Here is a 72,089-nt window from a genome sequence, read left to right as displayed (position 1 = left end):
GGTAAGGTACTAAGTTGAAATAGAAAAAGGGAAAATTTAGAAAAATGCGTAATTTTTTTGTTCATAATACGAACAAGTGAATATTTATAGTCATACCATTTAAATAATAAACACATAACAATTTGTACCATAAGGGCAAATTAACACGAAAGTACGATTTGATAGTCTCGCAAACATATGGAGTTGAGGGAATTAGTCTATGTTTACCCTGTGCTTTAGAAATTTATAACTGTGAATACGGGCAACAGTTTTATACCGCTGTCCAAGAGTTATAAATTGATTAAGAGAAAACAAAATTGGGTTACAAACTTAAACCGAGGGAATCACATCAACTATAAGGAAAACAACGAAATAATAGAACATAGAAGTGCAATTTACCGAAATTGAGCTCTAAGTGGGTCCGTGAATCGTTTTTATTTGATTGTACCTTTTACGGCCTTTTTTGTTTAATGTTGATATTGAATAATACCTTTAATTGTAGTCATTGCCATGTATATAATATTTATAAAACTTATCCTATTGTACTTTGTAAAGTATTGGTAAACTGTATATTGACAAACAGAAAATACTTATTGAAACAGAAAATCTATAACCCAAATACAATCATTTAACAAAATGTAAACATAAAAGATAAATTCGGTTTTAAACAGATCTTAAAGGTTTACACACTTTCACCTACAAAGTCTTTATAAATTATTTGCTTATATATTGCTTTCAGTGCATATACTTTCTACGAAACACAACACATGATTTTAAATTATCCAATTACAATCAATTAAAGACAAAAATGTTGTATTTGAAAATATATTCGATGAAAAGCATATAAAGAATTTGAGATAGTAACGTTAATTACTGACATGATAATCAAAATTGATAGCTATTATCAAACGTTTCAGGTATGCTGTATAAACATGGCAAAAGACTATAAAGGAGTTTATTTGTTAAGCAATTACAGCTTGTATGAAACATACACATGATGATTACAATTGTATAATATTCTATATAAATTGAAGAAAAACAAGTACAACCTATGTTTGTGATTCATGAATAGCGACTAATACTGAATATAGAAGATTTTAACAAATACAACGTATAGGCATTTTTTACGAATAAATGACAACACAACAAAACCAAAATGTATATAGAAAATTGAATTTATAGAATATGTTATATTGAGAATAAAAGAACACCTGTGAATGAACTTTGGGTGTTATAGGCATATTCAAAAAAGTTTTCAGAGAAAACGTCACTGGTTTGTATCCATACATGATCATTTGAATCGATCTTTAAGATAACAACACGCGTAACTGACAAACGTCCAGCGGCTGAACCAAGATCAGCATGGAGCGTTTCCTTTATGATATTGTCAACTCTAAGTTCTGTATTAACACTTTTTCCTGAATAGGTTTGAGTTGTCCATGAAAAAAGATAAACACCTGAAATTGGCGAAACGAAGACGCTATCTCCTGGGTTGAAATGATTTCCTTCGTTGAATAGCAACGTGCCAAATTTAACAATGGAGTTCTTATTATACGTTGTATCAGTGGCCGACATTTTTGCATGGAAGAACACTTTTTTTGTCTCTTTAATAGAATCTGAAAATAAACGGGAAATGTAAAATACTGATAGAAATAGATCTGTGTTATTTAATGAATCCCCACTTCATTGTGATTTTAATGTTTTAACCAATACAATTAGATCATAAACTATTTATCCAGTTTGAATATTAAGTTTGGATTTAAAATATTAACAATTGCGGTGAACTTCAGTATTAGAAGCATATAAGTCGACAGAATAAGGATTCGGATATTTCTATCATACTTAAAAATATATATATTTTGTGTTAACAACATGTAGCACTGCTGAAATTTGATTTTATTCTAAAGCTTTAAATTCATTATTTGCATATTTTTTAATCCTTTATCAAGACATATTGATCGGTTTACCGTTTTGGTCCTAATATATTTTTGAACAACAAATAATTTACACGAAGTCCAAGAGATGAAGTTGTAAGAAACACTTCATATTTTGATTTTGTCAACACCAAATCTTCATTATTGCTGGAATATAGATATATTTATATCTATATATCTATGTTTTTTTAAGAAATATTTTTTTTTATAATAAAACATGAAATCCGAAATATATGAATATCAGTTAATAGATATCGTGTACAGATAACGACAGCAGCTATTACATACCCGTAGCCAGGGGGGGTTCGGGGGGTTCGGACGAACCCCCCTTTGAAAACTATTAAGCACTGTTAAAGTCGATGTTCTGTTCGAATTGTGACTGTTAAAGTCGAGTTTGTGAGTCAAACGAACCCCCCTTTGGAAATTCCTGGCTACGGGCCTGTATTAGGAATATTTATATATGTCTATAATACTACAAAACACTTATGCAATATGAAATATTTTTTTGGTTATTTCACCTCATTTTCTCATACAAAAAGCCAGTTTCATTAAGTATATCTATAATAAGAAAGTTGAATATTGAATTGCGTTTGAGAAGGTTGGTGCCCAATCTGAAGTTAAATATTGTGTTCCGTTCTACATAAATAATGGTCATGCTGCATTATATCTTAAACCAGTAACAGGTTTACAAAATTCAAATATGTTCTCTAAATATGTTGCATTTGGAATCACTGATTTTCTAGTAAAGCGAAAATATATCTAAATACTTTTATACCTTACTTTACTTTTTCAGAAAAAAAACCCATTTAAGAACATGACATCAGAAATATATGAATATTTCTTTTTGGGTATATCTTCATCAGATAACGATAAGGATAATTTATATTAGTAAATAAATATGTATATTTTTTCAAACTTTTTAAAGTGCACAAAAATAAAATGTTTTAAGCAAAGAATTCATGACTTAAGGAGGCTCGCGGGTACAAAGAAATCAGAAAAAAACTAAACATTTGTTTTTTCATTTCAAATTTTATTTATTACACTATTTGTTATTACTTTATAATATGGTACAAAAATTACACAGAAAAATCGATTTGGGTTGTCCACAGATGACTTTAAAATGTTTACATCCTTGAAAAAGCTCAAAATTATCTCCCTTTGGTGCAAAAATGTCATTTTTTGACGTTTAAATTGTAATATCTTTTAAAACTTATCGGTGACATATATGTTTTATTATTATTTTCAAACAAACAGGACATAAACTGAATAAATGTAAAATTTAAGCGATTTCTGTAATTTAGCTCTTTTTTTATTTCGATATTACCAATAATTCATCTATTAGTTTAACAGAAAAAAATGGGCATTAACAAAAATGTATGCTTCTTTTGAAGGCAGATTGTGAGCTTAAATGAACGGTGACCCCATATTTTTATTCTATATTTCTACTAGGTATAAGATGAAGTAAAATCATAGAAAAAAATTGTAAAATCCTATATTAGAAAAAAAAGTTGATTTAGACCCGCGAGCCACCTTAAATGTGATTTTCTTAGATAACGTCAGCAGAATGTAACGTATAAACCTAAACACAAACGGTCATCTACTTACCAGGGAGCAAAGGATAGGATTATGAACATCATGTGAATTCAAATATCTGAACAAACAAAATAGCTACTTACTCTGTTCAACCATATGTGTTATATAGTCTGTCATATTTCTTTTCCAATTATTCAACATATCAAATGTCACAAATTTACTCTCGTCCACAGTCTCGTTTTGAATTGATTTTGTATTGACTCCATTAACAAAGACTAATCCAAAAAGCAAATAAACGACAAGGAACATGGTTGCAATCTTTAACAGTATTTGAAATGGTGTACGTAAGAATAATATTCTTACATACAAACATACCTACTTTATAAACTGTTCTATTTTGACAGCCATAGTACTGTCTTATAGTTTTGGCACCATGTCTTATCATCAGAAACATCGAAAGATGAAATATGTTTAATAAATATTAAACAAAATTTATCAGCTCATTGCATTTTGAATTTTGTCTCGTATTCATTATACATATCACCTTAATAAATGTCAAAAAATGATGTAGCTTTACTACATAATGTAAACTATCTACAAGATTTTCAGTAAACAAGTACGTTTTGTTTTAGTATTTTACTTTAGTTCTAAGATCTTATCTTGTTAAAAGAGAAGATCATTACACGATCTTATAAATATTAATATATACGAAAGCCTTAGAGTTGGACCTTATGCAAAATATATGTCATCAAATGTTGATTATCCTGATGAAATAGATATTAAAACAAAAGAATAGAATATGAAATCTTTTTTAAAATTAAACTTATTTGCAAATGTGTATGATTTTAATATCCCCACTTTTTTCATTCATCCGTCCTTCCGTCTGTCTGTCTGTCCGTCCCATGAATATTTTGTCACATTTTTCTCAGAAATACATAACAAAGATATCGGAAAATTTTCAGGGTTTATATACAAGTCAGCTATAATTTGTTATGCGTTTTCAGATTCATCACTCAAAACGTCCTGTTTAACGAACACGTACATCATTTTACACATAACATCCAAGTTAAGGTTGACGGATTTATAAAAGTTTTTCCTAACTTGTTTCCGAATCCCATATATGTACTTTATGTAACATTGTAATATTTGTCTTGAAATTGTTTATTATTAAATATTGTTTAAACTAAGTTAAGGTTCATGTGAACCCAATGGTTAAAATGGCTGTATTTTCACCTCAAAATGTTCTCTGAGTACAGGCAAACCTGTGCATCTGGAAAAGTTTTTAAGCACAGCATGCCCTAGATAAACAGAATTCAAATGCATTGTATGATTTAGAAAATTCATAATTCAACTGGATTTTGCCGTACACTTTTTTCGTCTCTGCAGAAGATGATCAAATTAACAAACAGTTGAGTTTACCTTGATATGGTCCACTCAGGTACACAGTTTAAATAACCAATTATTGTCAGGTATCTATTGTCCATCTACTGTTCAAGAAATTAAAAATACTCACTTTAATTTTACCTGTGGGGAAGTTCTCAAACCTGTTTCCCAACTTAATTTATTTTTGGCACCTTCTGGAGGAATGAAAAAAAGTGCACGGCAAAATTCTGATAAGTTTTTATTTCTCTAAAACAAAAAACATACTTAAAATTTATGTATCTAGGGCATGCTATGCCTGTGGTTTTTTTTTCAGATGTGCAGGTTTGTCTGTACTCAGAGTAAATTACAAGAATTTCCCAAATTCGGTTTCAGGGTTAATATTAGTAAGCTATACTGTGTGCTGCGTTTTCATATTCATCACTCAACAACTTCCTGTTTACCGTATTTGGGCGGGGGTATCTTCAGTGAGAAAATTTTAGGGATAATGTGCAACAGTAGTAGGACACAATACATACAAATATATATACAATACATATTGAGAGGGACGTTATTTGATACCTATAACAAGTTTTTAAAATGTATCAATAGAATACAAGTCAAACAATCAGATTTGGTACTCATTAGCTTTATATGTCATAAAGCCAACATATTTATGTATTTCTATAAGTTCGTTGTGAAATTATTATGAAAGTATTTTGATTGCAAGTCCTTTATTTTGCTTGTAAAAAGGTATACATATGGTGGTATTAGTTGTCTACAAATTAAAGAAACAAGTTTTGCATCTGATAAAACAGAGTGACAGAAAATAAAAGAGGAAATCTTTTTTAAATCAAAACTTATTTGCAAAAGTGTAGATGATATTTTTTTTCAAAAACCTGTATCATACGAATACGATAATATTTATGCATAATGAAAAGATGTTAAACTGTTCCAGATTTAGGATTTTGTTTTATTGTATTAATACTCCAAGCACTAACTGAAACAGTCGGAAAGAAATAAATGCATTTATTCTTCCTCAGTTATTATTGTTTATATAAAATAAGCACGCGATTTGTTTTGCTACTTTTCAAATTGCAAGTATTGAACTACATGTGGTTCAGTCCTTGACATGTCTGATGTCTCTTTCGGTGTAAGAAACACTAACTGACTATATAATCATGGAGTATTGCATTTGGATAGGGACATATTTTTTCTAAACATACAATTGCATATAGTTATACATATGAAATGATTATTTGTAGGAATAATTGTTCGCGGCCCAAAACAATTTTTAAGTTTTTATTAATTATATCTCATTTAATATAATAGCCTCAAGAAATTCAGATTTTCTCTAGCAAAATATTCGCATATTATTAATCATTTAACGTTTCTCATTGAATAAGTTACCTAAGTCTTTTGACTATACTTCATGCATACATTATTTTTAAATTTATTGTCTGATTTGGTTAATATACCTCCTAACGTTTGTTCATTTGTATACATTCATATCTTTCCTATGTTTAGACAATTTATTAAACATTGAGTTTCGGACGAACGAACATTATCTGCTTACCCTCCTGGAGTACCTCCGATCACCCCTTGGTTTTTGGTGGGGTACGTATTGCTTAGTCTTTAGTTTTTTCTATGTTGTATCTTGTGTATAATTATTTGTCTATTTGCCTTTTTCTATTTTAGTCATTGTGTTATCAGTTTATTTTCGATCAATGAGTTTAACTGTTCCTCTGGTATCTTTTACCACTCTTTTATCAAGTGTTACTTTCATTTCATTAAAAAAAACCGGTCCGTAACGATTTTTATTGGAAACAAGCAAGAAAATGTCAGAGTTAACACTTTTGGAATAAGAACTTGAAAAAAATTCAAATGGTAAATAAATTTTTATAGAGTTAATTTGGAAATTATATTGGTTGATTTATGCTTAAAATTATATTCAATTCATCGACAAGTATTTTACTATCTAAATTTAGAAAACTTAACGACATTAAAATTCTGTTTGAGTGATTGTGATGGGATATGTGTGATTCAGATATACATCTTGATCGATAAATTAACGAGGACTAAAATATCTTGTATAACTAAGTAACTAAGTCAATTTTTGTTATTTGTAAAAAAAAAAAGCCAACATACCAAATGTTTAGATAGAAATCGTCTATTTTTCAAATTCGAGTTGCAACGTCAGGTCATAATTGATGAAAGTAAATTATACAAGCTACATTTTTACATTTGATTTTTCAAATGTTTTTTTAATTTAATTGCTAAAATTTTAGATATTGCTCAAAAATCAAAAAGAAGTATTCTATACTTTTATAAAGTTAAATTAAGTTGTGGTGTCAATGTGAAGGCCGCCTTTTGTCTCTCTTTCTTATTCAAGTTTCAAGTAGGCATGCTCCATTTGTCTTACTGTGGTTATTTTAAGAATACAGGTTTGTTAAAACAGTTAAACCGTTTTATCCTCGTACTCTGTAACAACTTTCCTGCATTTGATAATTATCAACATGTGCATATATGATTGTGCAATAACGATCCTCTTTTAGAAAGGAGAGTATTTAAAAATATCTGTTTGAAAGAACACAAATAGATAAATAGAAAAAGCCTCACCATTGTATGCAATAGTGTACGAAAGAAGGATTGATGATAGTTTAACCGAATCTGATAGGTTGCTAATTTCATGATTGAATGTGGTAAAACAATTGATAAATTATAACTTCTTCATTAATGCACAATTTTCCGAACACTATCTCAAATGTGTAGAAAGTATCAGTTTTGTAGAGACTGATTCTTGCTTTGTGACAGATCCGACATTTGTTGGATTTGCATCAGTGGCAATGTCTGTCTAAATTGTGGCTCGATCATTCTATTTGAACCAACTCCGGTATACTTTTTCATATTCCCTCATAAGATGTAATATGTGTTTGCTGTTTTGCAAATAAACCCAACATATATACTAGGGTTTGAATTTCAAATTTACGCCAGCCGCGCTTTTCGTCTACAAAAAGATTCATCGGTGAAGCAAATTCAGTAACAAACAGATACACAGTTGTCGTAAGCATTTTGTATAGTCTTTGAATTTTAAGTCACAACACTTTAAACCATCGTGCCAAGAAAGCACCAATGTTTTCATCTATTGTAATTTACATCGGTTTTAGGTTAAGAAAAAAGTAAAATCACAATAATACTGAACTCCGAGGAAAATTAAGAACGGAAAGTTCTAATCAATTGGCAAAATCAAAAGCTCAAACACATCAAACGAATGGATAACAACTGTTATAATCCTGATTTGGTACATACATTTTTCTATTATGTAGAAAATACTAGATTATGTCTTGTTTTATAGTTAGATAAAACTATCACTTGTATGTCAGTGGCAACACATTCCATTTAATTGACAACAATGTTTGAACAAAACAAACAGACGTAGTAGGTTAATATGTCAAAATAGGATAAAACAGTCATCATTGAGTTATTATCTTAATCCCTTTAAAAACAAACAAATATATATATATATTTAAATAAATAAGCAAAAACAGGCATATCACAAAGTACAAAGTACTTCATCTTTAATAAAAAAAAACACCACATACGCTTTAACGTTTGTTTTAACAATATTAGTGTTATGAAAGATAAAAGAATTGTTTAAACATGCCTTTAGCATCGATATTGATGAATCACTGGAACATTCTCTTAATTGGATAACGTTGGAGTGCATCTGGAATTTACTGAGCCCGATAATTATATTTAAATTCTCCATTGGGAGTTTTATGCAGAATATGCATTACATGGGAAACGTAGAAATTCATATCTAACACCAAGGGAAGTCAAATGTAATATACAAATGTCAAAACTGACTATACAAACGCACAATATGCAACAGATAGGAATACACACATATGGTACATTTGTGAACTAAATAACAATCAGTGTTATTAGTTCCTTTTAATTTGCGTTATGGTTATTTTCCGTTTTTTCGATTTTTAAATCGTTAGTCCTATGTATATATCGTTAGTCCTATGTATATATCGTTAGTCCTATATGTATAAACCCTTAGATTTGTTTTCCGAATATATTGGATACTTTCTTTATTTTAACAAATCCTCTTTCAATGTTACAGCAGCAATGAGTTGTCAGTGTACAATAATATAAACCATAAAAACAATCACTTATAAAATTAAGGTCCCAGATCGTATGGTTCAAGGGTATTATTTTAGTTTATCTTCAAAGTGAATCGAGGATCTTCAACAGGCACTTTGACGCCCTAATTGACCGATTAGAAGACAAACTAATATGGATAAGCACAATTTGACTTCTGTAACAATCATCATCTATTTCAACACTTAATTCTGACCTGTGAAGGGAACACAACGTATGTCATAGAGATGGAGAAGATATGGTACATAAATATGCGAAACAGTTATTCTATCTTTTTATTTTATGTGCAGACTAACATAATTAGAAGACGATTGGATAGTCGCAAATTGATTTTTAGTCAGCGCAGTCTGTGAACGAGTATCTGCGATTATTAGATAAAGAATTAATGTCCGCAAATCTTTTTTAATACAACTGTAAAATATTGTATTTTCAATTTAAATGAACGGTGCAGCATAAGATTGTTATCGGGGGAAGGGGTTTGATCGGACGTTTTAAAATAAGTAGAAATAAATAATTTTGGCTCAAGATTCTAAGCCCATTCTAGAGAAAAGTGTAATTAGGAATTTCGAATTTAATTCAGGTTTCGATAATTTTCATTCGTAATAAAAAAATAATTTATATTATACCAAGACAACCCAAAATAAATTAAAAAAACATGTCCCTTATCATACAACAATACATATTAAGAAAAAGTCTGCACTTGTCTAGAAGGCACATGTTGGTCCGAGGAAACGTATGTATTTGGCTCTTGTTAAAATCCTTAAAATACTGTTCATAAAATTTAATTATACTGACTAGATATAGGAAGATGTGGTGTGAGTGCCAATGAGACAACTCTCCATCCAAATGACTGTTCTGTTCTTATCTATTGATCTTATATATTTAGAGATGCAGATTCATCGATACATAAGTTTCATCTTGTTTTTCAAACTTGCTTTAAGTATTCATGTGTCGTATAACTCCAGTGTTAAAATGTGCTACAGTTTCTGCTCTTAGATATCTGTTTGAAGATTTTGTCTAAAATGTGGTCCGCACACTGCAATATCATTCCCTCATACATTTCAAATCAGCCACATGATGTCTACCCTTGTATGCGAATGTGGAAAATTATTGCACTATCTAAAAAATACGGCGACGTGGTATCATTGCCGATTAAACAACTATCCACCAAATGAAAGTTCAAATGACGTGGATGTAAACAGTCATCTAACACTACACGGCTTTTAACAATGGGAAAACCCCATACCAGATAGTTAACGACAAGCCCCAAAATGAAAAATGTGAAACAATTCAGTTGAGAAAACTAAGAGCATAATTTATAACAAAACAGTTGAAATTGTTAACGAAACACCGTTATCTGGCTTATTGAAAATCATACCACATCTTTTATATCAAGTATAGGTCACTGCACTTCCTTTAACAATAGAAAAAATCCATACCGCATAGAAAGCTATAAGGGATCATTGTATTAATTGTGAAAATTAAAGGCCTGATATATATTATATATAAAAACAATAAACGAATAGCACATATGATATCCATGATATATTACTGCATTACAGTTTTCTGACTTGACATGACATGGCATTTATTCAAAATAGCCAACCGAAAATCAATCCAACCATTACACATTTTGAAGTTTAGTACAGTGTAATATTGTTAGATTCTACAATGCTATAGTTTGAAGATTATTAAAAGACATAAAACTCGGTTATAATAGACAAAAACACTGTCTTAAATGACATTTGAGAACCTTATAAAAAAACATTTGATTTAAAAACAAATGTATTAATTCGTGCAGACTAGACGGTGTTGGCGTTTTATGTAAATGAATGTCTTTTTATATACCTTTCAAAATTGCTAACATTTACAAAAGTATATTTCTAAGTCAGAAATAAACATAATCGAAAAATTAATATAGCATTGACCACCGGTCCTGTTCATTTGTTTAACAGAAAAGATATAGTGATAAATTGTTGACACAGTATTTTCCTACGAAGTATCCAGGATCAAACAAACAGTGTTATTATACCTCAGTATATTTTTTCTATATAAAAAAATAATGAAATAGTTGTGCTATTTCATTCAACAGACTATTTGTCAGTCAATAGTTTCAAAGACTATTATCCCGGTTAATAGTTTCATAATCATCTTTCTCGTACTTTTTCATGCTTCTTTTTCATTGGACAATAATGATGTCATTGACTTTTTTGCTTCGCAACGTCAAACTCTAATACTGTAAACGGTATAATCTGTTTGTGTCGATTTTAATTTCACTTACAAGAAGCAAGGATGTGTATAGTTAGACTAGTTTGGTATATAAAAACTGTGTTGTTCAGTATAATAAAATACCTAATGACTGGATGTGGGGGTAATAGCAAGTTTGTTGTCCCTTTGCATACCAAATTTTGCTTTCGGAATTTGCCTCGAGCAATAGTTGGTATCTCAGGGACAACAAACTTGTTATTACCCTCACACCCAGTCAATATGTGTATACTCTCTTATTGCCGTTCCTGAACTAGTCACAGTAAAATTAACAATTAATGTAATATAAATAATGAAATAAATAAACATATCATAATAAACTAACTTATTAAGCAGAAAAATTGAGCATTCAATATGGATTATAATCTTTTAATATGTATTTGTATGTAGTCTTAAATTTAAAACAACAGAACAAAATACACTACGTAAATTATGTCATGAACAATTTCGTACTAATCCGAGTATTATGTCATCAAATTATTTTGTTAATACCTTTTTAACATTAAATACGAAATAATCAAATATACTTAAAATTTGCTTTTCAATAACTTTGTTTATTGCATGTATTTAAGTGTTTTCTTAGACATTATGTTTCATATGATTTTATGGTTCTATCTCTCTACAGAATAGAAAAGCATATTGGTATTTCCAGTAAAATCCATTAAACCTTAGTTTGTGTCTTTTGGTGACAAGATTTTTTTTTTTTTACTTTCTTAAATGAACGTGTGGGCATTTTATGCATTTAAGCAGCTATGTTTGAAATTATAAAATATATTTTGAGTTAAATATTATAAATAAGGACCAACATATAATGAATGATACGAACAACTGTCCGAACAGTTTGTTTATTATCAATGTAACTAAGCCTTATTCCGGTTTAATAATTATATGTAAAAATATAGTAACAGGCATTTTTGCATTTTTCTTTAACAAATCTTTTTTGTGTATTCCATTGTTTTTCTCTGCGTTTTTATTGCTCAACTTTAATAACATTGGAATATTATTATCACAGTGACTACTTTGCTGTTGTACCTTATTTGTTTCTATAGACTTACATATGTTGACTTCCGCCTCTACACACTACCCCACCACCCTTGTCGTTATACATATATATTGAGATCAAATGTCTATCGTTTATATGCGGCTATTTTTATTCAAAAACTTTAGATGATTCGTTCAGTAGCATATGCTTGCTTCCTTTTCCTGGCTTATAATACTTTAAATACTTAATCTAGTGAAATATTAAGTTAACTGGCTCTTTGACAATGATTAACTGCAAATTCAATTTCAAGAATTTTGCAATTTGGAATTTCAAAAGATAAAGATTTAAAGATAGTTTGTTCAAGATCAATCATTGGACATTTCAACGAACTATATCAATTCGATTTAATATTGAGATAGTCGAAAGGTCCATCATGTTCTTATCACAGAATTCTTACCAATTATTACAAGTCTTTTTAAATATAATACGAAGATGTAGATATTGACAGAGCTGTAAATCGTGAAATTAAAATGTTTGCTATCATAATGATCTTACAGCAAAAACAAAACTTATACAGTTCTTATTCAAATATTTATCATTTTTAAGTTGCGAGATTCACTACATCATCTGATAATAATTGATAAAGAGTGTTTCTCTATGTGAAAATGCCAATGAAAGATACAATGTGTGTCTGTTCCAAGATAAGGCAGATTTTACGTTTTTAAAACTATGCTGATTACTCAAAAAGAAATACAGCCTAGTAAATTATATCAATATTATACACTCAATAGCATACAGTATACATTTGTAGAGTTAAGTAATTAATATCCAAACCGTAAGTTGATATTCTAAACGATACCTGATAACAAGGAAGAGTTAACGGAATATATTTTGTATTGGATCTGTAATTGAAGAAAATCATTTAGCAAAAATGATTCAGTTAAATTCTATATAAAATTGAGAATGGAATTGGGAATGTGTCAAAGAGACAACAACCCGACCATATACAAAAACAACAGCAGAAGGTCACCAACAGGTCTTCAATGTAGCGAGAAATTCCCGCACCGGCGGTGTCCTGTAGCTGGCTCATTAACAAATATATACTAGTTTAGTGATAATGAACGCCATACTAATTTCCAAATTGTACACAAGAAAGTATTAAAAAAATACAAGACTAACAAAGGCCATATATGTTAATGGTAATCTCAGGTTAGTACTAGATGAGAGGTGAAATCTAAGATACCAGAGGGACATTCTTTATCGAATTATCATATAATATTAACAGGTATATTGGATTTGAACCAGAAAACTAATACAACTGACAAAAATATCTGATCTTTTTTTTTTATCACGAAATGAAAATTTAATTAACATTAAGAATATTAAACGAAATTGTCGATTAAAAATTTTCTTGTGATAACTGCTCATTGTTTAGTCGTATCATCTATCAATCATCAAACATTAGGCGATTGCATATCTTTCTCCATAGATGTTGTTTAATAAAACTTCATCAAGTATACCAGGTTTGTGATTTGTTATGCCACTCTCATTTTTCATTTTCATAAGACATATCAGCTCGAAGACACACAGTTTGACGGTCAAATCTATTACGAAGTTACATGTTTGTACCTTTAAGGTGGTACCCAACACTTTCACTAAAATAAATTTGGCTCGTTTAATTTTCATAAAAATTTGACAACTATTTTCTTTGACCCTTAACAAAAATATAAAAATTTCAAAATATTTCAACCAACCAATTGATCAGAAAAAATACACTGGTTATATAGCAGTTTGACAAACACTAATTTTGGTCATTAAAAAGCTTAAGATTCCCTTAACTACATGACGTAATTAAAACGTTTAGCTGACTTAACAGAGTTATCTCCCTGTAGAGTAAGGTACCACCTTAACGACATTAAAGAAACATTATTCATCGATATGCGCATCTAGTGCAGTAAAATTGCTACCGTCTATATTATTATGGCACCCTCAACGGAGTTGGGGTGACGTATTGTTATAAGACGATTCTCCTTTTCCTTATTTTAGTCAACAAATTTTGTCCACGCTATTTCTAGGAATTGAACATTTTCATAAAGTTTTCAGTTGAGTCTTATAACGAAAGACTTCGATTTTTTTATATATTTAAGCTATTTTCAGGTAACGACAGCCATTTTGAAAATTCCAAAGTCAAACTGTAAATCAGTATAAGCCAGTTACCAATTCTGTGGAGTTTCTTCCAGTTTGGAACACTTTTTTACGCATTTTTTCGGTTTCCATAGAAACGGATGCCATCTTGAAAATTCCAACCCCCGATTGCACATTTTCACATGATTGTCATCATTATGTTATCATGGTTCAATCAACATTGTTCTTTTCAATTTCTAGATATAGCGTGGACAAAATGGGTGGAAGAAGAATGCGGAAAAGGAGAATCGCATAATAATAATACGTCACCCCAACTCCGTTCAGGGTGCCATAATACTTCTGAATGTTGTAAGCATTTTTAATCCACAAACAGCACTATTTAATAATGATGAAATCTGACCAAATTTGCTTATTGATAATATAAACTAGAGCATCATTGTCTGTAACTCTAAAAATTCAAGCCCTTTCCGTGTCCTATTTTCTCCCACACGAGGTTGTTAATGTAGCCTTCGTAGATCAGCGGAATATACCGACTGAAATATTCGGGTTACATTGTCTGTAAAAATAAGTGGTTTATTTATACAGTTTTATAATTAGAGATATGTTAACAGTGCAGTGTTTGAAGACATTCGATATCATAATAATATGTTAGCCAAGAAATAATAAAATCATTCTTCGGTTTTGCAAGATATTATAATTTGAGATTAAAATCGTTTCCGCCATTAATCATTTAATCTCAGATTTTGTGCAGTCTTTATCTATACCGACTGTAAAATGTCAAAGTCAGGTGTGTCTCCCAGAAGAAAAAAGGTTTCAATCTCCGAAAAATGAATATAATGTACGTAGCAAACTATTTCTTAGAAAATGAGAAGTCAGCATTTAAAAATTCGCCTTTTTGAGAGAAAAAAACATGACCAAGCGATTATTCGACTTTGTGTAATCATATATCATATGATGAGACTTGTAGTTAAAGTACATAAACTTATCGACGACTGTTGCAAACTCATAAAAAAGTAATAGTGAATTCTTTTTGTCTTCAATATGAGTAAAGATTCATATAAATAGATATAGGTCTTGATAGACAAACTTTTCGTGTTTTATTTTCAAAACACTTTATTTTACGCATGGTTTGTTCTTTAAACTATTGTCTAATTGTCTGTGTAGCATTTTCATTATACAAACTACTTCAAGGATATTAGTGTGAAACAAACGGATGTAAACACAATGTTCATCAGATGCCAATGCCGATAAAGTAGGGTAACCTTATTTCGTTTATGCTCGAATCTGACATATTATTCAACTCTTAAATTTTGATTAGTTTACAAAGCCCTCGTATTGGACACAGACAGGTTTTAGACTTACTTTTATCAATCCCCAAAACAACATAAAATTTTTGATAAAACTTCGAAGGCGTAGGTAGGATAAAATACAACTTACAATTCTAGTGTTATATTTTGCATGTTTTGCTCCGATCAAAACGTATACGATATTGTTGGGTTTTTTTACACAACACGGGCACTAGTAGATAAATATCTCTTTTGATGCAACAATTCTTTCTTAGAAAAAAACAAATGTAGGTGTTTAATATGTAAGGAACTAGGCAAACATTTATGTATGAATCATACTATTGATGCATACATTGACAAAGACGATACTGATTCATATTCAAACGCCTTATTATTATGCAAACATCAAAATTAGTACCATTGGGGAAATAGTTCATTAATTCATCATTTTCACTATACGTCGCATGAGATCAATTACATATGCAGTTATCATTTGTACGATGAATCAGCATGCAGGTTTTGACAATAAGATGAACTGACAACCTGTCGAACACAGATGCATATACCAACTCACTGTATCTGAAATGGTAAAAAATAAATCAAAAATATAAGTGCAAATATATTGCTGTTGTAAACAAGACCATGTGAATGGTCCAAAAATGTCTCATGCCTCAATGTTTTTATTGTTGCAAAAGTTGGGGCTTTATTTGGACTTGACTGAATTATATGTAAACATAATAAAAGCTTCTGATTTATGAAGGGTTAACTAGCTATACATTTACTAGTAATTCAAGACATAGATTTGCATTAAAGTCGCTGGGAAATTGTTTACCCTTTGCAACTATTCTGAAGAATACAGTCATTCAGATACTGATTTTAAGGGGAAAAAACTTGATCATAACTCAAAACGGCGTAGATATGGTAAAACAGTTGAATATAAAAAAGAAGATGTGGCATGATTGCTAATGAGACAACCGTCCACAAGAGGCCAATATGACACAGACATTAACAACTATAGGTCATCATACGGCCTTCAACAATGAACAAAGCCCATACCACATAGTCGGCTATAAAAGGCCCCGATCAGTTCAAACGAGAAAACCAACGGCCTCATTTATATATATAATAAAAAAATGAACGAAAAACTAATACAAGTATGTAACACATAAACAAACAACAAAAACTGATTTACAGGCTTCTTACTTGGGACAGGCACGTACATAAATAATGTGGCGGAGTTAAACATGTAAGAAACTGGTCAAAATAACAAGAATCTTTTTAACCTACATCAAAACCAAATTCACATAATGAGCTAATAAAGCATATACAATATGAAAGCATGGACAATTGAAATTGCTATAGTGCAAAAATGGAATTGGGAAGAAGCAAAATATTAAAAAAAGTTTAATTTCACTTCATTATACACGTCTTAAACTTTGCACAGTCCTAGAAATATATACTGACCGGCTTTAGAAACGTAACACCCGTTTTTAAAATTTTCTTCGAAAATAGTAAAAAGATATTATTTTTTTTGTTATATACGCCCGTAATAAATCTATCTGGTTAGTAAAAATCAATCATTGCCTTACCTGAGCAAGCCAGGTAATAACGGGGCGAGGGGAGCATGAAATGTGTGACGCGGGACGGCGGGTACCTAAATGAATTTAAAACCGGCTTTTCATGCCTAAATGATGCGTTACATTCTTTGCCTTCCTCTAACCAATTGAACTTCTTTGAATTTTGCAATGCCGCGACTCAGTGATGAAAATTGTAATCAAGCCATCAGATTAATGCTACAGACAGGAATGAGTCAACGTGCTGTTTCAAGACATTTTAATGTAAGCAACTCAACAATCAGTCGATTATTTCAACGTCACAGATTTACAGGAACAGTAAAAGATCTCCAGAGACCCGGCCAACCACAAGTAACGACGCCGCCCCAACAAAAAGCCTTCAGACTACGCCATTTGCGGAATCGATTCACGACCGCGACGTCAACCGCAAACTAAATTATTGGACGCCATGGCAGAGCAATAAATGCTAGCACAGTATCCCGTATACTTAGACGTCGTCAAATTCGATGTAGGAGACCCTGTAAAGAAATGATTTTGACCCCACGTCATAGACGAAATCGAATGCAATGGGCCAGGCAACAACTGCAGCAACGATAACAGTGGAATCACGGTTCAATGTCAGTTTTGCGGACGGAAGAACAAGAATATACAGAAGAGAAAATGAACGTTACGCAGATAACTATGAACTATGTGCTTGAACGTGACAGATTTGGTGGCGGAGGTGTAATGGTACATGTATGGGGCGCTATTAACACAAATTTTAGGACACGGTTGGTTATTGTCAATGGCACATTAACAGCTAGACGCTATATTGATGAAATTTTGCAGCCAGTTGTCGTTCCACAGCTACGACGTCATAGACAGTTAAATCAATTGACATTCCAAAATGATAATGCGCCTGCGCATACCGCTAAATTGACTCAAAACTTTTTGAATTTGAATGGAGTTGATGTTCTTGAATGGCCTGCTCTTTCACCAGACTTAAATCCAATTGAACACATGTGGGATGAGTTGGGCAGACGCATTCGTTCTCGTCCGAATCCGCCGACTACCACGGCTGAGCTTGGTATCGCATTACAACAGGAATGGCAAAACATCCCATGCAGAACAGTCAGAAACCTTTGTCAATCAATACGAACAAGATTAGAAGCTGTCCTACGGAACAACGGTGGCCACAACCGATACTGAAGATTTAAAACCAGACTGTAAGGGTGTACCTCATTACTTCGACACCAAACAGTAAGTCATTGGTTTCTCGATTGACAGTATTGTTTTTTATCTGTAACGTTGAAAGATTGATTAAATATTCGTATATACCATGAATTTGTGTAATGTATCATTTATTTTATTTGATAAAGTCTGATTTATTTAGGTGTTGCGTTTCTAAAGCCGGTCAGTATATTAAGCTGCGCTTTATTTTATTTCTTTTTTTTTTGTTACTCAAACATCTAACACAATGCAAGTGCTTTATTCCTTAGGCGAAAAAGAAAATCCAAAAAATCTTTTTGGTGACAAATTATGGTCATCCATTGAAAATAAATTGTATCACTTTTTAAAGAAGACATATAGCATAAAATCTGGTATGACTAGAACAATACTAAAGTATACTATATAAATAATTGCACGAAGCTACTGATAATTTGTTTTAAAATTCTATGAATGTAAACGCAACATTTTAGTAAATTTTGACAATGAATTATTTATAGGTCATCATATTCAATTTTTATATTTACAAATACTCAATATTTCTGTCTAAAATATTGTCATCAGAAGCAACTATATGCTTTGATTTGAATTAGCCTGCTACCTTAATCGTAATTTCCACACTCAATATTTTCTAATAGACATAATTTTCATGTGAAAATATTAAAATATCAAAATTTTCCTGTTACATGTTGTAAGAGAAATAACCACATCCAACATTTAGTTCTCCTTTTGATAAGACCTTATTCTTGTAGGTATTGGATTTGAAGTTTTATTTTGTACCATTGTTGTCGTTTTTTGTCGTCGAAAACATAATTGTTTATGTGTAAGGTATATGAAACAATAATCTCGAATACTGCAAACTAACAATGTATCAATAGCACGCCGCTGTGATTGATTTTCGTCATTTTGACAATTATGTGTCAGTTTCATAATCTAATGCATTCTGGGTATGTTTTAATAGGCGTGTTGCAAACCGTTGCGATTCATTATTAATGTCTAAAAAAAATAAACATTACAAATAATTAGGCGTTTAACAAATTCATATCTAAACATTCAAGATTCTAAATATAAGATTCTACAAGGCGAATTGTTGAAAATGTCTCGACTCTAGTGGAAGCTCTCAAATGACGAAAATTTCAAGACGGATCGATGTGTCATTTGGCATTTTTTTTTATTTTATCAATTACTACTAAAAACGCGTATATGATACATTCAGATACCATATCTTAGTCTGAATACTGCTTTTGCCTGCAAAACAAAACATATGCATGGCCATATATATATTCCAGACAAAAACTCATTTTGCCTGCATAAACACATATATACATAGCTAAAGATGTAAATAATTTAAAGTTAAAATTTATAATAGTTGTACAATGTAACTGGTCATATTCAAGACTAAATAATACTTATTTTGCTTACAAAATATACTCAAGATATGCAAAAAATCATATTGTTAACTATGATTTTTTGTATAATAAACAAACAAAAATATCTACTATATAGGCCATAATTATGATTCAACATTCAATTCAATTGGAAATGTACTATTTAGATGGTGAAAACTTTTTATCTTATTTTTTTATTTTCGCAACATAACAAAACAAATCATACATTAAACATGCTATAATTTTATTATTATTTTTATTTATTTAAAACAGATACATTAGTACTTTTTATTTAAAGGAAATGTTACATCTTTTTACAGAAATATTGGAATTGAGTTTTATTTTAGATATATATCTTATTGATTCTTTTTTATAGTTTCAATAGCTTTCAACTCACTGATTGTCCTGAACATGCATGAAATATTTGTCACTGGACGTCAAGCAAGAATTAATCAATAATTTTTGAACAAATAATTTGGATTACTTAATCCCGATATAAATTACCCACATTACTGTTCTATCTGTATTTGTGAACAAACCAAATCACATTTATTTGGTATATACTTAGATACATGTGTGGCCTCATGTACAAATGCGCACGAAGAGGATTAAGTAAGTAAGTAAGTAGATACATGTACAGACAATATAATTAAATTATAATATGCACAGCGAAAACACAACAAAATAAAGAAATAGCGCCTTTAGAGAGTCTGCGAAAAATATCATTCAATATTTAGATTATCATTGGTTATCTCAACGAGATTTATTTTCTCGCTTGAGCCGGTCACGGCGAAGGCGAGAAAAGCAATCGAGTTGAGATGACCAATGATAATATTTTTATCGCTATTTTGCCTATGACGACGTTGTAAATTCTACGTCAATTTCATTAGCAACACCTAGCGATAATTTTCCATCTCAAGCGAGTAGCATGATATGAAAATTTATCACAATAAAAGATCAAAGGAAAAATTAACAAAATAGCGATAAACATCACTATTTCAAAACAAAACGCAATGTTTATCTCGTTACAATTATTTATAAACAAGTTTTAATGCGAAATATTACAGATAGGGTGCCCATATTCGCCGGGGACACAATTTCGCCGTTTTATGATTTTGAGGTGTACAAACTTCAAGGGATGGCTGAAATGAAAGACATATACCAGTAAATGATATTATATAACACAATTTTTTTTTTTAAACTGAGACACATTTGCGGCACCTACTGAAAAGGACCGAAAAATGGACAACGATTTTCGGCCAATTTCATGAAGAAAATACACGAATTCAAAGAAGTTTTTCCTAGTAATTCTTTGTCTGAATGCCCTAAATTTCAGTTCTTTTAACACCTTTGAAATGTCTGCTATTCATCTATAATGATCTTGATTTGATCAATGTTGTTTAAAGCTGCGTTTTTTTGGTTTTAAATAGATATGTAAAAACGGCGAATATGTGTCCCCCATCGACAAAAAATCTGGAAACAAACACCCTTGAATCTAACTTTTCAGATGAATATATTCAAACTAGCATGTTTTCAAGCTTAAGAATATTTTGCGTTTGAAGTTATCTTCATATAGAAATATCAGTATACTTCAAAAACATTTAGACCTGAACATAAACTGTAGAAAACATGAAAAGATGTTGCGAAAATGAGCACCCCACTCTACAGCTTAAAATGCGTGAAGAAAAAAAATATTTATTCAAAGTAGCATATACAAATAAGATATGTAACGCTTTTAATTCTTTTAACAGACAGACACATATATATAATCACAAGGCATAAAACACATATAACAGAAATAACATTATGGAAAGTGTAGATACTGGTACCAAGCACAGCAAATTATAGTGATTAATACGCAAATTAAAGCATAAAAAGCAAACATAGAATGCAGACATTCTCACTGATATTCATGCATTTAGATAATTTAAGCACTAGAAAAAATAAGAACACTTAGGCTACTACTTTTTATCAACAGTATACATGGTACATTTTTTATTTTTACATTATATTTTGTGCAGTATTTTCTCGCTGTATTAAAGACCCATTGGTGGCCCCCTGCCGTTTTCTGCTCTTTGGTCGGGTTGTCGTATCTTTCACATATCGTCGCTGGGCTTCTAAAATGTCTAATATAACCCTTTTGGCTAAAAATACTTTTTGACACCAATGGTCTGGGCGGGAGGAAATCTTTGGTATTATGCAAATATAGCCTTTGTATGAGGTCGATACAAGGATATATTGACCTGAAAGAAGTATATTGACTGAGGACGAAGTCCGAGGTCGATATACTTCTTTCGGTCGATATATCCTGTATTGACCTCATACAAAGGCTATATTTGTTATATTATTAATTTCCGATCATATTTGTATCAAAATCGTCATTTAAGTTTGTTGGAATTTTATAGATATTACATTGTCTCCTTGACAATTACAAAATATTAGTTGTTATTTTATTTACTTTTTTTGGACATCTTATGTATTTGAAGATTTTTTTCGTCAAATTATCGATCACAAATATCATGTGTTTCAAAACGTTAAACAATATCCTGAAATTCATTACATGACGTCACAGATTATATCGGTTTTTATATATTCTAAAAATAACCGTGCGATATGCTTTTTGCCGGTCAATATGCTTTTTGTTTTCTCTCTACCTTCGAAGAAAATATAGTTTAACATGTGACTATCCCTAAACAAATCAAATTTGTTAAAATATACGAATTAATAATATTACAAAATATCATACAGTTAGACCAATCAAAATGTGTGAAATAAGGACGTTTTGCAAAATTGCCAATGTCAGTTGTTTGTAAAGTTTGCTTCCAAAATGTTGTATGAAAACTTGAAAATCGTTGTAGAATGGCTTTGGGAAAAAATAATTGTACATTTCTTTATTTCTGTGAAAATAATTTAAGTTCTTGGATAATCCAGAAATGTCAATGTTTTTATTTCACTGCTATTTACAAAATTGTTCAAGTTCACAAACGACATTTTGGAAGCATGCATTTTGCCAAAATTTTTAAAGCCTGTTTGTGAGATATTAAATTTTGTTTTCTTGAATTTTTTTTAATTTACAACATTTTAGAAGCCCAGCGACAATATTACTTTTCAGTCTCAACTTTAAAGAAAGTACGTTGTAGTATAATATAAAATACCGATTATACAATCGTATATATCAACAGCGTAAATAATCTATTTACCCACAATACTACTTTTTGTTTAATGGTATTTAACGTCTGTTTGTACATGTAGTACATGTATGATATTTAGTTGCTCCTTATCCAAGCGATGACCTCGGTCATATTAAACTTGATTATATAGGACATACACATATCGTTGTATACAATTTTTTCACCTGTGTATTGGACATACAATGACTGTGTAATTTTTAACGGTTTGTATGTATAATTTACTTTATAATTAACTTGATTTCAGCATGTTCAGTTTGATATTGTGTTAAGTTCTGGTGATCATTATAAAGCAGTATATTTGTTTTAGTGTATTTAGAAATGATGAAATGAAGTGATAAAATGTATACTAAGATTGTATGTATGTGTGTGATTGAACTTCAATTTTGCAATAATCCGATAAATTGCTTTCAAACACACATAAATGTACACATAAACACACACATACACACATCTTATTTATATAACATACATATAATTATACGATAATTTCACTGAAGAGTCTACAGGACATTTTTCAATTATGTATTTCGAGTATCTAATATAAAAGCTGCATAATTTACGGTCACAATATTACAAGTAATAGCTTTTCTAAAAAGCTAACCGTCTAATAGCTGATGATATTTAAAAAAAAAAAAAAAAACAATTCCATGCAAAATAGCAATGGAATTAAATTACAAAAAAAAATACAAAAAAATAAACGGCAAGTACTAACATTACAAATTCCTACTTCTTTCTTGTGGGGAACATGTATTTGTCTCTCATTTTTACATATACCGTGATACAACACATTGCAACAGTAAGGTATAATATATACTATTTTTTCAGGGCAAATGTCTGTGGGGGGAATGTGTAAAACTCCTAATAAGAGGGATACTTACTCAATCATCTGCGTTTGTATCTGTTAATCGATTAGTTCTTTTAGGAGGAAATATATGTTATACAATAACGTGTCCCCTGATAAGTTGTTTAGTAATTTTTGTTAGAAATGTTTGGGCATTTCCGCATGTATCTTTTTAAATGTGAAATGTTTTAAAATTAAAACATTAAAGAACACAACATTAGTTTTCAAAAGATTTCTCAGTTCATTTCAAAATGATTCTTAAAACTTATATTGATCAATCTTTTTATCTGCCTTTTGTCATTGAAACTTAATGAAACGAGAAGTGTTGAAATCTAGAAAAACTTAGCTTAAGCATTGACATAATGACTATTCATTATATGTGCATTGTCGGAAAATACAAAATTAATGTGTTTGAGCTTTAGAAACAGGAAGAAAAGCGAGGCATGTTTTAATTAGTATAAAGAGTCAATAAATCTCAAAAACATGTATGGGACTGTTTATTGTATCGATGATATATTTTGATGTTTGCCTCAAGTTTTGTTTTAACATTTATTCACCATATTAAATTTTAATCCTTGTACCTTTGATAACTATTTAACCAGATTTCGAAGTAAAAATCTGTTATTGATTTCGAGATGTTAGGCGAGCGGGTGGGCGGCTCGTTTACATGAAAATTGTCTCCTTTCATTTGTATGAAAACGCTTTTTTTTCAAATTTTTTTCAAATTTGGATATGTTGTTTCTGTGACTAACAGTCAGGGGTACTACTTGTACAAGTTATTTTTAATTACTTGAAGGAGTAATATTAATATACTTATATAAGTGATTTTTTAGGATACTTATACAAGTGAATTTTATTTACTTGTATAGGTAAAAAAAAATATTGCCTGAGTTATGTCCCTTAGACATTCAGATTTTTTTACTTGTAAAAGTTAAAAAGTCATCCTATCTTCTTTTATTGAATTCTTATGATTTCTTTGCTCTAATAGAATTTAAAATTATCTGTCCTTAGCAGATGTCTTTATCAATCATTTAAGTGTAATTTCATGGACAATGAAAACTCCATTTGTCTGTTATCTTCAGAACACTGCTCATTTACAAGCCCCAAAAGGAACAATTTTTGAAGGCCTTATGCAAATACTTTAAAAGATCTTTGCGCAATCAGTTTCTTTGTTGAATTATTTAAATGAGATAAAACATTGTACTCTAATAAAAAAAAAATGAGCAAACCTGGGAAAAATCCTTAAAGGCATGAATTTACATCTCAAAACTTGATGACTTTTGTGGTTTTGTAAGAAAAATTTACTAGTACAAGTAAATTTTTGAGAAAGTTAAGAGGAGATTATTCAAACATTATTATTTAATTATATGTGTATTTTTTTTTACTTCTTCAAGTAAATAAAAATAACTTGTACAAGTAGTACCCCTGACTGACTAAACGAAAGTCATGTTCGATTTTCACGATTTAGCTTTTCTCGTTATTCAGTTATAGCCTTTCTCCAAGATTTTTTTTTAAATAAATATATCCATTCCTAAACGAAAGGAAATAACTCATTTTTAAAAAAGATTTTTAAAAGACATTATATAAACGTTAAATGAAATTTTGAATTTTGATTTTTTTTCTTTGGTAGATAATTTGAAGAAAGTTTAAGTAGGGTTGTTTTTTATTCTGTATAAACTAATTTTCTGTAACCTGTATTAATTATTTATGTATACGTCACGTCTCCTTTAAATTATTTAAAAAAAAAATATGCACAATCAATTGCTTTTATAACATGTTTAATCCGAGAGTCTTTTTTTCTTATTATTATTTTACCTTCGTATAAAGTTTACCACATTCTGTTATTTTGTCACGGAAAGAATAGCTACATGTATATAAATATTGAGGGGCGGGGATGGCGGGTGGAAGGTACATGTTTGCTTTTTTTTTTCTATTAAAATATTCTCATTTGCTATTCTGATCCGCGCTCAATTCTTCGTGGCCAAGCAGATGACAAAACAAATACTCTTGATTCAAAACCACCATGGTACCTTATAGTGTTAAATTTTGAAAAACAATAACTTGGTTGATAGCGTTGACACCCCCTCCCCTCTCCCCCCGCAAAACCCCCAAACTCCCTTGAAGTTAAAGGGTTGCTCAATATCTATATGCATGTGCGGTTATATGCGGTTTATCCCTAGGTTTGGGTATATGTATACAACTGTTCTGGTTGGTTAGTTAGATCTTTCATTATTTGGAAAAAACATAACAGAAGATAAAAACTGTTGAAAAATTGAAATAATAATTAAGATTTTTAACTTATGTACCAATTCCTTTTTTTTTTTGGTTTTAGAAATGGAGTTGTTTTCCGGGTTCATCGTTAAAGCAATTTTGACATTTATAGTTATTTATGTTTTCTGGCAACTGTGGAAGTTTGCTACCAAGTATAAAGAATGGCGTAAAATTACCTCTCAGATGACTGTGATAGGACCTATTCATCCTTTGTGGGGATCACTTCACCTGGTAAGTATACAACGGAAACTGTCTAATCCAAATCTTGCATGAATAGAAAACCGGTCTAAACAAAACATGTGCTTATAAAAAAAGAAGATGTGGTATGGTTGCCAATGAGACAACTATTCACAAGAGACAAAATGAAACAGAAATTACTAACTATAAGTCGCTGTACGGCCTTCACCAATGGTCATGTCGAGGCTTAACAAATTGTATTTGTTTTGAACCTAATTAAGCCGAATATCTGCAAAAAACCGTACGAAGCGGTAAGTCTCAAAGCGGTCTGGATTCGACAGGTTTCGTTGCATTTATCGTTTGTATTATGATTGGCATGCTTGGTAGTAAAGAAGGCCAATTCTAAAATAAATGTATACGCCAAAGTTATCTAACTTTGCTAGAGCACAGATTCCACGATACATGTTTTGACAATGGCGACCCATATATTTCCCATTTTAACAGCGTCGATATAAAACAAAAGATGTGTCAAATATGTAAGTAATTCTTATTTTGTTAAGTATATATTCATTGCAAAACTTAACAGAGCAAAAATAAGAAGACATGATGGTAAGATTGCTTATGAGACAACTATACCTACCAGACCCAAAATAATGTAGATGTGAGCGAGTATTTTATAACACGGTTAGTCGAAAACCGAAGACTTATATAAAAGACAGCATGCAACGACAGTTGCTGAATCGCCATAGGCTCCTGTATTTGGATATTTACGTACATAAAGGCAGTATTTTACGACAAAGGTCGTAAATCGTTTGAGAATAGTAAAGAGAAAATAGAATTACATACATCAAAACGAGTGAAAGACATCAATTATAAGAGGAAAACAAAAGAACAATAGAAACAACGAGGTCTAACAGACACAAAACGCCAAGACACAAAGAAACGAACTGTTACAACTGCCATCTTCCTGATTTAGAATGGGTCCTTAAAGAAAAAAAACAAATTGTGGGTTCAACCTGGTTTAATGACAAAAAGACATGCCAAACCTCCCGCTTTATGACAATATTAACACTATTGCTAAAATACTACATGACAGTTACACAGCAGAAACACAGACATACACATTCATTACAGAGAAATGTACATGTGACGAGGTAATATACGTTATCAATCGTTCAACTCGCTCCTCATATGGAACAGTGTTGTAATAGCGCCGAACAAAATCATACTATGAGAATCACGTTGAAAAGGCTTGTCTTCTCGGATCGAAACTAAGCGCAAATAGAAAGCACCCTAACAAAAAAACGAAAAATTTAAGGTATCAACCAATTGCATTTTTTGCATAAATCAGATTATAAATGCATATGTGTATAAGGGTGTGGAAGGGGTTTAACAGAATAGTGAATAATGGGCAACACCAATAATAAAGAATACAGAACAACGGGGAACAAAATAGAAAATATAGAATAATGGGGTACTAAACTTTAGAAAAAAAATAACCTAAAAAAAAAATGAAGAATTTGGTAAATATATACAGAAAGGAACTATGTCCAGAATACTCTTATCAATTAATGACAGAAAATCCATTATTGTTAGAGACAAAAATTAATGAGCAAAAAAGCAATAAAAATTCAGAAAGAAAGGACCACCCCAAAAAAGAAGCCATCACAAACCTAAAGTCAAAGACAGACTTACGTTACCATAAATGTTATTTTTTATGCAGCATTTTGCGTTAGAAACTCAAAACTTCTGAACTTGCCTTAATTCTGTAGCATATTTTTATTGTGATTCACTGATGGATAATTCCAACTTTATATTTCAAGTATTTTATTTCACTGCTTTATATTTTCATTTGAGCGAATACATTTCAGTTCAAAGACATTGGAGAGTTCATGACAATCATTCAAGATATTGTTTCTAAAAAGAGGTCAAAGGTCATTTGTTATTGGTTCATGTTTTTCTTCCCGGAATTTAACGTTGTTCATCCTGACACAGCAAGAATTCTGATGAAATCATCCGAACCAAAAGCCATTGGTATGGGTGGTGCCTACAGCATGATGAAAAGTTGGCTTGGTACGTTAAACATTTATACAACTGCTAAATAGTGTGCGTTCGTATATTGATATCCCGTTGGCGTCGATGTCATCGTCGGCGTCAGCGTCGTCCGAATGGTTTCCGGACAATAACTTAAGTGTAAGTGTATACAAATCTACGAAATTTACACACAAAGTTTGTAACCACTAACGGAAGGCTGGGATTGATTTTAGGGTTATGGTCGCAACAGTTTAGGTATTTAAGGGCATTTTTCTAGTTTCAAGATAACAACTTATAGAACGGTGTATGGATCTCTCAGTAATTATACATTTTTGTCCATACCAGGGTATGGATCAAACCGTTTAGGAATTGGGGGGAAAAAGGGGGAACATAAGGGTTCCTGGGTACTTAGTAATAACAATTACTTCAGCACAGTGTTATGTTTGAATAACCGCCCTTATATTGCTTTTGAATTGTGCATAAAGAAATATATTGTCATGAAGTGATAAGCTGTTAATTTATTTATAAAAGTTACTATTAAAAATGCTGATTAAGGTATATTAATTTGTACATAATTTCATTTTAGCCATTTTATGGTGAGCTTACTTTACAAAGTTTGTACTAGGGGATATTTTATTGTCTTGGATTCATTAATGATTGTTTGCACCATCGCTACTGAAATGAATCACCTTTTTTACAATGTAAACGCAGATAATTTTGAATGTCTTTTGCATAGATGCATAGATATTCACACACATTTTATTTTCATTCTAACCCTGAACCATTGGTGTATTGAATTGTGAATAATGAAAAGTAGCAGCTTTTATGCATAACTTCAATTTCTGAACTTTTTTAAAAACTTACATTTACACAAAGAAAAACAACAGTCGTACGAAAACCCGGCAATGAACCCGGATGCTCCGGAAGGGTCAGTAGATCCTGCTTAAGAAGAACCATCTGATTTGTTACTCTATTTTGAATTCTTTTAGGAATATAATCAGATGTGTTATTGATTTAACAATAGATGTTGGGGTAAATGTCACTTTTCTTGCCATGAGAAACCACCATGTGCTTAATCATCGGCACCAGAAAATACTCTATTCGTACAGTAAACTGACAGTTTGAAATTAAACAAGTTTTTCAGACAGAAAATAAACACGATTTTTACCGCTAGAACGAACACACACATCAACATGTGTATTAATGTCTTGATTCATGTATGTGGATATAAAAAATAACATTATTTTTCAGGCGACGGACTGCTGATCTCATCTGGAAAGAAATGGGAAAGAAACAGGCGTTTGATAACACCAGCATTTCATTTTGGCATACTCAAACCTTATGTTAGCATATACAATAGTTCAACAGACAAATTTCTGGTAATGAAACTCTCATAATTCATAGCAGCCATCGTGTTAAAAAGATGAAGGGTGAAACATTATAACTAACAAAATTGCTTCAACTGGATGAAACAATGTTTGCTTTGTAATTTTTTCGCATTTATGTTACCTTTTCATATTTTTACCAAAAAATACAGCATAAAAACAATTTTGATACGTAAACATTTTTTAAGATTCTGAAGATGGCGCAATTGCTTAAAGTCATCCAAATAAAATTGAAAGTAAGTGCAATTAGTTTACACAAATGCTAGGAAAATCGTAGAAAGTATGTCCATAGAAAAAGAGGACATTTTACTATAAAATGAACACTCAGTGTTTAAAGTATCTGATTGTTTATGTTATATATCCTACATATAATCATGTTGTCAAATATATTATTTTGCAATTAAAAGTAGAAAAAACAACGTAAAACGCTGCTAACTTTTTGTGAAATTAAACATTTTTCTATTAAAAAAATACTTATTCAAATAAGAAACTACATCTAAATATTTCTTTCCAAAAGTCGTCTAGCAAAATCTTGTTATCCTAATTAGTTAAGGTTATTTACGTGTATCTTAAGATCTTAAAATACGAATACTTACAAAGAGGATCGTCGTGTTTTTAATTTCAGAATAATTTAAAAGAGTTTGCAGCGACAAGTAAACCTGTGGACATTTTCCCCTTGGTGTCTCTAGAAACATTAGACACAATACTCAGATGTGCCTTCTCCTACGAAGGAAAAATTCAAACAGAAGGGTAGATAATTAGTCATAAATAGATGTAACATACATGAACTGATTAGGATTAGGATTATAGAAAAGAGAAAATAGAATTAAAGTAATTAGACTGTATTTCTGTCCTTTAATTTAAGCAATTTTCGGTATTTGCTGCTTCGAATTAAAGAGGATGTTCGAAAAACTTCACTTGGACTACAACCTATACAAACACGCGATCAATAACTGGCATCTAGCTATAAATAAACATCTTCTTATGTCAGTGGATTAAGAACAGGAAACAAAGTAATACCGATTGTTTGATTGTTTCAATCTGTGTTTTGTCTTTTGTCATGTATGATTGTATTTTATTTGTATTACCTTCATTATTTGTAAATTTAGATATTTAAAAAGCGCCTTAAAGCGCGCAAAAAAGGCATGAATACCCTTACACATGCCTTTTTCATATTTCATCGTTTTACAGACTGAAGCATCCATACGTTGCCGCTGTTAGTCAGTTGGCTCATTTACTAGCAGACAGATGGCTGTAAGTTGAATAATTATGTTATATACAATGAAAAATGGACAAAACATCAACTATATAATAAGTTTTTTGAAGGAGTATTTATCATACATTCAAGTAAACATTTAAATCATACAGTTCTTTTTTTTTTTATACCAGATTGTCTCAGTTCCTCCCTCATATATGGTTCCTTTCTATGATATTAATTAGAACTTGACACTACCTTCATCGTACATAAACTCATTTTATTACCAGTTTGATAAAGTACCATTTTACTATGCAAAGTGTTAAGGGTAAAATCAAACTGAATTATATTCCTGTTTAGTTTTGTTCAGGTTTGAATTTTTATCAAAATATACAAGACTGAACTGTATTCACAGTACTGAATTTCTACAATATATACAGACATTTTCATCATGTTTATTAAAAAAAGTAATCAAAGATTATAAGAGGTCTATAAGTATAAAACGCAGGTCGCACTTTTGTTTACCTACATTTAGCCCATTTTTTCTATTGATATCTTTCGTGAAATATGCCAGAATAATCTAGTATATTAGTAGTTAGATAAAAGCTAAATATAATCATTTCTGTTACCAAACTTTTTGGAAACCTACTGAAACGAAATTTTTGCCACCAACCAGTGTGGCACCGTTAAAGTCCAAAATTCCTCTAAAGTCCACAACAAATTTACGCTAAAGTCCATAACACCGCTAAATTCCACAAACTTTCAACCAGTAATAGATAGATATATCTGAAATTGTGAATTGATTCCGTAATTGTAATTGTCAATCAGCAGACTTAATCTTTGTCCACTAAAACATGTTTTTAGAAAATAAATCATCACATTATCAAATTATTTTTTTTTAAAGCGAAACTAATCTAGCGTCCTTTTTTTAAAGTGAAGGGATAAACTCGCAAATGTGCTAGCATACAAGTTCCAGTTTACAGATAAATAGTTGAAACTCTTTGTCTTATATTAGAGTCTCTCATTTTCTATAGCCACATTTAATCAAAACACTTTTTTTTTAAATATTCAGGCAGCCATGGCTTTACTGGGATACCCTATATTATATGACACATAAAGGTAAAGAATATAGAAAACTTTGCAAATATGTTCATGATTTTTCCGAGGGAGTGATAAGAGAGAGACAACAAACCTTTGTAAGTCATAACTTTACGTTTTAGATTTAGATAAACATCAAGAAACTAAACGTTTAATGTAAATTTAGTAAAACAAAATGTGTTTGATATGAGTTTGATATAAATAACAAATGTTAAGTATGCATATTGTCTCAATAATCAAACAAACATATCCCACTCCCAAATAAAAAAAAAACAAAAAAACAACAACAACAACAAATCAACATCAAAGTGATTTTTTTTTCTAAATGAAAATATTGACAAAAAATACCGAGCTCTAACATAAAATCAAAAAGAGGGATGTTCATAAAATCTGAAAAAAATCAACGTTTGACGACAGCAAATAAATGTAAGAATGGAAAACAACTGTATATAAATATTCAAACACATCCAACAAGCGTATATTTCATGTCTTCCTTTTTTACGAATTTTTTTTTGCGGAGTTGATGAAATTGCTTACGTCTTTTTCTCTTCTTAATCGATTGATGAAATTTGAATATCGGTAAACTACTTTTACTTTCAACTTCGACATCATATTATCCGGATAATAGACATTCTTCCCTAAGAACGTATCCCCAAATGCCCCAAATGAAATAAAAGACAAATATATGAATTAATTTGGCCGAAAAAGGATGAACTAGATAACAAATATCGAACATGCAAAAATCATATTTTCATTATTTTCATTTCATCAGAAAATTTAAACAGCTTCAAACTAATTTTGAATTTTGTGTCAATTCTGCAATCTTTGCATGGTTTTCGCATTTATCCTTAACTGCAAATTGTTTCATTTTTGTTGATAAGCTGACAGATGGTCCTCCAAGTAACCGTCATCTTGACTTTCTCGACATATTGCTCACTGCTAAAGATGACAACGGAGTTGGCCTATCATTCGAAGATATAAGAGCTGAAGTTGACACATTTCTATTTGAAGGTTAGTACTGTAGCATAATACAATATAACACAAAGTCATAGGTAATTTGGGGGGCTTTTATACATTGTAGCTGACTATGTGGTATGGGTTTTATTCATTATTTAAGGCCGTACGTTGACCTATAGTTGGTCAAATTTGTGTCGCTGTGTCTCTTGTGGAGAACATTCTCATTGGCAATCATGCCACATCTTCTTGTTTTATATAATATAAATGGTTAAACATGGCATTTCGTTTTCTAAATATAGGTATTTGAATTGTAAAAGAATATGTATTGTGCAGAATTCGGTTGGAATATGTTTATTCAAAGTTCTGTATTTAAATGTTAAATGCACAACATAGTTCTTTTTAAATGACTTCAGAAAACACATGCGAGAAACAACTTTTCGAGAAACTCTTTACTTATTTTATATGTTTTTTTCTTCATTGCAGGGCACGATACGACAGCATCGGCAATTAGTTGGGCTATATACCATTTAGGAAAACACCCAGAAGAACAAGAAATTGTATATTCAGAACTGTCAGAATTATTAAATAATAACAAGCAAGTGTCATGGTAGGTTGAAACATTTAAACACATACTGTGGATTCATTACTATCCGTTGGATACTAAAGTTCGTGGATTTTGTGGTTAGTCGAACCTGACTACGGGAGAAACATTTCATTACCGTTAAAAAAATAAATCTACCAAAAAAGTTCATTTGTCAATCTGGCCGAATGTCATGGGTAGTCACAGTCGTTATTACAACCACCATCGTCGCTTGTCAGTCCTGTCTAATGCTTTATAGAATTGCCTGATGAATAATTCCACGCATCTGTTTCAAATCGTCTATTCTGTTATATTCTGATTACAACACATGATTTCAACAATACTAGTATATCATTATTATCTGAAAGTGTTTGTATCATATTTGAAATTAAAAGTATCAGAAATTTAGATGGTTGGATGTTAGTTCGTGTTGCTCAGTCGTTGGGTTTCTCTTTTGAGTATTGTTTGTCTGTTTTTTTCCACCTTTTTTGCGATGGCTTTGATAAATTGATTTCGACTTATGACTTGTCATTCTTTCGATTTTCGATGAACTACCGACATTTATAGTGAACATTTTGTCAAAATTGTTATTAGGTACTATATTTAATTTTGTTATTTTATTTATATCAAATATTTGCAGTGTTAATGATGTTCAAACATGTACATACATGTAGATACTTTTGTAAAAGTTATGTATGACATCATCTCACATGGTATAGCATTAATGAATTTGGAAATTTGTTTAGCTAGAAGTTGATTGAATCAAAATAGTACCTCAATTTCAAATTTCAGGGAAAATTTACAAACCATGCCAAAGCTTACAGCCTTCATCAAAGAGTCTATGCGCATGATTGCACCTGTTCCTGGTATTCAAAGACAACTGACGTCACCAATGACTATAGACAACGTCACGATACCAGCCGGTTTAGTTGTTGACATGGGTATATACATGCTACATCATCACCCTGATGTCTGGCCAGAACACGATGTAATCATATTGTTGTTACTACATACATGTACAATGTATTCCATTCACAATTTTAATTTTACAATATACTTATTTTGCTTAGATTTGCTGTTCAACGAAGCCTGTATATAATCTATCGGAATATTGGGTCGGGCTTTATATATGCATGGCATTGGAATGAAATTGCTTCTAAGAGAAAAGGAGAAAGATATGATTGACAATGCGAAAACTGTGCTGATCATATGAAGACAACCTCAAAGAAAAATTGACATATAAATATAAAATTAATTTTCTTCTCATAAAATGTTGGTAACATTGTGGCAGATTACAGTCATGCGTGTTATTTATAGTTTAATGTTTAAACTCTATATATTGATTTCTTAAAATTGACAGGTATTTAAACCAGAAAGATTTTTACTAGAAGACATTACAGAGCGACACCCATACAGTTTTCTTCCATTCGCAGCCGGATCAAGGTTATATATTTATTATCTAGATGGACAAAAAAATCAGGGGGTAGGGGGTAGTTGTTTCGTCAACTGGTATTCTTTGTTATCCTTTAATTAATTGTGTTTACTTAAATCATTTAAACCCGACTAAAGTGAACCCTGAAACGAATAAATTTATTTTTAAATTGTTGCGATAAGGTTTTACTATCTGCCTCGAATCTATATTTACCCTAAATGTTTAAGCATAACTGAACAACTTGTTAAACATTGTATTTTCATTAAATAGCGTGTATGACATAGACTCATATAACTTCTTCTATAGCCTATTTAAAAAGTTTTTTTAGATAATTTTTCAATGAAATAAGTGATTGTTATTTTCATGAATTCTATCTCAAACTGATTTTACGAATATGAAATTACTTCTCCCATCACATCACTATTGGTGTTTTCAACAAACTGTTATTGAGGGGGGATTTGTTCTATTGTTATATAATTACATTAGATATATGTTTTATTATAATACTTTATTCTGATTGGCTAACTGCACATCACGTGTTATTCCTTAAGCAATTGTATTACTCAAAAAAAACTTATTATTTAGGATAACACGTGGTTCCACAATAAAGTGCACAGGTGAATTAAATAAAACAATTATAAAATTCGTGTTTTCATGATCATTGCCAAAATGTAACTATACGTATTGAATGCTTCTTTTTGTTACTTCATAGGGGTGTAAAAGCGTTGACCATGCGCACATTTTTACACCCCAAATGAAGTTACAAAAAGAAGCATTCAATTCTTAAATGTTTTATTGGTGGTAGAAATAAATGTAACAGCCGCACAACATTGTTTACCTTAATGTATAGTAAAATAAGCAAAGACACTTGCAAGTGAATATTCGATCTCACTGAATTCGTATTCATGTGAACTTCAATTGACCCTCAATGCTCTTCAACTTTGTATTTGTTTGGCTTTTTAACTATTTTAATCTGAGCGTCACTGATGAGTCTTATGTAGACGAAACGCGCGTCTGGCGTATAAAATTATAATCCTGGTACTTTTGATAACTATTTAGCTAGAGATGGGCTACGCATGAACTAGATGTGTTTAGCTGGTAAGAGGAAAACAGAACGTCAACATTGAAAGTGTCACATGGGTAAACCATCTGATTGATTGATCGATCTACAAAAACTCATTATTATACTGGTAAAAAGCATAAATAAAATATTGTTTTAGCCTATGTTATGAAATCAAACAGACCTAGCGAAATCCAACTACACGAGTGCGCTCTTTATTTTTATATATTTTTTTGTTTACAATGGGTTATACAAACGTAGGCAGTCTTCGGAAGGTCACCTCGATCGGAAATTAGATGGTGCCTAGACCAAAAGACCCCGAAATATTAATAAATAATTTCATAAATTTCGTATTGTCTTTTAGACTTTTTTATATGGATATACATTTTAGTATGTTTTAAGTCGAATACAAAAGAAAATTAGTAAAATCCTTTAGTATGAATTTGACAGCTATTATCCCTTTCTTAAACAAATGTATCAAATTATTCTTTACAGAAACTGCATTGGTCAACACTTTGCAATGGATGAGATAAAAGTTGTTCTTGCAAGATTAATACAAAGGTAAGATATGCATGTCTTTTTGTTTTGGTCCGGTGTGAAGTGTGTGATTGAGTGTCAATTTTAAATTAAAGACAAAAAGAGAAGACAGTAGATTCATAGACAAAATATTTTATCATTTAGATTAATGCCCAATACATATCATTGTTTTCATGTTCTACCGTTTCAGATGTTTTTTACATGTTGTAGTTTACCTATCTCATAGCAATTACAACAAACCGACTTAGTGTGTACAAAACCTAGTTATTTTTTATTTGTATAACTGCGAACAGGAACATGAAATTGATATCAAGGATGTTTAGTATCTATTAAAGGAGTTCATATTCATATTTGTGACGAATTAAATTATTGAGCGGTTCGTAAAAGATAAATAAGAGTTAAAGGGTATTGCAAAATTTGTCATTCATAAAAAAGACTGTAATTTCGAGCTGCCAATAATAATATGGTTAACGTCAGCAGTTGGTCTTGCAGCAAGCCTTTTACAGACATGATGTAAAGGCCATCCTTGTGATGAAAGCGTGGCAATCTCATTTCAATCGCATTACAATTGCATGTCAAAGTTCCAAACATTGTTTTAATGCATCATGAACCTGACAAATCCTTGCCATATGGATGACTGAAGTCCAAGTAATAATATTTCCTTTTAGTCGGACTACAGTTTGGTTCTGAAAGATAACATACATCTCTGTTTATTCTATGTGTTCTTTAACAAAATGAACAGAAAGTGTCGCCTCTAAAGACAGGCTTAAATCATTTTCACAAACTATTCCTTCAAATATTTTACTCGCAGACGTTATACAAGTAATATGGTTCAAATGAGAATGAACTTATTATTTGTGTTTGACTTCGAACAAGCTATCAGGAACTGCAAGCAATATATATAGTACATGCAGGTACTTTGTGTCTTTTGTTTTTATGTTAGTTGTTTTGTTTTGTGTTTCGATGGGTTGACTGCTTTTTACAATTTGTTTTATATTGTGCTTTTAAATCACGTTTGCAAACATCTTTAACCTCGAACATTAGAAAGTTTGTGATTGTCCAGAGCATGTAATAAAGCGGTACTCATTGATTGCTATCTGTCATTTATGCTTTTCGTCTGTTATTTTGTTTTCGTTAACTGGGACGTTGGTTTGTTTGTTTGAAATTCCGTTTTCATCCGATAATGGCCTTTGAAAACCCACTATATGTTAGATTTCCTCGATGTTTAAGGCCGTACGGAAATAAGTTTTCGCGTAGATCAAGGTCACTTACATTCTTGTAAATGGTTATTTCGAGGACATTACTTTCTTCCGATTAATTATGTAAGTAAGCTCTTTAATGATAATTAATTTTTTTATATTTCAGATACAAAGTATTTCTGGTTCCCGATCATAAGTATGAAACTCATCCTGAACTAGTTACGAGAGCGAAGTACGGGATCAAAATTACTGTAGAAGAAAGAAAATAATGATTTCAAGATCTGTTCATATGTTTTATATTGCAACTAAAGTCGCCAATGCGTCAGATATTTGTCAAATATATTTATCTCTTATGAAAGTTATCAAAGGTATCAGGATTATCATTGCATATGCCAGACGCGCGATTCGTCTTCATAAGACTCATCAGTAACGCTCCGATCAAAACTTAAAAAGTGAAACAAGTACAAAGTTGAAGAGCATTAAGAACCGACAATTACAAAAAGTTGTACCAAATACAGGTTAGGTAATCAACTCCTGGGATAAGAAAATCCTTAGTTTTTTTCCAAAAATTCAAAGTGTTATTACATGTAACAGGAAATTTATAAAAAAAAAGCATACTCATGATTTCTATAGGTGTATTTCATATGAAAAAATATATGATATCGGGTATGAACTTCTTTTATGCAAAAGTAAAGAACGTAGGGCATTTAACGTCTATTCTGGTCATTCCTGTCACGAAAGCATTGAATTGCTAATTCCTACAGAACGGTTCATCGGTAAATATGTCTTTATTGACTAGACTTGTTTCTTATTCACATGACGCTGACTGCTATATATATGTCCTCTCACTAAATACAAAGTTTGATGAATTTGTTGAACACATGTCTTGACCTATATATATTTTACGTTTGAGTTAAGGTCCATTGAGACTTAAACATTCCGACAAAAGTGATTAATGCAGCTTCCAATTGTAAACTGTAAGTTTCTATGAAGCAACATTCCAGTAGCTCTTGCGTACTAAGTATATATCTCCGAGTCCAGAGTGGTTACAATAAAATCATCCCTTCGAAAATTTTGAAAGATGCCATCCCGAGTTTGTAGACCGTTTAGGAATATCTGTTTCATTGATGACGACGGATGTGTTTTATTTGTCGTTAGCACAATCCCATCCTCTGTCCTTCGAAATGATCTACAAAATAAGACTCAGCGCCTTGTGTGTGTTCACATGTGCAACTTTACCGGTACCACATGTGAAGCAGAACTTGTTTTTTATATATATGTTCCATATTCTCCCTATGGTTTACATGATCCGTTCATCTTATATTGACTCTTAAAATTCAAGAGTCTCTGAAATTGAGGATAAATTATATGGCTTTCCAAATACCGTTTCGATCCCTAACATCACTGAAGAGACATATATTGTTGAAATCTAGATCTTGTGTTCACACCTTGTGTTAGTGGCATTACATCTTGGCCACAGGTTTATTGTTTTCTGTTTAGTATTAAAAAATAGTTATGCAAGGTTTTAAAGCCCTTTAACAGACATACATATACTGGTATATGATAAAGATATGACACAACTCACATAAACAGAAAGCACATCATGCAAAGCGTAAATACTGGTATCAAGTACAAAGGCAAACGCATATGTTCTAAGTCAGGAATCTGATGTACAGTGGTTGTAGTCTGTTTATGTACTGCATACATGTACGTATTTCTCGTTTCTCGTTTTTATATAGATTACACCGTTGGTGTTCCTGTTTTACACTAGTAATTGTCGGGGTCCTTTATAGCTTTGTATAGTTTTTTTAACATTGAGCGGGAATTTCTCGCGGTGTTGAAGACCAATTGGTGGCCTTCGGTCGTTTTCTGCTGCTTGGTTGGGTTGTCGTCTCTTTGGCAAATTCCCCATTTCCATTCTCAATTTTATAGATTTGTGTAGTAAAATATAAATTTACCGATTATAGAAATCGTATTTATCAACAGCGTATATCAACAATATATATTTACCAATAAAATTACATTTTTTTAAATGTTATTTACCATCTGTTTGTACATGTAATACAAGTATGATACTTAGTGGCTCCTTATCCAAGCGATGACCTCGGTAATATTAAACTTGATTATATAGGTTATGTACGGATATTGTTGTAAACAATTTTTTTTTACCTGTGTGTAGGACATACAATGTATCATTTTTAACGGTTTGTATGTTTTTACTATATACATTTAACTTGATTTCAGTTTGATATTATGTTTAGTTATGATGATCATCATAAAGCAATTTATTTTGTTTCAGTGTATTTAAAAATGTTGAAATGAAACAAATTAATGTATACTATGGAACGCCGGAACTGTCTTATAGTGTAAATATTTAATGTGTTTTGTCGCTTTGTCTTTACGTCCTGTCATTTCTTCTTTATGTTATGTGCAGATGCCTTTATATTCTGACACGGCATATGTGTGTTATGTCAAATTAGTAATTCGCTTGGTCAAACAATTGTATGATATGTCATTGCTAAACTTTGTTGTTTAAAATATGCATTACATTATGCTGTAACTACTATATATTCTGTGAATACTTCGGAACTTTATGATCAACCACCTTTACATTCTCTCATATTTTATCTATGTTGTGTCTATTCTTCTCTTACATAAGTCAGTTAATAATTGCGTCCTGTCTCAAGTGTTATTGTTATGTCAAATGGTCTAAGCGTTTTGTTTTTATTCACCTTTGTTCTATGTAAATCTCATGATATTATAGTCTTTGGGCGTGTTGTTATGTTTATACATATGTATCTCCAGTGAAAAACATAATACATCATGGTATACTTCATATGCGTTTTGCCGTACAGTTGATACTCTCTGTGATCATTCATTACGTCATGTGCAAATGCCTTTTACATTATGTGCAAACAACTTATACGTTTTGGGCAAACCTCGTTTACCTTATGTGCAAACATCGTTCACCCTACGTGCAAACATCGTTTCCTTATGTGCAAGCACCTATAATGTTATGTGCAAATACCTATTAAGTTATGTATAAAAACTAAATCGTTATGTGCAAACACTATTACGTTATGCGCAAATACCGTTTACATTATGTATAAACACCGATTACGCTATGTGCAAATGCCTATTACATTATGTCCAAACATCTATTACGTTAGGTGCAAACACCTATATTACGTTATGTCCAAACACCAATTACGTTATGTGCAAACACCTATTACGTAATGGTAAACGCTTTTTTGACACAGATTAATACAAAACGCATCAGTGATATAAACTTTGAAAAATTAGGAAATTTTGTAAGTTTTAGCTTTCTAAAAAGCTCTGAACTACTTCGCTGTATTATGTTTCAAGCTAATATCCATTGGATGCTGAAAGTGAACTGAAGGTAATATGTGAGCACTGGGTTGTTGATTTGGTATTGGAAATGTAGTATTTTTATATGTTGATTGATATAAAAATGTTTTATAAATATTTAGATTTTTGTTCTACTTAAAGAGTGTGCGTTATACATCCATTCTTTTTATATTTTGTTCACTTTACTTGTTGAAATTCAAATATTTACAAATATATAGACACGATTCTCGAGATGTGTCTCTCTGGAGGTGTGCCTAAATTGATAAAAGTCATAAAATACATTTATTGCATTTTTGAAAACATTGTACAAGAACATTTTAAGCAAACAAATCGTACGACGTTACGCGCGATGTTCGTACCGTTTACGTTTTTGTATGTTTTGTGAATAAAAATGCGCTGCAGGTGCAGAAAAAACGTATTTTAAGTAAACGAAGATATCATTGTGCTGGATATAAATGTCCTTTTCCAATTATGTCCATTAAAACATGATAAAACGCATTTCTTGGTGTTGTTATGCATTTGATTCTGGAAAAATAATGTGCTGTCCCGGGTAATATTTGATGACGAAAACTGAAGAATAAGCCTTCTTTTCAACTTTTTCTCGCCGATTTTTACTATTTTGTTTGTTGCCGCGAATTGCCATGAAATGACAACCCACTATGATATATTTTGTTTACGGCTAATGGCGTCTTACTCTGTTACGGCATGCAAATCTGCAAAGTTTCATAGTGTCCCATCTCCATTTTCGAAACTACTTAACGAAAACAGTTAAAAAATACGGATAAATGATGTCATCAGGTGAGAAAATGGTATACTAGTAGCTAGTTTAATGCTTTTTTTTTGTAATTAATTAATTTCAAAGGCAAAATCGATCAAACTAAAAAACAAAAAAGATCCTACATTTTTTTAATTTGGTGAATAAAATGTCACGGGTTTATCTTTTACAAAAACGTTGCGTCCAGTCGAAATAAACGAAAACGATGATTAGTTTTGCACTTTATAGTCGACAATCAGAGTCTTATATAGACATGTTATTTTTCTAATATTTTAAAAAAATCTATATTTATCTCCATGGCATTCGTACTTTCCGAAAAAAAACAATATTTGAAAATTGGTGACTAGATGTTGCACGCATTAAATTTCTTACGGCGGCAACCTGACGTCGTTTTGAATAGCCAAAGCAACAAAAAACACAGTGCCATAAAAACACACAGAACAAGCGCACAACTTAGTCGATTGTCGGTGCATATATTGTTCTACATATATAGAGAGATACTTTTTAAACTACGCTTTGATTTATCTATATGTTACTGATTTTTCTGATTATTTTTATCATTGTATGATATTGATAAGTGTTGCCCTCAACCCGGAACAGATTGAATGTTTTATTTTTACTCGCAAATTTTAAATGAAGTGCAGCACTTGCAAGTTTAAACGAGTAAAACTTGGGTGCGTAATTGTACGAGCATTTTTTTTTGCATTTCTATCTTATAGCACTTAAGAGTCTTCTTTAAAATTTACGTACGAAGAATGTTTCGGATGATGCTCCCAATGTTTCTTTGAAACGATGCAAATATATTCCTGTAAAAACTAAGAAAAAACTTACACTTGTCAGAAACACACTAAACCGGGTAACATGTTGAATTACATTAGAGAACTTTAAGACAAATTCGTTGGACATTAGACGGAGTAGAAAGTTTGCCGGATAATTCATGTATTATCACTTTATATTATCGGTTCAGTATAAGTCACGAAATTGTTTTTTTAATGTTACTAAACCGACATTAGTTTTCAACACGAATATGAGATTTTTATTCGAAATTATTCTTCGAACTTCGTGAAAGGGACATTAGGACGCAGCCGCGGGCTTTTTCGAGAAGACATTTTTTTTTCGAGGGAACGAAATAATACAATCTGCGGTAGATTTTTTTAAATATTGCGGAAAACATTTGAACGACACTAAGTTACTGTATTGTAAGCGCCGAACCGGGAGTATAGATCGGGACACAATATCTTTTAAATCGTTCCTAATATTTAAAGTCTCTTTCAAGTTTTTCTTCTTCTTTGAATGATGCTTATTTGACAGTTACGTATCTGTCATGTTATTCTTGTGAAAACTATTTGTTTGGTACTTACAAAGACTAGATAAATAATTCCATTTGAAGTATAAAGCTTCCATACCGACAATTGTCGAGAACAACTGAAGCCGTAATTTGGGGTCCCGCAGAAGATGTGGTATGATTGCCAATGAGACAATTAACTCTCCACAAGAGACCTAAATAACACAGACATTAACAATTATAGGTCACCGTACGGACGTCAACAATGAGTAAAGCCCATGCTGCATAGTTAGCTATAAAAGGCCCCGCAATGACAATGTAAAACAATTCAAACGGGAAAACTAAGAGCCGTATTTTATTTAAAAGGAACGAAATACAATTATGTAACACATAAACAACCGACAACCACTGAATTACGGGCTCCTGTCTACATGGACTAGGGACAGGCACATAAATACATAGTGTGTCAGGGTTAAACATGTTAGCGGGATCCCAACCCTCCCCTTACTAACTTTACTTATTCTAGAAGTATTTTTGTAGCGTCTTAACCATGAAAAACGTCAGATTTTAGCTATAACGTATGTTACGCTTATAGGCACGAGCATCGCTCGTAACGTCTACATATTGCAGATTAGCAATGCAAGTAAAAACGTATTAATGATTGATATTATATATTTTTAATTTCAGTGAGTATTTTATGCATCATAAAACGACCATGAATTAATAACATTTGATCTGAAATGTCATACACACAGTTAATTTTCCGGCATTTGATGTCCTCAGAAGAAGACAGTCTGTAAATATTTATCTCATTTAAGCGAATAGTTGGTGCTGAATTTCTGCCACATCATGAAGCAACCAAACATAATTTATATGTGAAAAGTAATTATTTCAGGGTGGCGTGTATATCGACTGAAACTAAAAGCTCTGTACTGTTATTCGAAGCAAAAAAAGCTACATGTAAAAAACAAAATGCAACCTCATTTCTTTACGGAAAATGTAAACGGAAAATAAGTTGATATAAAAAAAAAAGAAGACGTGGTATGACTGCCCATGAGACTACTTTCCACAAGAGACCAAAATGACAAAGGAATTTACAATTTTAGGTCACCGTACGGCCTTCCACATTGAGCAAAGCCCATACAACATCGTCAACAATAAAAGGCCCCGAAAAGAATATGTAAAACAATTCAAACGAGAACACTAACGGCCTTATTTATGTAATGTTCTTTTCCATCTGCACCAAGCGGGTAATTTCATAGGTCGCCATATCTTGCATACATAATTATAACATATGGGTTTGGAAGGCGCCAAATTACATTTATGAATTTTATTAAAAAGACTTTTGACAAGGTCAACACATTATATATGCGTCTATTTAGATTATATTGACTGAGGACGAAGATATTTTCTCGCCACCTCTTATCTTGACTATTTTTTTTAATAAGCAGGGAGTTTTAGCAAAACTGAGTCCCGAGCCCCCTCTTTATCAAACTGCTTATAGAACCAACTAACTCAGCTCCATCATTTTCAAAAATTCTGGTTCCGCCACTGGTTATTGATTGAGAAATCAAAAAGAGAAAAAACAAATAGGTTTTTTGTTTAACATAAATTAAAAATACGAAAATTTCGTTTAACTCGTTAGAAACATAAATAAAGTAACATCTTTAATATTTATATACACGTACAGAAAAGTGTGTTACCGCATGCGGAGGAATATTTCAAGAACGTTTGCGATATCCCATGTAGAGTTATCTGTCTTTGCTCCCTCTCTCTGCGTGGGACATTGCATGTTTTGCTGGAAAATATGAATGCCCACTCAAATGCAATCTATTAGAAAAATCGAAATATTACAGAAGGGTGTCCACCATGCACTTGCACAGCACTATAATTAATATAGTGCAATAGAATGATATACAAATGGATGAAAATTATATATACATGTAACTGTAATTTACAAATATCAAAATAGTGTATAACAAAAAAAAAAACAGAGTTTACTAATTTGTTACACTTCTACGATGAGGGTGAATTTATCATCCACGCACAGAAAAAAAAATGTCTGTACTTTAACGTCACTTTCAGGTAACGAGATGTAATTTTGTTTTCTGAGACAAGTGCTTGTGACCGTCCACAAGAACTTGCGGTCATCCGATGTTCAGTATTTCAGTACTTTGATTCATATCTTTAACATAAAGATGTTCTCAAATGGTAATAAAACATAGCAAGGGTTTTATATTTTTTACAAATGTCTTATTGTCCTTATATTATTTTGATTCATTTTAAGAACTTAAATCGTATCAATGACATACTGCACATTTAAAGATTTTTGAAACTAGGAGTTAGCTGGCAATTGTTTCATGGTGCTTTAAACGGATGAACAAGTGGGTTCCGAAATTCCAATAATACAAATCATGACAAGTGAACTTTTTTTAAATTTCTAATCAGTAGCATGACAATTACAGAAGACTTTTAGCCTTCCTTTTCGTGTTTAAGTCTGTCACAGTTTTCTTTTCGTTATATTGGTGATTTTTGTTTAAAGAATTCTAAATATGTTACGTCGATTTCAAGGCGAACAAGATTGCACCAATTCAAGATTGTTTCCGCACTTAGAGGATAATTTGGATTGAATCACATGAACTTCATGCCTCGCTAGCCATTTATAATAAAAATCTTCTCGCTTTAACAGTAGCCGAGAAAAGGGGGACCGATATATTTAAAAATTCGTAAGGGTTCAGCTGAACCCAGTTTCTCGACTACTTTTACTGTTAATCGCAGGCTCAACAAAAATGAGGGAAAAAGTCTATAAAAATACTCCTTTTGATACGATCTTTGATTGTAAGAAGCTTCTGTCCAGGTTTTTTAAAAATACAGGCTAGTTTATGAATCTAATAAATGTTTTAAAAAAAATGAACTTCAGACTGGAAGTCCATTCATAAGTAAAACACAGGTACAAAATCTGAACAAAATTTCCTTCTAGATACTAGCTTTTGATCACAAACCAGCTTCTATCCAAGTTTGGTACACATCCAAAAGAGTATAAGAAAGTTATTATAATTCTAAAAATATAACATTATAACCACAGAATGAATATGTTGTTTCACATAGTGAATGTAATATTTTCTGGCAGAAAATCTTAGTTCATTTTTAAGTAAAATACGGAAAAATGAAATTTTATTTTTTACAAATTTTAATTCTGGATACTACATGTAGCTTATGATCATAAACAAGCTTCTGTCCAAGTTTGGTAGAAATCCAGTATAGTTTAAGAAAGTTATTACCATTTCAAGAACTTTAACCACAGAGTGAATATTTGTGGACGCCGCCACCGACGACGATGACGACACCAACGACGACGGAATGTAGAATCGCTATGTCTCGCTTTTTCGACTAAAGTCGAAGGCTTGACAAAAATGGCAATATTTAACGGTAACTGTCAAAACATATTTTAGATTGATCACATTTAGATCCAATAGAATGTATTTGTATGAAATCTTTTATTTTTTAAAATAAGATTTGTCAGAATAATGATGTGCAGGCTAGCAAATTCCTTTTATGAACATTTGGCTTAATTGTGTTTTTGGCTATATTTATCATGTTTATCGAATCATTCGCGTTCATAACTAAACGCATCGAAGCTTACCGTTTATACCGTATATCCAGTAATAATATTCATTGAATTTATGACTCTCTGTTCGGAAAATAAGTTTATGTTTCTAATTTATACGACGATATTCGTTGAAATATTGAACAAAAAATATATTCATATCCACAACTGTGGAATAATGTATTGATTATAAATGTACTTTGTCGGTAAACGTAAAATTTATTTGTACGAGCATATGTAAACAGAACGAAAAGCGAGGCTTGCCGAATTTCCTCCTGTTTCGCAGCGAGAACTAATACATTTTTTTATTTATGACAATGAACACATATTGTTTACAATTCTAACATGACGTCCTTCAAACGCTTTGAGTACACACCCGTGGTAAAATATGAATATATTGCCAGTGCTGTTCCGATTGTACTCCCACGTCATATGCTTTTTTATGAATGAGATACCCGACGTCATAGAACAATGACGTTAGAATGTAAGCATTTTACGGGAAAATACACGCTTGTGAATCCGAAAATCATCACAAGGAAACATACACAAATGATGCTAAAATGTGGCAAAAACCCTTTATTGTACATCATATAAGACATATAAATAAATTATCATTCAAATTCATCCAAAACTGTCTAAATACATTATTTTAATTAGGTTAAGCATGTCACTAATGCAGTTTGCTCCGTTCTTTTACGCTAGTTTATTAGTGCGTTTATTTATGGGAACGGCAAATATTTGCCTACACCTAGAGCGCTTCGATCCAAAAGAATTGCCGTATGTGTCCTATCAGAATCGAAATAATTCATGGGGGCTTGAATATATCTAGAGTTTACCCTTTATGCCGATATTTTACCCCTCGCTATCGCTCAGGGGTAAAATATTTGTCATAAAGGGCCAACCCGTGGTAAAATCACGATATATTCAAGCCCCCATGAATTATTTCTTAATTTACAGGTATTTGAGAATAAGTTGTTAAATCTTAACCATTGTCTCTGATTTTTTACAACTATTGAAACGCGGATTCGAAGAAAACCTCAAAATACTAATACCAGAAAGAAATCCTTTATCGATTGATCAACATGCAAGCGGGTAAGAGGAAAATTTATTTGTATTTGTACAAAGTTAACAAAGCAAAAAAATGTTGTTTACCTGTTATTTGTATACAACAACTAGCTATTAGCAGGATAAAAGCGAATTACTTAACTGTAACAATTTTTTTTTAAACTGGTGAAAAAAACTAAATGGGTTAATTTTTTTTAGATTAGCTGACTTTGCGGTATGGGTTTTTGTTAAAGGCCATAAGAGGATCTATTGTTATTTATTTCTTTGTCAGTTTGGTCTTTCGTGGAGAATTTTCTCATTGGCATGCATACCACATCTTTTTTTTTTTATAGATAGTCAGTATTTTCTGAAATTCAAAGGGAAAATTATGTTATGATGACCATTTTAGCAACGAAATTATGTATTCATTCTTATAGACAACAAAAGAAACTATATACACATCACTTATAAAACAAAGAATAGAAGAAAACAATAACAATTTACTAGATGATGTTTTTTTTTGTATCGTTCTTGATGACACGATTAGTTACAAAAGTTACTGGACCAAAATACGGATAAATGAAAGTCATTATCTGGAGTTTCAAGTTGCGGGATTAAATTTCGAGTATGGCCAGTGAAGGTGAAAAAAGGCTGATAACCCTTTCATCCAGAATAATATGTGTATGCGTCATTTTTTGTGGATTACAGGATAAGGCAGTTTTTAATATGAAAAAAAAATAGTTTTTTTTTTTAAGAGAAAATGCAGCTTTTTGTTACACCCGTCTTCCTGCCTGATCCCAAATTGGATCAAATATTTTCAACATCCCTTGAGTTTAAAAAAAAAATTGTCAGATAAGAGGGGCGGGTCACCTGACCACCCCTTTTCAGGACATCCATCTTTTCAACACGCCTTGTCAGGGACGGAGGAAATAATAAGTCTTAGGAAGGTTATTCAGAATAATATTCACAACTGTTAAAGGAAATGAACGAAAATAAAATCTTAAACATTTTGCAGGATTCCTTAGCTGCTACGTGAATCTTGGGAGACATCATTACATTTGTAGCATTATTCTAGTACATATGAAAACCATACTGGGAGGGTAATAACACATCATCCTGGTCTCTTGTGTAGAGTTGTCACATTGTCATTCGTACCACATCTTCTATTTTATATCGTTTTGTTCCTTTCAGTTGCACCTCTAAGAAATTTAAAGTCGTGTCTGTATATTTGTTAACATTTTTCACAAGTAAAGTGAACAAATTTTGAAATAAAATTAAGTATAGAAATGGGGAATGTGTCAAAGAGACAACAACAGCATGGATGCATAATGCACACTTTTAAAGTGGAGCAAAATAATAAAAATCTGTGTCATAAAAGCGTTTACCAGAACGTAATAGGTGTTTGGACATAACGTAATAGGTGTTTGGACATAACGTAATAGGTGTTTGGACATAACGTAATAGGTGTTTGCACATAACGTAATAGATGTTTGGACATATGTAATGGGCATTTGTACATAACTTCCATGGTATTTGCACATAAAGTAATAGTATTTGCACATAATGATGTAGTTTTTATACATAACTTAATAGGTATTTGCACATAACGTAATAGGTGTTTGCACATAAGTTAAACGATGTGTGCACATAGGGTGAACGATGTATGCACATAAGGTAAACGAGGTTTGCACAAAACGTATTAGTTGTTTACACATAATGTAAAAGGCATTTGCACATGACGTAATGAATGCTCACAGAGAGTATCAACTGTACGGCAAAACGAATATGAATTATACCATGCTGTATTATGTTTTTCACTGGAGATACATATGTATAAACGCAACATAACGCCACAAGACTATAATATCATGATATTTACACAGAACAAAGGTGAATCAAAACAAAACGTCTAGAACATTTGACATATCAATAACATTTGAGACAGGACAAAATTATTAACTGACTTACGTAAAAGAAGAAAAGACACAACATAGATAAAATATGAGAGAATGTAAAGGTGTTTGATCATAAAGTTCCGAAGTATTCGCAGAATATATAGTAGTTACAGCATAATGTAATGCATATTTTACACAACAAAGTTTAGCAATGACATATCATACAATTGTTTGACCAAACAAATTACTAATATGACATAACACAGAGATGCCGTGTCAGGATATAAAGGCATCTGCACATAACATAAAAAAGAAATGACAGGACGTAACGGCAAAGCGACAAAACACATTAAATATTTACACTATAAGACAGTTCCGGCGTTCCATAGTATACAGTAATTGTATGTATGCACTTTTGTGTGCGTGAACTCTTTTTAAAACGTTGGCATTCATTAATCCGATCAATTGGTTTCAAACACACACAGTGACATACACAAACGCGCACAATTATACATATATATGCATGTATACGACAAGTGCACTGAAAAGTCTACTAAATATTTTTTCAATTTTATGTATCGAGTGTCTATAAATATAAAAGCTGCATAATAAATGGTCACAATACTAAAAGTAATAGCTTTTCTAAAAAGCTAGCTGTCTAATTCTCAGATCCGGACATCCTGGCATTTACATTTTCCAGGGGGTGATGCTACCAGGTTTTCTCTAGACTTTTCGTCTATTTTAAGGTGATTACTGATTATTTATATTGCCGATTTATTTTAACCATAGCTAATAGTATGTTAAAAATCAAAATTGAGATATTCTATAGTGTCTTTAACAATATTAAAAGAGTAAAATTACTATATTCAACTGGTAACGATATATATATTAATTAAATTAATTTGCATTAAAGTCTATGGAAAATCTAGAGGATTCTTATCCGCATCACCTCTCAGCATTGTTTACATGATGATATTTGAAAATGTTTTAATGCAGCATAGCATTGTTTTGAATTACAAAAATAATAAAACAAACTAACTTTGCAAATTCCTATCTCTTTTTTGTTTGGAATCACATGCATTAATCTTTCATTTTTCTTTGCCATTCCGGGTGTAGCTTTTGCATTTAAAGGAGTTATTGAAAAGTTTGAAATTAAAACAATAAAGAACACAAAATTAGTCTTCAAAATATTTCTCACTTCTTTTAAAAATTATTCTTTTAACGTATATTGAACAATCTGTTATCTGACTTTTGCTATTCCTTTTAAAGTAGGACACAGAGCTAGCACACACGTCAAAAACATTTGGAAATTTGGGAGTAAGGAGTTTTGTGTGTCGACTAATTGGATTACTCGCATATAAATTCATATATAATTCACATCTCCTTTAAATCATATAAGGGATCATGCACAAATAATTGCTTTTATAATTCGAGAGTAGTTTTTTTATAATCATTATCCCCTCGTCTAAAATTCTTCACGTTCTGCTATCTTGCATTAATATTTAGAATAGCTATATTAATATTAATCGAAATTACTAAGTAATTGATTTAGTTATTTTCTTTTTTTTATGAAGTGGTTACCTTCGGATTATATTACTATAAAGAAAAAGCATTAAAATTTTCTGAATCCGGATTCCACCATAATTTACAGTGTAAAAGTTTGAAAATATAAGTCGATTGATAGCGTTGAAAAACTAAAACATAATCAGACGCAGTTACCCCTCCACCCCCCCCCCCCCCCCCCCCCCAATTGGTGTTTAAAATGATTGCTACTTAAGTATCATAATGTATAACCAAGAAAACACAGCATTTGCGGAGTGTCTCTAGATTCTCTAGATTCAGGTATACGTATCAACTACATTTACTTTAGACATTAAAAACAACGAACAACTGGATAAAATGAGTAATGAACACGAGTGTGCTTTTATACATAACGAGTTCGTCTTTTATAGAATAATGCCCTGAATATACATGTACAGAGTATGCATGATTGATCACGATGCAACTTTAAATACTAAAAAAAAATAATGTTAAAACACGACACTCTGGTTATGATGAAAGAACATTTACTAGTTTTCAAACTGCCCCAAGAAATCAATAGACGTTAACTTTTTAAGAGTCAGTAATTTCTACCAATCGGGTAGTAAGAAAGGATTCAGCCCGATGACTGTCCATCGTTCAACTAAGAAGACTAACACAAAAGAGACAGTTATATTTTGGTAACAGTATTACATTTTCCTATTTTGGTAACAGTATTAAGTTTTCCTATTTTGGTAATCGTATTAAGTTTTCCTTTTTTGGTAACCGTATTAAGTTTTTTCTATTTTGGTAACAGTATTAAGTTTTCCTATTTTGGTAACAGTATTAAGTTTTCCTATTTTGGTAACAGTATTAAGTTTTCCTACTTTTTCCTATTTTGGTAAGAATATTAAGTTTTCTTCTTTGGTAACAGTATTAAGTTTTCTTATTTTGGTAACAGTATTAAGTTTTCTTATTTTGGTAACAGTATTAAGTTTTTTTTATTTTGGTAACAGTATTTAGTTTTCTTCTTTGGTAACAGTATTAAGTTTTCCTATTTTGGTAGCAGTATTAAGTTTTCTTATTTTGGTAACAGTATTAAGTTTTCTAACTTTAGTAACAGTATTAAGTTTTCTTCTTTGGTAACAGTATTAAGTTTTCTTATTTTGGTAACAGTATTAAGTTTTCCTATTTTGGTAACAGAATTAAGTTTTCCTATTTTGGTAACAGTATTAAGTTTTTCTACTTTGGTAACAGTATTAAGTTTTCCTATTTTGGTAACAGTATTAAGTTTTCCTATTTTGGTAACAGAATTAAGTTTTCCTATTTTGGTAACAGTATTAAGTTTTTCTACTTTGGTAACAGTATTAAGTTTTCCTATTTTGGTAACAGTATTAAGTTTTCCTATTTTGGTAACAGAATTAAGTTTTCCTATTTTGGTAACAGTATTAAGTTTTTCTACTTTGGTAACAGTATTAAGTTTTCCTATTTTGGTAACAGTATTAAGTTTTCCTATTTTGGTAACAGAATTAAGTTTTCCTATTTTGGTAACAGTATTAAGTTTTTCTACTTTGGTAACAGTATTAAGTTTTCCTATTTTGGTAACAGTATTAAGTTTTCCTATTTTGGTTACAGTATTAAGTTTTCCTATTTTGGTAACAGTATTAAGTTTTCCTATTTTGGTAACAGTATTAAGTTTTCCTATTTTGGTAACAGAATTAAGTTTTCCTATTTTGGTAACAGTATTAAGTTTTTCTACTTTGGTTACAGTATTAAGTTTTCCTATTTTGGTAACAGTATTAAGTTTTCCTATTTTGGTAACAGAATTAAGTTTTCCTATTTTGGTAACAGTATTAAGTTTTCCTATTTTGGTAACAGTATTAAGTTTTCCTATTTTGGTAACAGAATTAAGTTTTCCTATTTTGGTAACAGTATTAAGTTTTTCTACTTTGGTAACAGTATAAAGTTTTCCTATTTTGGTAACAGAATTAAGTTTTCCTATTTTGGTAACAGAATTAAGTTTTCCTATTTTGGTAACAGTATTAAGTTTTTCTACTTTGGTAACAGTATTAAGTTTTCCTATTTTGATAACAGTATTAAGTTTTTCTATTTTGGTAATAGTATTAAGTTTTCCTATTTTGGTAAGAATATTAAGTTTTCTTCTTTGGTAACAGTATTAAGTTTTCTTATTTTGGTAACAGTATTAAGTTTTGTTATTTTGGTAACAGTATTAAGTTTTTTTATTTTGGTAACAGTATTTAGTTTTCTTCTTTGGTAACAGTATTAAGTTTTCCTATTTTGGTAGCAGTATTAAGTTTTCTTATTTTGGTAACAGTATTAAGTTTTCTAACTTTAGTAACAGTATTAAGTTTTCTTCTTTGGTAACAGTATTAAGTTTTCTTATTTTGGTAACTGTTACAGTATTAAGTTTTCCTATTTTGGTAACAGAATTAAGTTTTCCTATTTTGGTAACAGTATTAAGTTTTTCTACTTTGGTAACAGTATTAAGTTTTCCTATTTTGGTAACAGTATTAAGTTTTCCTATTTTGGTAACAGAATTAAGTTTTCCTATTTTGGTAACAGTATTAAGTTTTTCTACTTTGGTAACAGTATTAAGTTTTCCTATTTTGGTAACAGTATTAAGTTTTCCTATTTTGGTAACAGAATTAAGTTTTCCTATTTTGGTAACAGTATTAAGTTTTTCTACTTTGGTAACAGTATTAAGTTTTCCTATTTTGGTAACAGTATTAAGTTTTCCTATTTTGGTTACAGTATTAAGTTTTCCTATTTTGGTAACAGTATTAAGTTTTCCTATTTTGGTAACAGTATTAAGTTTTCCTATTTTGGTAACAGAATTAAGTTTTCCTATTTTGGTAACAGTATTAAGTTTTTCTACTTTGGTAACAGTATTAAGTTTTCCTATTTTGGTAACAGTATTAAGTTTTCCTATTTTGGTAACAGAATTAAGTTTTCCTATTTTGGTAACAGTATTAAGTTTTCCTATTTTGGTAACAGTATTAAGTTTTCCTATTTTGGTAACAGAATTAAGTTTTCCTATTTTGGTAACAGTATTAAGTTTTTCTACTTTGGTAACAGTATTAAGTTTTCCTATTTTGGTAACAGAATTAAGTTTTCCTATTTTGGTAACAGAATTAAGTTTTCCTATTTTGGTAACAGTATTAAGTTTTTCTACTTTGGTAACAGTATTAAGTTTTCCTATTTTGATAACAGTATTAAGTTTTTCTATTTTGGTAATAGTATTAAGTTTTCCTATTTTGGTAACAGTATTTAGTTTTCCTATTTTGGTAACAGTATTAAGTTTTCCTTTTTGTCGAGCCTTCGAGTTTAGTCGAAAAAGCGAGACTAAGCGATCCTACATTCCGTCGTCGTCGGCGTCGTCGTCGGCGGCGTCCACAAATATTCACTCTGTGGTTAAAGTTTTTGAAATTTTAATAACTTTCTTACACTATACTGTATTTCTTCCAAACTTGGACAGAAGCTTGTTTATGATTATAAGATAGTATCCAGAAGTAAATTTTGTAAAAATAAAATTCCATTTTTTCCGTATTTTACTTATAAATGGACTTAGTTTTTTTCTGCGGGGAAACATAACATTCACTCTGTGGTTAAAGTTTTTAGAATTTTAATAACTTTCTTAAACTATCCTGGGTTTGTACCAAACTTGGACAGAAGCTTGTTTATGATCATAAGATAGTATCCAGAAGTAAATTTTGTAAAAAAATAAATCCATTTTTTCCGTATTTTACTTTTAAATGGACTTCAATTTTCTTCCAGTTAACATTACATACAGTCTGCAGTTAAAGTTTTCAAAACATTTATTATATTCATTTATAAACTATCCTAGACTTTTACCAAACCTGGACAGAAGCTTCTTACAATCATAAGATAGTATCAAGAGGAATATTTTTATTGATTGTTTTCCTCATTTTTGTTGAGCCTGCGATTTACAGCAAAAGTAGGCGAGACACTGGGTTCCGCGGAACCCTTACAAATTTTTGGTAACAGTATTAAGTTATCCTATTTTGGTAATAGTATTAAGTTTTTTTTATTTTGGTAACAGTATTAAGTTTTCTTCTTTGGTAACAGTATTAAGTTTTCCTATTTTGGTAACAGTATTTAGTTTTCCTATTTTGGTAACAGTATTAAGTTTTCCTTTTTTGGTAACAGTATTAAGTTATCCTATTTTGGTAATAGTATTAAGTTTTTTTTATTTTAGTAACAGTATTAAGTTTTCTTCTTTGGTAACAGTTTTAAGTTTTCCTATTTTGGCAATAGTATTAAGTTTTCCTATTTTGGTAACAGTATTAATTTTTTCCTATTTTGGTTACAGTATTAAGTTTTCCTATTTTGGTAACAGTATTAAGTTTTACAGTGTATTCCTTTACCGATAAATTTGCGCTATATGAAATATTTGCAACTGTTTAGATTGGTCGGCTAAAACGTTCATTAATTGAATAAAACATAAATAGAAGATACACCAAATTGAAATAATGCGTAAGTTTTCAACTTTGTATCAATTCTTATATTTTCTTTTAGAAATACACTGGAATCCGCTTGTCTATGAACAAAGTGTAGCAGTCAGCCGAGAAGCAGCTTATTTTTGGATCCAATCGAATGGAGTTGTTTTCCGGGTTCATCGTAAAAGCAATTTTGACATCTATAGTTAGTTATGTTTTCTGGAAACTCTGGCAGTTTGCTACCAAGTATAGGGAATGGCGTAAAGTTACCTCTCAGATGAGTGTGATAGGACCTATTCATCCCTTGTAGGGATCACTTCACAAAGTAAGTATACCATAAGTATATACAGTGAAACCTGTCTTAACCGAATCATGCATAAATCGAAAACTTTTCTTAACCAAAAAATGTGCTAACTTCAAGTCATAGCATTTTCAGTCAAGTTATCTACGTTCATATCCGTAGATATGGCCGGATGTTTTAACACCATGAGGCGTAGCCGAAGGGTGTACAGGGTACTGAAGGGCGTTAAAATATCCATATCTACGGATATGAACGTAGATAACAAATGTATCCCCGGTCTTAGTTATAATCTGGCGATTTTTAGAGAAAAGTTTAACACGAAAGTAACGTTTTTTTATTTTTGTTAGAATATCTTTTATTGAAATTTGGTATCTTAAACGGGGTGTAGTGTACTACTTTTGGTAGAACCCTACAGGTAGACAAATATAAGACGTTTTTAATCTAAAGACCGAGTAAGCGAATGGGCGCTCATAGTTGCAAGAGTTACATCGATATCATAGACGGTGTAACGTCAACGTGGGTCATTTGCAAAGCTAGGTCAGTAGTCCCATTTATTGACAACGTTACAGAATAGTGATGCATTTACTAAAATTAGTGCAAATAATCGACATAATAAGATAAAATCATTAATTTAGTGAATTAAGTATAAAATTATACAGACATCATGAATAATCTACAGAATTCGAATTTTCATAAAGACAACCATGGAACTAAGGAAAACGCGAGTTAATTTCCACGATGTAAATAAACTCATCATAGATACCAGGACTAACTTTAGTATACGCCAGACGCGCGTTTTGTCTACAAAAGACTCATCAGTGACGCTCGAATCCAAAAATGTTAAAAAGGTAAATTAAAGTACGAAGTTGAAGAGCATTGAGGACAAAAATTCCTAAAAGTTTTGCCAAATACAGCTAAGGTAGAAAAGCCTTAGTTTTTCAAAAAATTCAAAAATTTGTAAACAGTAAATTTATAAATATAACCATATCAATGAAAATTCATTTCAGCACAAAAAGTGCTGTCTACTGGGCTTTTGATACATCGGGTATTAACGTCCGGGGATATGGGTTAGCAACACTCAGGGGGTATTGGTTTTGTAACGTGCGTTAACCAATCAAGAGCCTAGAAATATACTAAGCTGGGGATAAAAAATTATGTGCGTTTTAAACTTATTGAAAATAAGAAGATGTGGCATGACTGGCATTGATACAACTATCTACAAAAGACAAAATACATGTAATATAGATATTATAGAACACGGTACGCCGTCCATAAAGAAATACAAGTCTTAAAATGACGTAACGTAAATCAATTGAAACCAAAAAAAAAAGCGCATATGAAAAATATAAAAATATATATATAAAGGACAACAACAAACGACAACCACAGAACTATCGTAAGCTCCTGCATTGGGACAAGTTCATACATGTGACGAGATTATTCACGTAAGAAAACGTTCGACTCGCCCCTAATATGGAAAAGTGTTCTGATATGGCAATATAAGAACTAACTATGGAAAACATTTCAAAAAGGCTAGGCTAATCGGATCGAAACTAAGCACAAATACAAAAAAACAACACACGCGAAAAACACAAGACATTATTTAATTGCAACGTATAAATAACTCATGTTTATCAATCGATGTTTTTATAAGGTAGAAGGTGGAGGTAACAGAATAGCAATTATTTTTTAAAGATAATGAAAAATGAGCGACCAAATAGAGAATACAGAATGAATAACCACCACACAAAATAGGCAACCACAGAACACAAGTCAAAGACAGATGTACCATTGAATCTCAGACGTCTTTAATTTTACATGTGCTATATATACTTTAGCTCTCAATACTTAGGTACTTGCCTCAATAGCATTTTATTATTGTGATTCTCTGAAATGTTATTCCATCTTTACACCTCTAGTACTTTATTTGTCTGCTTTCTTTTTTCATTTGATCAAATAAATTTCAGTTCAAAGACATTGGAGAGTTCATGACAATCATCAAAGAAATTGTTTCAAAAGAGAGGTCAAAGATCATTGGTTATTGGTTCATGTTCTTCTTCCCCGAATTTAACGTTGTTCACCCTGACTCGGCAAAAATTCTGATGAAATCATCCGAACCGAAATCCAATGGATTTGGTGGTGCCTATATCATGATGAAAAGTTGGCTTGGTATGTATTTATTTATAGACCTGAGATGAATGGAATTTTGTTTGAATCCAGTCATGTAGCCACCACATTCGTCTCAACTCGACCGATTCCGTACCCTCAGAGCGGAGTCTACCGAGTATTGCCGATCGGTAGCCTCCAATGTGTCTGTACATCGTTTGACTCCAGCCATTTGATTCTGGGCATTTTTGATAAAGTTTGTATTATGGGATATTTTATTTTCTAGAATTCAGTAAATATTGTTTGCACAGTCGTTACGGAAATTTAAACACCTAATGCACAATAAATGCAAAAAATTTCGAACGTTTTGCATAGATTTTCCATCCAAATCTGAGTTTTATTCTTGCCTATAATCACTATTTATGAAGTTCAAATTGTAAGTCGGATGAAAATAAGTCAATGATGTATAGAATTGTAATATTGAAATATAGCAGTTTTCATGTATAACTTTAATTCTGAACCTTTTTGTATTACTAATATTGCCAAAAAAGAGAACAACGAAACTACAAACAACTACCAATAAATCAAAGGACTGAGCATCACAGTTCATATGAAAACTTGGGGATGATCCCGGGTGCTCCGGAAGGGTCAGTAGACCCTACTCTAAAAGTACATTTGCCATGTTACTCTATTTCATATATCAGTAAGAGTGGTATCAGGTGTGTTAATGCATCCCAAAACAGGTGGTTGGTTAATGACTCTCGTCATGCCATCAATTGGCACAGAAAAATACTCTAACCTTACACTGGACCCAAAATATGAAATGTTCGGACTAACAATAAACATGACTTTTATAGATAGAACGAACACATGCTTTTTATAATGCAATATTGACTGAAAAAAAATATATAAAAAAACTACCATTATTTTCCAGGCGACGGACTGTTGATCTCATCTGGAAAGAAATGGGAAAGAAACAGGCGCTTGATAACACCAGCATTTCATTTTGGCATACTTAAACCTTATGTTAGCATATACAATAGTTCAACAGACAAATTTCTGGTAATATTAATATTAATTCTTAGCAGTAATCGTGTCAAAAAAGAAGATAGGTGAAATGTTATTTTATTTAAAATCAGAAATAACTTCAATCGGATGAGTTTTGTTTTTCTTCCCTTTATTTTCCTTTCTGCTTTCTTTAAAAACAATCTACGGACTTAAACATGCACCCTTTCCTGATTCTAAGAAAAATACCAAACTCAGAGGAAAATTTAAAACGGAAGGTCCTTAATCAAATGGCAAAATAAATAATACTGTGGATTCATTATTATTCGTTGGATATCAATTTTCGTTGATTGCATGGTTACCTTGCAACCACGAATTCCAATGTCAAACGAATTAAAAAAATTATATAGGAATGTATGCAGACTTTGACAGAACCACGAAATCGAATATTCACGAAAATTATAATGTTCCTCAATCCACGAAAATTGGTACCCACGAAAATAAATGAATCCACAGTAACCCCAAAACACATCATACGAAAGGATACTAACTGGCATGTGCAGTAAGTTTACACATTGCTTGAAAAATCGTTTATCCTGAGGCCATTTGGACATTCTACGATAGAATAACACTCAGTGTACATATCATATATGGTTTATTATATTAAATGTATTCATGTTGTCGAAAAAAAATTTTTTTTAACCAAAAGTAGAAAAAACTACATAAAACATTGCTAATGTCTTTCTTAATTAATTTTCTATTGAAGAAAAAATACTATTACAATGAACAAACTTTATGTAAAATATTCCTTTCATAAAATCGTCCAGCCAAATGTTTTAATCCTAAGTTAAAGTTATTTCCGTGTATTTGAACATCTTTTTAAAAAATACAAATACATACATAGAGGATCTTCATTTTTCTAATTTCAGAATAATTTAAAAGAGTTTGCAGCGACAAGTAAACCTGTGGACATTTTCACCTTGGTGTCTCTAGAAACATTGGATACAATACTAAGATGTGCCTTCTCCTATGAAGGAAAAATTCAAACAGAAGGGTAGATACTTAGTCATAGATAACACATAATCACTGATCATGATATAATTTGTTTATGGGAAATATAATTTAAGTATATCAAACTGCATATCCATCCTTATATTTTAGCAATTTGCCGTATTTGCTATTTTGAAAATAGGAGGTTTTTAGGAAAACGATAATTGGACACGACCAATTACTGGCATCTAGCTGTAAATAAACTTGTTTCGATCTGGAACGATTAAGTAAACACGATACGGTTTCGTTCCTACGATGATTTTGTTACGAAAATGTGCATACAAGCTTCTATTCACCTAAGCAATTCAAGTATGTAATAAAAAATATACATTCATGTGCTACTTTATGAGATAAAGGGGTCAAAAATTGTGACATTTTCTTAAAACTTCGAGATTATTTTTTTTACAATTCTATCCTTTGCATGGATAGACTTCTATATTTTTCGAAAGATAAACACAAGTGGATTTTGTAAAAACATTATGAAAATCTACTTTTCATAAATTGGCTTTTAATATGTAAAAGAATCATTTTAAACACTTAATCTTTACAAAGTTTTTTTTTTTTTTTTTTAATAAAACGGCGTTTTTTTACGGTATATTTATCAAATTTAAAAACAAAATCTCATCATCGACTCTAAAATTGATCCAAAATAGCCTTCATACATATCTAAACTAATGCCATTTTAAAGGGAGGTGTCCATGTACTCGTTTTCAAGTTTAGTCAGTTTAAGTCGAAAAATGCATCTTTGTCCGAAATGTCACAGTTTGACATCGCAAAATTAACATTTTACATTAACAATCTTTATTTGTCATATAAGTAACATTATATTTGTGACATAAACAAAAGTAAAAACAACAATAAAATAATTAAGTTGAACACACACATATCTATTTATTTACAAGTAAAATAGAAACGTCAATCCTCCCCTGTAACTGTATCGTATGTCCTTTAGACCATGAGATGTAGTAATCAGAATTGTTTGATTTTTGTAATCTGTTTTTTGACTTTTTCATATGCGCTATGTAGGTATTTGTATTACTTATTATTTGTAAATTTAAGTATATTAAAAAATCATCAAAAGCGCTAATTAAAACATGAATACCCTTACACATGCCTTTTTTTTTTTACATATTTAAAGACATCGTTTCGTCGTTTTACAGGCTCAAGCATCCTTACGTTGCCGCTGTTAGTCGATTAGCTCATTTACTGTCAGAAAGATGGCTGTAAGTTGAATGGTTATGTTCTGTACAATAAACAAATCGACAAAACATCACCCATATAATATGCTTTTTAAGGAGTATTTACCATACATTCTAGTACACATTTGATGAGGGAATTTCCGTTTTAAAATTTTCTCGGAGTTCAGTATTTTTTGTGATTTTACTTTTTATAAATGTGTTTGCTGTACTCCACATTGTCTCAGTTCCTCTCTTATATATGGTTCTTTTCTATAATAACTTAGAACTTTTGTTACACCTTTAACGTACAAATACTAAAAACTCATTTTATTACCATGTTTTTTTAAGTTCAATACATTACCACTTTTTTCTTTGATCGTGGTATGAAATATACTTGATTTTCCTGCATTTTATATTTCTGGAACAACATCGTCCAGAACAGTGTTTTTAAAACATGACTATACACTGTACAACCAAAGTATTACCAGTAAATTATATTCCTGTTCAGCTTTGTTCAGCTTTGTAGTGCATCTAAAAAAAACAGGAGCATTAATTTGAACAAACGAACTGTATTAAGAATACCTATTTTTTTTACAATAAAGTTACATTTTCATTACAAAAAAAAATAATCAAAGAAACGAGATCTATAAGTTTAGTATGCAGGACGCACCTTTTGTCTACGGAAAAACTAATATGACGAAATTACAAAAAAAAAGAACCTAAAAGCCAAGAAAATGTTCTTAATGTGGTTTGGCCATACATTCCTGGTAATAGAAACACCCTAATAATAGGTTTAATGGAAACAAACATTTTTGTTTAAATTGATAAATATATTAAGTAAAATTAACCAGAATAACTTAGTATATTAGTAGTTAGATAAAAGCTAAAAATTATTTTACAAAAGCTTATGGAAACCTATTAGCTCGATTTTCTTGCCATCAACCAGTATAAGATAAAAAAAAATGTCTTAAATTCAGACTTAATTACGTAATTCTTTAAATACAATTCTCAATCAGCAGACACAATACAAGTTCAGTAAAAACGATTTCCGAAAATACATTTTGTACATCATCACGTTATCAAATATTGATATTTTTAAATTCAAAATTCATTGTACATTCCTACAATGAAGAGGCATAACTCAGCAAAATTAATTTGTTAACAGTTAGTAAACCAGTTTGAAATTGAAATACTTTAATCTATTTGTCTTATATTTGAGTGTATTATTTTAGTTCAGCTGAATTTTATAAAACACTGACTATATTCTGTATAATATTCAGGCAGCCATGGCTTTACTGGGATACCCTATATTATATGACACCAAAAGGTAGAGAATACAGAAAACTTTGCCAATATGTTCATGATTTTTCCGAGGGAGTGATAAGAGAGAGACAACAAACCTTTGTAAGTTATAATTTTCATTTTGAATTTAGATAAAGATCAAGAAACTAAACGTTCAGTGTAAACAAAGTAAAACAAAATGTGTTTGAGATGAATGTTATATGAATAACAGATGTTTTGTATTCATTATTGTCTCAATAACCAAACAAACTGTATAATAAAAATAAAGAACTGACAGTGTATTTTATTGTGCATGAACAATATTGACATAAATACCAAACTTCAACATAAATTCAAAAAGAGGGATATCCCTTCAACCTGACGAAACAAACTGCAGACTACAACAAAGAAACGAAACATTTGTATCATATGTATAGAATAATTCAAACACATTCACCAAGCATATAGTTCAAGCCTAATACTGTTTTTTTATTTTATTTGTTTGTATCTCTTCTGTGATCATCGGTAAACTACTGTTGCATAAAATTCCTTCATCATTTATTATTAGGATGATGACTATTCGTTACTGAGAACGCATCCCCATAAAAAAAAGATAATCTTGTACAATTTGAAAAAGTATGAATTTGATGAACAAATATTGAACATACTTCAATTTTATTTTCGATAATTACATTCATCATAAAATTTCAACCATTTACAAGATAATTTTGAAGTTTGTGTAATGTTCGGCAATCTTTGCATAATTATCTTTAAAATGTTCACTTCAATTAGTTTGTTCTATATTTATAAGCTTACAGATGGTCCTCCAAGTAACCGCCATCTTGACTTCCTCGACATATTGCTCACTGCCAAGGATGACAAAGGAGTTGGCCTTTCATTCGACGACATACGAGCAGAAGTTGACACATTTCTATTTGAAGGTAAACTCGTAAACAAAATTGAAAGTGCAATTTGTCTTTTGTAATTCCATTTATAGAATAGCTTAACAAAACGTTGTTTGTTTGTTTATTATTATATTATTATGCAAAGGAAGGTGTAACATAACCTTATAGTAAACAAAAGCGTACGTCATTTCGAATTCTTTTATGTTTGACTATGCGGTATGACATTTACTCATTGTTAAAGGCCGTACGGTGAACTTTAAATGTAGTGTGAATGTTTAAAATAGCATTTGGTTTTGTAAATATAGTCATATGCATGGTAAAGTTTTGAACTTTTCATGCAAGTATGAAATATTTTTGAAACCTCGTTGTAAAACAGCACATACGTATGTGCAAGGGACGTTCAAAATTGAACATTCCCAAATATTTGTAAAGTTTAGATGTTATGACCAAATGATGATCTAAATGATTAAAAAGTAAGAAGAAGAAAAGTTGAAAGTCCATTGATCGCGACTGATCGCAAATATTGTCTTGTTTCCATTTGAAATATATATCTATTCGAAGTTCTGTGTTTTCCTGTCGAATGTTCAGCATTACACTTTTAAACTGACATCAGAAATCGCAGACGAGAAAAAAGGGTTTTTGGAAACTCTTGACGAATTTGAAACCTTTTTTTTTTTTTTTTTTGCAGGGCACGATACAACAGCATCGGCAATTAGCTGGGCTATTTACCATTTAGGAAAACACCAAAAGGAACAAGAAATTGTATATTCAGAGTTGTCTGAATTACTAAATAATAACAAGCAAGTGTCATGGTAGGTTGAAACAAATAAAAAAAGAAGATCATGACTACAAGAGACACAAAAGTTGTATTTTTTGTTATCATCAAAAGAAAAATTTACCCAAAAGATGTTTTTTTTGGTAGTACTGTCTGATGCTTTATGAAATGATTATAGAATACTTTCACATTTCGGAATCAAATCGTCTATTCGATTATTTTTAAAGTTGTATTTCTAAATTGACTAGAGGTCGTGAGTTCTACAATATATCATTTCTATTTGATATCGAGATATTGTCTGTAACATATTTGAAATTTGATAGTACCAGATTATGCATCAAAGGATATAGTTTTCTACTTCAATGTGCCCACAACACGATATCTGTATGAATAATTGTGTATCCTTTTTTCATGTCGTTTTATTTGTGTTAATTAATTAATTCATAGTTGGTTGTAAACTAATGTTGGAATGTCTTTTATAATTTTTTAGAACTAAAATGTCGCAGACGTATTTGACTGGTTGCTTTTCAACATTTCTATTTTGTATTTTTCTGGTCGTCCACAAAATTCTTTTATGCAGAATGTGGCACTAAAAGTGGATTTTATATATCATACATGTATCGATGTGTACTGTTTTGCACAAATCAAGCTAAAGACTGTTACAAACGATTATGAAATTATTAGCTACTTTCCTTAAGTTTATATCTTATCTAAATATGTTTTTTTAAAAGATAAAGTATCTAACTAATGTATTAGCTATCAAATAAAGTATTGTGAAGTTTCTGAAATTTAAAGAAAGGACTTCAATTTATAACAAAAGGACAACATTGTTTACCCTTTTACACATTAGCATTTTCAGGTAGAAACACTGTAATAAGCTTTGTGTAAACAAATAAACTCTGAATAACAATTTAAATATTTTGAGATCCCCCTACTTTCGATGAAGTTCCTGTTGCTCAGTGTTTTGTTTTTTCTGTTGTGTTTTGCCTACTGATGTTTGTATGATTGTCTTGTTTTCTTTTTTAGCGATGGTGTGGTGTTTGACTTCAACTTATGCGTTTGAATGTCCTTTTTGGTATCTTTCTCCTTTATTTCATGCACTGCCAAGAATAATGGTGAAAATTTTAACAAAAAAACGTCATTACTTATATTGTTCTTCTAATTATATATATTTCAAATATTTACAGTGTTATTTACGTACATACATGTAGTGAATTTAAAAGTTGGTAAAGTAAGAAGATAATTGAATCAAAATAGTATCTCGACTTTAAAATTTCAGGGAAAATTTACAAATCATGCCACAGCTTACAGCCTTCATCAAAGAGTCTATGCGCATGATTGCACCTGTTCCAGGTGTTCAGAGACAACTGACGTCACCAATGACCATCGACAACGTCACGATACCAGCAGGTTTAGTCGTTGACATGGGTATATACATGTTACATCATCACCCGGATGTCTGGCCAGAACACGATGTAATCAAATTGTTATTACTACATACATGTTCTAATTATGATTTTAGTCATGGTTTACCTTATAAGCTACATATATTTTTTCTCGGATCATTTTGTCAATTATAGTTCTTTTCAACTGACTACCGGCCTTTCTATGACATTTTAATCATTTTATTCGAGGGTCACTGGTGAGTTTTGCTAACGAAATACGCGTCAGGCACACCAAATTTTAAACATGGAATCTTTGAATAGATATTTTGATAATTTGGTTAGGAAACCTATGATTTCAATGAATGTAGATTTGTTTCAGACCAAAATGATATTGCGTGGTGTTTGCTACTTTTGATATGGATCTTTTTATACTGTACATAAATTTATCTTTTCAAACTTTAAGTTAAGATTATGCAATTGTAATTATTTTAAAAGCATTCAGAAGTAGAACCGTTTCAGTATTTTCAATTTTGATTTATACTTTTGAATAAAAGGGTTACAATGTACATACTTAAGATTTATAAATACTTGAATAAACAGTATAAAGGTCGATGTAACCTAGTTTCAGTGTCAATAAGCACCGTCATGAAAATGGTTTAAACATCTATATATCTTTTTATCATCTGTATCATCATAGTGCATAGCAATAAAAAAAAGTTACATTGGAATTATATTTGTAAATTCCTTGTATAAAAGTAAAAGATGTGGTATGATTGCCAAATGGGACAACTGTGTTCATCATATTGAGACAACCGCATTAATAGATGTAACGTATAGTTATGCGTTTACTTTTCTACATTGGCTAGAGGTATAGGGGAGGGTTGAGATATCATAAACATGTTTAACCCCGCCGCAATTTTGCGCCTGTACCAAGTCAGGAGCCTCTGGCCTTTGTTAGTCTTGTATGATTTTTTATTTTAGTTTCTTTAGTATGACGTCCATTATCACTGAACTAGTATACATATTTTTTAAGGGGACAGCTGAAAGAAGCCTCTGGGTGCGGGAGTTTCTCGCTACATTGAAGACCCATTGTTGGCCTTCGGCTGTTGTCTGCTCTATGGTTGGGTTATTGTCGCTTTGACACATTCCCCATTTCCTTTCTTAATTTTATCCATATAAAACACTAGTTTCCTTTTTAAAATAGTGTTTACATTGTAGCAGATTGTGTTGTTTTCAAATAATGTTCTAACTCTTCAAGTCATATATTGATAACTTGACATTAACAGGTTTTTAAACCAGAAAGATTTTTACTAGAAGACATTACAGAGCGACACCCATACAGTTTCCTACCATTCGCAGCCGGATCAAGGTAATATATTTGTTTAGGTAGTATCAAGTTAAAACAGATCATCGGGGTAGTCTTTTCATTCAATCGAAAATATTTCTTATTTTAAATCATTTCAACAGAACTAAAAGTAAATCCTTAAATCTTAAAACTATATTGAAAATTTGTTGAGATTATAAGGACGTGTCTCTTTGTCTACCTTCAGTATTCAAGCCGAACATATCACCTTGTATTGACATTTAACTTATATTTTGTTCCGTTTATGTCCTAAACCTTTCTTTTGTAGACTTCTATTCAACTGAGTTTTACTGTGCATATTGGTGTGTGTTTGTTTTATCCCATAGGTACAGGGGAAGGGTAGAGACCACACAAACCAATTTCACCCGGTCGCATTTTTGTCCCTATTCCAAGTCAGGAGCCTCTGGCCTTTATTAGTTTTGTATCGTTTTTAATTTTAGTTTATTTATATATTTCGGAATTAAGTATGATATCCAAATCAAATCAAATATATTTTATTGTCAATTAAAGACGCCCATTACAGGCAGAATAATCACAAGTTAAATTTGGTACAAATGATTACAAAATGATTACAATTATTTGAATACAATTAAATCAATGATTACAAGGAAAAGAAAAAAAAGACACACTAATGTATATTTATAAAACAATGTATCATGTTTCAACTTTGACAAATACCATGATCCTAAAAAAATATAGGAAACTGAATTTAAATACTAGTATTCTGGTTGTTCCCCTGGTGCTTTTATGATCCTACAATAAGAAGCTTATCACTGACTAAATAGTTTTTTTTAAATAATTAACTGTCCTATCTAGCCTAATTTGTCAACAATACACATTATATCCAATCTAACATATCATTTCTTTTTAAGATTTACAATTAACATAGAATTATTATTTGTAGATTGGTTTTTTAATGATTTAAATATTCGAACTATGTTTTTTACCAGCATAAGATTAGTTCTCGCTTCACATCACAGTCGGAAAGCTGACCCCGGTTTGACCCCATTTCTTAAAGCAACAATGGACGTCATGTGATTACCATACATGGGCATTTTTTTACCCAAAAAAGTGAAGCTCGTTTTTTGGAATTTGTAGTTTTTTGCATGAATTAAAACTAATTTCCTTTTAAGTGAACATTCTTCAGTATATAAGAAATATGTTACTTAACTCAATTATGGATAAAACTATTTTTTTTTCTCTCAAAATGTGTCTTCAAAGTCAAGGTGTTGACGAAAATTAAAATCGTAATTTTCTTTCTTAACTTCTCGGGAAGCTATGCTGAATTTAAATTATGTTATGTAACATAACTTGGACTATGATATGTCAAATTTGTGCCACTTGATACGCTTAGATACGCAAATGTGCCACTTTGATGTGTCGATAAATCTGACGAAGCGGGGTCGACGGTAATTCACGAGTTACGTCCCTTTGTTTGACACTATCATGAACAAACTATTGTTATATCAAGCACCATATGCAGTTATTTACATGTGGATATTATTAAAATAATTTTATTAAATATATTTTGATACTGTAAACATGTGCAAAAAAAATAAAGAAACACGTTTTATCACTTTTCAGAACTCAGTCCCAGTGAAATAGGCCCTATGTGTCCCTATGTGCCATAATAGGGATAATAATTTAATATTAATTTAATATTCCAAGTCAGAGTTAATTTAATATTTATGTTTTGGTAAGTATTTTTACTGCTGTAACAAATTATTTTAACACAGAAATAAATGTCTACTCAATTAATACAAGGGGTATCAAAATATTCATGAATATATATAATGGATCAAGACAGGATTAAAATGATAAAAAAACAGGAGTTCCTTTTCATTACTGATACTTGGTCCTACCTTTTTCATTTGAACTTAAAAGAGATGATAAAGAAAGTATTCTGAATGTAAAATCTTCATTATTTTTAAATAAAAGGAAATTAGTTTGCAATCCTTGTATGAACAAACTAAATATAACAATAAATGTTGTCTCATTGATTTCATGCAAGTAAGTTCTAATGAATGGACTCAAATTATAAAGACCCACACTAAACCAATAAATAAATGGTGCTAATCATGAACTTGAAAATAAATAAGAACAAAAAAGACTCAGAAATATTTGTCTTCTTCTATTTGAAAAAAATAATAATAACATTAAAAAAACTATGCATTTTTATATTTATATAAAAGTATTTCAGAGCAGTTTCTGGGGGCTAAGTCAACAATTATGTTTTGGATCACAAGTCAAAATTAAGTCACACTTCATGTCAGTATGATCATGCTTTGAATAAGATTGATTAACATGCTACTCTGAAAGAGATTGTTTTAAGGCAGCAACCATTTGATTTTCGGGGAGGGGGGTTGGGGGGCTATGGATTTTTTTCCAGACAATTTTTTTTTCAACAATCAATTTTTTGGCGCCAAGTAGAAAACAATTTTTCCCTTTCAATTTTAGCATCTCATTTAATGGCAGCTGAGAGTAAAACAAACATTTTTTTTCTCAGGTTCAAAAACAAATTATTTTTTTATCCAAAAATTGGAAATAAACTTTTTTTCCAAAAAAATCAATAGCCCCCCCCCCCTTTCCCCCACCAGAAAATCAGAGACACATGATTGTTGGCTGCCTATTTTTACAAGTTCAAATTTTAGACAATATTTTTTCATTTACTTTTGCAGGATTCCTTTATCACAAACAAATTATATTATAATAAACAATGAATGAGTTTTGTGTCAGTCATCTAAAGCAGTTAAGGTTGTGCAAAGACAGTATAAGATTTCCTTACCTTGTTTTTAGTTAAGTCAAACATTTCACCTACTTCAAGAAAATTATTAATCCAGTCAATATTCACAGCATTTTTTTAAACAAACACACTAAATGTGTGTACATTGTGTTCAGATGCCAGTTGACATCGATGTGCAAGACCAAAAAACTACAATGTCAAAAAAATGTCTTTCGTTTGGAATTTAGTTCCAGTGGGGATTCCTAAGGGGTGATAGAACGTTAGACTTGGTTTTTTTTTAACTTTTAGATCCGTATTAGTTATCTCTTATATAGTATATATAATTTTTATTTATCTGTGAAAAAAAGAAAAATAACACTATTTACTGTATATATATTTAAATTGAACTGTTTGATACAAACAAACAAAAAACTTTGGATATGATGTGAATTAATGGTTACAAATTAAATCATAATAACACCCAAATTATTTTTATCGAAATCACTGAAACTCTTATATTTTCAGAAACTGCATTGGTCAACACTTTGCAATGGATGAGATAAAAGTTGTTCTTGCAAGATTAATACAAAGGTAACACATGCAATGGACCTTTCATAGCTGAATTTGCGATATGGTATTTCCTCATTATTGAAGGCTTAACAGTGACTTATTGTTGTAAATTTCTGTGTCATTTGGGCTCTAGTGAAGGGTTGTATTATTGGCAATCGTACACATGATTTTTTTATATGTCTTTTGATTTTGATCTGTTGCGAAGTGTATGTTCGGAATGATTTAATTTAATTTTGAGTGTCAGCTAAATCTAAATAATAAAATCTTCTGTCTATGAATCTATTGTCTTCCGCTTTTGCCTAAAATATTTAGCTGACACTCAAAATTAAAATGTCCAAATTCCGCTTCAAAGCACCATGAGCGTAGCAAATACTTGCATTATTGACGAATGTAGCCAAATTAATATTATTTCTTTTTAATCAGACTAATGTTGGGTCCTCAAAAATAACAAATATCTCTTGTTTCATTTGTATGTTTCTTTATCACAAGGGTAAAAATAATTTCGCCTTTAAAACCAACCTGAAATTTCGTTTGTTGTGAAAATCAATGTCGCTTGCATTCTGGTCGATAGTTTTTCAACGACATTATCTTATTTCACTTATAGCTACTTCATTAACTATTTATTTCTTAAAATGTTTCAGATACAAAGTGTTTCTAGTTCCAGACCACAAATATGAAATTCAACCTGAACTAGTAATGAGAGCGAAGTACGGGATAAAAATTACTGTAGAAGAACGAAAATAATGTATTCAAGATCTGTTCATATGTTAAATATAGCAACTAAAGTTGTAAATGCATCATAGTTTTTACATTTAATTTGTTAAATCTATTTATCTCTTATAATATAGCATTATATTCATTGCCATAGACATATTTTATGTGAAAAGATATAGGATATAAAAGTAGGATATGCATTTCTGTTATAAAAAATACGTGAAAAGGGTGCGGCTTGGAATGGCTCTTCTGCTCACACATATTACAGAAGGATTGAAGTGCCCGCTCTTATAGTATAATTCATTGGTGAATAGCTCTTTATTTACCAGAAAATGCTTGCAAATTGGTTTTAACTTCGGAATGATTATCTTTCATGGTCGCTGTAAGTAATGTTTGTTTAGATGTTTGTTAGTTAAAAGTCCCATCTAGGGCCACGGGTCAATATGTGTTTCGGTCTTTTCGTTCGTTCGTACGTCAGTCGTCCGGTCGTTTGTCTGTCCCGCTCTAGGTTAAAGTTTTTGGTCAAGTTAGTTTTTGATGAAGTTGAAGTTAGTTCACGGTCCACTAAACATAGGAAATGATAGTGTGAGTGAGGCATCAATGTACTTATGAACACATTCTTGTTTAAACTTATTTTGGTAATTCACATATGGTGTTGTCATGAGATTGACATGTCTGCGTTTCATCTCTGATTTTGATTTCCTTTACTATTTTTATCGTTAGATACATTTACATAAATTATGAATCAATCATACTTACACATTGAAATTAGAAATATTTCTATTAGTCCAGACTATGTTTTACGAAATATATCATAAAAGAGCGGTGAAAGATACCAGAGGGACAGTCAAAATCATAGATCGAAAATAAACTGACAATGCCATGGCTATTATGCTAAAAAAGAAAAAGACAAAATGACAAATAATAGTACACAAGACACAACATAGAAAAGTTGTATATAATCGAAGTATAGTATATGTATGGTTCA

General features: G+C 31.0%; 3 protein-coding genes across 3 annotated transcripts; 2 read left to right on the top strand and 1 right to left on the bottom strand.

The window, feature by feature from the left end:
• Positions 1–906: 906 nt before the first annotated feature.
• LOC134681838 (complement C1q tumor necrosis factor-related protein 2-like) lies at positions 907–3,811 on the bottom strand. Its single transcript, XM_063541477.1, has 2 exons — positions 3,590–3,811; positions 907–1,595 (listed from the first exon to the last, which is right to left on the bottom strand). Exons 1-2 carry the CDS (start codon positions 3,753–3,755, stop codon positions 1,168–1,170), a joined length of 594 nt encoding a protein of 197 aa, XP_063397547.1. The 5' UTR covers positions 3,756–3,811; the 3' UTR covers positions 907–1,167.
• A 19,255-nt stretch (positions 3,812–23,066) lies between these two features.
• On the top strand, positions 23,067–38,146 carry LOC134727590 (cytochrome P450 4F2-like). The gene is made up of 13 exons (XM_063591970.1): positions 23,067–23,216; positions 26,183–26,352; positions 28,170–28,371; positions 29,584–29,711; positions 30,343–30,467; positions 30,849–30,971; positions 31,985–32,108; positions 32,892–33,021; positions 33,451–33,574; positions 34,340–34,535; positions 34,908–34,990; positions 36,535–36,600; positions 37,942–38,146. Exons 2-13 carry the CDS (start codon positions 26,185–26,187, stop codon positions 38,042–38,044), a joined length of 1,572 nt encoding a protein of 523 aa, XP_063448040.1. The 5' UTR covers positions 23,067–23,216; positions 26,183–26,184; the 3' UTR covers positions 38,045–38,146.
• Positions 38,147–39,824: 1,678 nt separating this feature from the next.
• LOC134680841 (cytochrome P450 4F2-like) lies at positions 39,825–71,184 on the top strand. Its single transcript, XM_063540092.1, has 13 exons — positions 39,825–39,979; positions 55,826–56,071; positions 58,015–58,216; positions 59,088–59,215; positions 60,088–60,212; positions 61,369–61,431; positions 62,667–62,790; positions 63,479–63,608; positions 64,261–64,384; positions 65,627–65,822; positions 67,019–67,101; positions 70,343–70,408; positions 71,029–71,184. The coding sequence occupies exons 3-13, from the start codon at positions 58,036–58,038 to the stop codon at positions 71,129–71,131; spliced, it is 1,323 nt and encodes a 440-aa protein (XP_063396162.1). The 5' UTR covers positions 39,825–39,979; positions 55,826–56,071; positions 58,015–58,035; the 3' UTR covers positions 71,132–71,184.
• The last annotated feature ends 905 nt before the right edge of the window (positions 71,185–72,089 follow it).

This window comes from Mytilus trossulus, chromosome 8, assembly GCF_036588685.1.
Source record: "Mytilus trossulus isolate FHL-02 chromosome 8, PNRI_Mtr1.1.1.hap1, whole genome shotgun sequence".
NCBI classification, from domain to species: Eukaryota; Metazoa; Mollusca; class Bivalvia; order Mytilida; family Mytilidae; genus Mytilus; species Mytilus trossulus.
This window is presented reverse-complemented; position numbering and strand designations above follow the sequence as displayed.

Bases quoted from the DNA above. Each gene is read 5' to 3' on its own strand.
- LOC134681838 (XM_063541477.1), bottom strand. From the start codon at position 3,755: ATGTTCCTTGTCGTTTATTTGCTTTTTGGATTAGTCTTTGTTAATGGA. The intron at 1,596-3,589 runs GTAAGTAGCTAT...GTTTATTTTCAG, and splicing joins AACACATATGGTTGAACAGA to ATTCTATTAAAGAGACAAAA.
- LOC134727590 (XM_063591970.1), top strand. From the start codon at position 26,185: ATGGAGTTGTTTTCCGGGTTCATCGTTAAAGCAATTTTGACATTTATA. The intron at 30,468-30,848 runs GTAGATAATTAG...AGCGCCTTAAAG, and splicing joins GGAAAAATTCAAACAGAAGG to CGCGCAAAAAAGGCATGAAT. The intron at 30,972-31,984 runs GTAAGTTGAATA...TTAAATATTCAG, and splicing joins TTACTAGCAGACAGATGGCT to GCAGCCATGGCTTTACTGGG.
- LOC134680841 (XM_063540092.1), top strand. From the start codon at position 58,036: ATGACAATCATCAAAGAAATTGTTTCAAAAGAGAGGTCAAAGATCATT. The intron at 62,791-63,478 runs GTAAGTTATAAT...TATATTTATAAG, and splicing joins GAGAGAGACAACAAACCTTT to CTTACAGATGGTCCTCCAAG. The intron at 64,385-65,626 runs GTAGGTTGAAAC...TTAAAATTTCAG, and splicing joins AATAACAAGCAAGTGTCATG to GGAAAATTTACAAATCATGC.